General features: G+C 45.7%; 1 protein-coding gene across 1 annotated transcript; it reads left to right on the top strand.

Moving 5' to 3' along the window:
- The first annotated feature begins 18,144 nt into the window (after nt 1-18,144).
- Nucleotides 18,145-32,510, top strand: LOC147090479 (putative G protein-coupled receptor 139). The gene is made up of 2 exons (XM_085977128.1): nt 18,145-18,270; nt 31,431-32,510. Exons 1-2 carry the CDS (start codon nt 18,195-18,197, stop codon nt 32,330-32,332), a joined length of 978 nt encoding a protein of 325 aa, XP_085833254.1. The 5' UTR covers nt 18,145-18,194; the 3' UTR covers nt 32,333-32,510.
- The last annotated feature ends 39,579 nt before the right edge of the window (nt 32,511-72,089 follow it).

The following is a 72,089-nucleotide window of genomic DNA, read 5'->3' on the forward strand; positions in this document are numbered from 1 at the left end:
GCAGAACGGCAGGACCTGATCAGGTATAAAGATAGCTGCTGAGAAGCTATCTGGCCTCTTACTTCGCTGGATCACAGGTGAGCAGAGTTTCTGACTCCTCAACAAGGCAGCCTAGCAGGAGTTAATGGGTGGTGATTTAAGGGTATTGCTAAGATTGTTTAAATAACATTGTAGCCATTGTATCCCTCGTTTTCGCCGTCTGCAACCCCCCTGTTATATAGTTTTACTGTAATTAATGTGTTCGTGTGGTATAGTTTGATATTTTGATTATAGTTTCTTTTAGTTAAGAAAACTTGATTTTTTTCTCTCATTCAAACTACGTGTTTGTGTTAAAATCAATAATTATAAGCCCTGCAGTCAGAACTGGAAGGTGGGGTAGCGATTCGAAACCGCTGTTTTAAAATTGGTTTTATTGGAGTTGGTCTGAGTGCAGGCATAGGCTGCAAGACCAGGAAAATTACTTTAAACCAGTTTAAAGAATCCCCAACCCTTACAATGGCGACCGCGGACAGGACTGCAGGCCGTTTTTGATAAGATGAGTGGTCTGGATCAAGAGAAAGCATCAGTTATTGTCTTTCCTGCTTTCAGTCTGTGGGCAGCCCTGCGGAAGGTAGTGGCAGTGTGTAAGCTGACCTATCGGGGTATAGGTGGCTGGGCTAGGAAGGGTGAGATGGGAGAGCAGGAGGAGTTTAAAGAGGCCAAGAATCGGGAGTCCCTGTTTGAGACATGCCAGGCATTTATAGAGCGCCTGGTGCAGGAAGTCACTGAGACCAGCGAAAGTGAGATGAGACTGCGGGAAGAGAATGCCCGCCTCATCTCAGAAGTAAAAGAGCAGGAGGAAAGGTTTAGGGAAGTATGGACAGCTTATAAGCTGGCCTGCGCCCAAAGGTTTAGTGAAATCATCCCACAGGCAGCATCCATAACGGGGCTGGATAGGGATTTAGAGATCCCAAGACCGCAGCCCACAGCTCCGAGTTCTGAGGAGCCCTGGCAGCGAGGAGGGGTGGACAATGGGGTGGTAGGAGAATACCAGCAGGTCCCGCTAGGCAGGCGGGGACCAGGACCAGTGTACCTCCTCCAACAATGGAGGTACGGTGCGCCCATGAGGAGTGAGCCTGAGAATAGGAATCCTCAGCCCACAGCAAGTTCGAGTTCACAGGCAAGCACTGTGGCTTGTGTGGGGGGAGGAGCCATTCATGTTCAGAGTAAGCTGTTTAAGCCAGGGAACAGGGAAGGAGAGTTCTGGGACCCCTGTAGAGCAGGTCCAGTGGCAGAAATCCGGGACAAGGGAGGCACACAGGGGATAGTTTTGGCCCCAGAAAAAAGGCAGGTCCAAAATTTCCCAGTTAAAGCCACCTGGGTGAGGGAACATGAGTTTGCTGTCCATGCAAGTTCAAGTTCACCGCCTGTAAAGACAGGCACTGTGGACTGTTTAAAGGGACCAGCTTCCCAGCCCGCTTCTAGGGCGGTCCCCCCCCATGATGTGGGACCCTGCGGGGACAGGGATAGCAATCCCTCTTGCAGGAGACATAGGAAGGGAGCTGACTCCGGTTTTTAAACATGGGGAGGAACATTTCCAGCCACCAGCAGTGGGTGGTGAGCATATACCTGCCCCCAACACAGGAGTGGGCAGGGAAGAGCAGACAAACCCAGAGAGAGATTTTCACCGGCAGGCTGCCAGGTACATTATACAGTGCGGGCTATTTGGACATGGGGGAGAAGGTTCCCAGCCAGCTGGGGCTGTAACCCAAGCTCAGGGCCCACCAGCCAAAGTTTCCCTCAGAGAGACACCCCTCATAAGGTCTCAGCGGGTGCGCCAGCCTAAGAAAGCATGGTCACGCACTTTACAGTGGAGTAGGGTGGTCTCCCGAGCCAGGGAGAAGCCAGAGAACAGAGGCCCACACTCAACAGCCATAAGCTGCGAGGGAACAGAGCCAGGAGGCAGTCCAGCTTCGCTGCAGCCAGCAGCAATCTGTGACAGTGCCAGAGATTAGTCTGGCCTTTCGGAGGTGGGCGGCATCTGCATTATAGCTATGTGTGTGTATATAGCGTGCTTTTAAGGTGTATTTTAAGTTTTGTTGATTTAACTAGTTTTAAGTTAAACTGCAAAGAGTTTAAGTTTACATGTGTGCCAAATGCTTGTATTTTTGGTCCGAGGTCGAGGGACCCGACCATGTCTCCACCTAAGGCAGCAGGTCAGTGAGACCTGGCTGCATGTCCCTTTTACGTTTTTGCAGGAGATGGGAAAATGAAGCAGCCATGTTCGCTCAGCCCAAGCTGGACATCGAATGAAGATACGGAATGTTGGGGATCAAATCGCCACTGGACGAATCCAGGAGACCCCACAGTGATCTTCGGGAAAAACCGGACCGAGTCCGGAGGAATTTACCTACTCCTCCTACGGGGAGGAGATGGCCCCAGCTGGGTGGGGCACGGCCCTCAACCCAGCACTATCCTGACCGAAGTTCACTTGCGGGACACCTCGCTGTTGAGAAGTCATGATGGGGAAGTGTGGGCACCTGGTCATAGTGACGCGTTCCTCGGGGGTGGGTGGTGATGGCCCGGGAAAGATCGTATAGAGGAGGGGGAGACCCAAGATTCGTATGGGTGCGGTCGGGGGGAGGGAGGAACTCACCCGGGGGCCCACGGGCAAAGAGGATAAGTGTGGCTGGGAAGGCTGAGTGGGTGGCCGGATCAGTGTGGGGCCAGGGAGAGCCGCCACACAGGCACCCATCATTTTCTGCAGCCAGTCGAGGGAAGATGGGAGGGGGAGGGACTGGGAGTCATGAGATCCCATATTCCCCGGTCTCGGTCTGTGCCAAGGTAATTTTAAACGTGAGGGGTGCCCCGCCTCCACAAAGGCACAAGGGAATGGTTCGGGGCTGGCGGAGCAGGTTGGTCGGTAAATCCATTCTGCCTGTTTTAAAGTTTAAGACGATCAAAGGGGGGTGGAAGGTACTTTTACTGCCCGAGTGAGAGGAGCAATTCCCACTCGAATCTCGTGACCCATCATTGGCACATGATGATCGGGGTTCATTTAAGCATTTTGTTTAATGATATTTTTGTATTTTGTGTTGCAGCCCCAAGTTGAGCAGAGGCGTAGGATCCTCTCCGTGCTTGGGACCAGTTTGTGACAACTCCAGGTTGAGCAGAGGTTTAGGACCCTCTCCGTGCTTGGGATCATTTTGATTACATTGTGTAACTAAGATTCCAACATTTTGTAATAACTTATGATGAAAAAATGTGACTGTAAATTTGGTTTACATTGTATAATTTTACAAGCGTGTAGGGGTATGAGACCCCTTATTGAGAACTGAAGTATCTGTAAGATGCCTACCGTACCATGGTTTTTTTCTTGAATTTAAGGGGAATAGACGGGACGGGGATCAGTGGCAGATAGCTATTAGGTAAATACAGGGGATGGTTGTTTGTGAGGGGTCAGAAATTATTGCTCATTTCTTCAAGAGGATACTACAAGCAAGCTGGAAGTATCCAAGGGCGGACTGTAAGAATTTGCAATAATTTACCGTTCTGAAGATTATTTTTTTGATTAAAGAATCCCTGGGATTTGTGCTTTTAAATTTCCAGGGATAAAAATGTCTGTCACCACATGGCCGAAGACAAAGGACAATGCTTTGTTTACAAAGCAATTGAATGCTATTAGCATTTGTTTGTATATCGAGTGGATACATCTAAACTGCAGAAGAGACTTTTGTACCTTGAATGGGAAAGGTTTAACAATTGAATGGATCTAAATCACTTAGCATTCTGGTCAATAGGGCTGTTGCATCCTCTTTTGTTTCAGCCCAGGGAGCTCCAGAAGACACATTAACCCAGTCTAACCACTTTGAGTTAGACAATCACAGCTTTCTCTTGTGTATTGGACTCTTTGGGCGGGGAATTTTGCACACAGCCCTTGCAGGGCAGAACAGCAGGACCTGACCAGGTATAAAGATAGCTGCTGAGAAGCTATCTGGCCTCTTACTTCGCTGGATCACAGGTGAGCAGAATTTCTCACTCCTCAACAAGCAACCTAGCAGGAGTTAAGTGGTGGTGATTTAAGGGTATTACTAAGATTGTTTAAATAACATTGTAGCCATCGTATCCCTCATTTTCGCCGTCTGCCACCCCGTTATATAGTTTTACTGTAATGACTGTGTTCGTGTGGTATAGTTTGATATTTTGATTATAGTTTCTTTTAGTTAATAAAACTTGATTTTTTTCTCTCATCCAAACTACGTGTCTGTTTTAATATCAATAATTATAAGCCCTGCAGTCAGAACTGGAAGGTAGGGTAGCGATTCGAAGCCGCTGTTTTAAAATTGTTCTTATTGGAATTTGTCTAAGTGCAGGCAAAGGCTGCAAGACGAGGAAAATTAATTTAAACCAGTATAAAGAAGCTCCAACCCTTACAATTGATTCAGGCAGCAAACCATCCAGTAACCGTGGTTGGTATGCAGATGCCAAGCTTGTATGTCCCAAATTTCCAGCAGCTGGGACAACAGGAACTCAGGTTCACAACCGAGATTTAAACTCGGATCGCTGGATTCAGAGTCCAGAGTGCTCACCATTACACCATGGAACCGTTGCTGAAGAGTTCATTAGATTCTTTTCTCAAAATCAACAACATTACCGTCTCCACCATTATACTTTGTCTCGGCCTGGTCTCATCCTTAACTTCAGCTTGCCCACTTGCCCCTCTGCTAAGCCTCGGTTCTGAGCAAATCACACAGCTGCCTTGATGGCTATCGGTTCACAAATCTCTGCTTCTTTTTCACACTGCTCACAGCAGCTTGTATTGCAGTCCTGCCAGGTAACATGTGTATAATCTTTGCAAGGCAGTTGTGGTGTATGTGCCTTTAAGTGCCCCCTGTGTACTGTAATGCCGGTAATGGCCACTCGGGCTATATAAGCCTGTATATTGTCTTGTATCTGTTAGTTCACCTCCAGACTTTGTTCAGTAAACACCTGTGAAACCAACTCCTGGCTTCCATGTCTCCATTAACACACGGATACAACAGTGGCGACGAATTTGAAACGGACTTACCTGCAATTCTTCAGCACCTCAAGGAGATCGAATCCTCAGACGAAAGTCGAAGAAATGCAAGAAAGAAAAAAAAAAAAAATCTGTGGTTTCACCAGCTAGCCGAGCTGATGGCAGGTACTGCAATAATCCTTCCTGGGCAGCGGGCTGGGGCTCCATCGGCTGGCTCTGCAGCGTGGCCGAGCAGCAAATGCGGAGGCAAACAGAGACAGAGGGGGGGAGCACTTGGGAGAAGGCCGGCGCTGCAAAGCAGGTCGGCGTTCGGACCAAGCAGAGGGAGGGAAAAGTCCCAGAGAGTCCGGCAGGAACGAGTCTCCACCTGTAAATAAAAACCGCGGAAAACAGCGTTGTCAGCAGCAGCAGCGGCGGGAAAGCGCGGGAAGCGCCATTTTTTTTCTGCAGGGAAGGAAGGAAAAGGCGGGAGGCGCCATTTTTTTTTCAGGATGCCTAAGGCTGACAATATTAATGCTTTCGATAACGATATAGAGGATTGGACCACATATGTGGAAAGAGTGGAGGTATATTGCACAGCAAATGAAATAGAAGATGATAAAAAGGCATCAGTTCTTCTAAATCTAATGGGCGCAAGGACATACGGGCTGTTACAAAACTTATTAACTCCAGCCAAACCAAAGGACAAGAATTTTAAGGAGATTGTTGATAGCCTACAGGAGCACTTAAACCCAACACCGCTGCTGATAGCGGAATGATTCAAATTCTTCAAGAGGAATCAGCACAAGAATGAAAGTCACGCTGATTACCTCATCGAATTAAGGAAGCTATCAAAGCACTGCCAATTCGGGGAAGGACTGGCAGATTCTCTTTGAGCCAAATTCGTCTGCGGTCTCCTAAGTGAAGGAACACAGAAAAGACTACTTTCTGAAAAAGATTTGACACTGGACAAGGCTTTCAGTATGGCTGTATCATACGAAACAGCCGCAAGAGGAGCTGCAGAGATTCAGCAAAAGCCACAGGACTTCGGCACCCATGAAATGACACAGGGTTTTGAGAGATGTTATCGCTGTGGCAGATCCACCCATGACCAGAGGCACTGCTGGTTCAAGGACAAAGCATGCAGGCAATGCAGAAAGATTTGACACATTGCACGTGTATGCCGATCTGGACAAAAAAAATCCACGGACAGGAAAAAAATCAATAAGGAAAAGTACAAATGATGACGGACAGTAGCTCCGAAGACCAGAAGAGCGTTAGCGACTCCGGAAACAAGAGACTAAGCTGTCTCAAATTACATAATGTAATTGCCAAAGAAGATTACCAGACCATTTGGGTTACCCTCACGATAGCGGGGTCCCCAGTTAAAATGGAGCTAGATACAGGATCAGCTCTGACCGTCATAAGTCGACGGGATTACGAGCGGCTATTTCCGCATATACCTTTGAAAGACACATCCATTATCTTGAAAACATATACGGGGCAGAAAGTATACCCCAAAGGGAAAATAAGGGTGCCTGTTGTATACAACGGCAAGGAAATACAGAAGTTGTATTTATACGTTCTTCAAGATGGTGGTCTACCGCTGTTGGGACGTGAATGGATCAGGAAGATATGTTTAGACTGGCACTCCATTCAGGCACTGACGGTGACCAGTAAGAAAAAAAATGACGATGACGTCATACCTGAACGATTAAAAGACATCTTGGCCAACGCCAAGGAAGTGTTTCAACAGAAACTAGCAACCTTGAAAGGCATCACCGCCTCAATAAAAGTGGAAGATGCGGCAATTCCCAAGTTTTTTAAGGCAAGGCCGGTGCCATACGCAATTCGTCCAGCAGTTGAGGCAGAGCTGGAGAATTTGGAAAAGGCAGGCGTATTATCCAAGATAGATTGGAGCGAGTGGGCAACACCCATCGTCCCGGTCATGAAGAAAACGTTGAATAATGATAAATCTGTAGAACAGAGAAAAATTCGCATCTGTGGGGACTTCAAGGTGACTGTAAACCCGGTCCTTCACATGGTACAGTAGCCTCTTCTGAGAATAGAAGTTTTTTTTGCCTCACTATCCGGAGGGAAACGTTTCACCAAAATTGACTTGGCACAGGCATATCTACAGATGGAGGTTGAAGAGGCCTCTAAAATGTATCTCACGATAAATACACACAAAGGCCTGTACCAGTACAATCGACTGGTTTTCGGAGTAGCATCAGCTCCAGCTATCTGGCAAAGAGATATGGAGCAAGTCCTCCAAGGGATACCGGGGACTCAATGCTACCTAGATGACATCCTTGTAACAGGAGAAAACGACAACGAGCACCTTGCCAATTTGGAGCAGGTGCTCACTAGGCTGAGAGAACGGGGCCTACGAGCAAATTGCCCCAAGTGCGAATTTTTCCAGAAACAAATATCATATTGTGGCCACATAATTAACGAGCAAGGGTTGCATAAGTCACCTGGAGAAGTTGAAGCGGTCATAAAAGCCCCAGCACCTGAAAATGTCTCACAATTAAGGTCGTTCCTGGGATTGATAAATTACTATCATAAATTTTTACCGAACTTGTCAACTCTTCTGCACCCTCTTAACGAACTGCTACAAACGGGAGTAGTTTGGAAATGGAGCGAAGACTGTAAACGTGCCTTCCATAAATGCAAAGGCTTGATCACGTCCAAGGAAGCTTTGGCTCATTACAGCCCATCATTGCCAATCAGACTGGCGTGCGATGCATCCCCTTACGGGGTAGGAGCGGTATTATCGCATAGATTCCCTGATGGCTCGGAGCGGCTGATAGCTTTTGCGTCACGCTCATTGAACTCAGCTGAGCGTAACTATGCTCAGATCAACAGGGAAGTACTCAGCCTGGTATGGGGAGTGAAGAAATTCAACCATTACCTACACGGACACAAATTTAGCTTGTTGACTGACCATCAACCCCTCCTCTCCATATGCAACCCTAAAAAGTGTGTTCCCATTATGACATTGCAAAGGCTACAGAGGTGGTCCCTTTTCCTAGGGGCACACCAATATGACATAGAATACAAAGGATCAAAACAGCATGGGAATGCTGATGGTTTATCGTGCCTACCATTGCCAATGGTAGAAGAGGCACCTACAGTAGCCCCAGTGGAGATGTTCCACTCAACCATAGTGGAATGTCTACCAGTAACAAATTCTGCCATTGAAAAGGAAATGAGAAATGACCCGACTCTCTCACGAGTCTACGATTTAACGATCAAGGGATGGCCAGCACATGGCGAACCACTGTTGCCAGCATTCTCGCAAAGAAGAGAACAGCTGTCAGTGTGCCGAGGAACCTTGATGTGTGGATCCAGAGTGGTGATTCCACCCAAACTCCAGGATAAACTGCTAAAGGAGCTTCACGAGGGGCATCTGGGTGGAGTGAAAATGAAGAACCTAGCCAGAGCGTTTGTGTGGTGGCCAGGTATCGATGGAGACATCGAAGAAATGACCAAGAGCTGCCTAGGATGCCAGAAGGTCCAAAACGCCCCACCACAAGCCCCTCTACATCCATGGGAGTGACCCTCATCTCCATGGCAAAGGGTAAAAATCGACTTTGCTGGTCCATTTATGGACTCAATGTTCTTAATCGCAGTTGCTGCACACTCCAAATGGCCGGAGGTAATAAAGATGTCCTCCACCACCACGGAAAAAACTATCACAGTATTAAGGACCATATTTGCCAGGAATGGGCTGCCTGAACAGATCTGTTCTGATAATGGACCGCAATTTGTGTCCGAAGAATTCAGGAAGTTCTTAAAAAACAATGGGGTTAAGCATTACACGTCCGCCCCATACCATCCCGCCAACAATGGATTGGCTGAAAGGTTTGTCCAAACCTTCAAGAAGGCCATAAAAGCCATGGGTAATGAAGACATAAAACTTCAGCATAAGGTAGATAACTTCTTGTTTGCATACAGGAATGCAACACATGTGGTTACAAACCAAACTCCTGCCCTGATGTTCTTCAATAGAAGCCTAAGATGCCAGCTGGATTTGATCAAGCCAAACATCAGAAGGGACGTGGAGAACTGACAATTTCAAGGCATGAATGAAAGGCCAACTAGAACCTTCCAGATAGGTCAACAAGTTTTGGCCCGGGAGTACCATACTGAGAAATGGCAGCCTGGAACTATTTCCACACGACTGGGACCGCTGATGTATACTGTGGACATTGGAGAAAGCATAATAAGGCACCATGCTGACCAGATCATAGAGTCATCCGAAAAGGGACAACCTACACCACAATTCTTTATGCCTAATGATGAAGCAGAGATACCCATAGTATCTACCTCCGATCCGGTGATACTGGAACCAGATGAACCCGACACTGGCATTCAAGCCGAATCAGCCTTGCCAAAAGAACCTACTACACCACCAGAAACTATTACACCACCGAGCCTTTATCCGGACCGAGTCAGGAAGCCTCCAGAGAGACTGACTTGTAATTGATTAACTGCAGCAAATGTGTAGATTATTGTTCTTGTAACATATTAATTAATGATTACTTAAAATATTATGTACTGGTTGTCTAAAAGGGGAGGAATTGTGGTGTATGTGCCTTTAAGAGCCCCCTGTGTACTGTAATGCCGGTAATGGCCACTCGGGCTATATAAGCCTGTATATTGTCTTGTATCTGTTAGTTCACCTCCAGACTTTGTTCAGTAAACACCTGTGAAACCAACTCCTGCCTTCCGTGTCTCCATTAACACATGGATACAACAGCACTGCTGCACGAAAGAAAAGCAATAGTTAACTATGGCTGTTTCAAGAATGATGTTGAGCAGTGGTGTGGAAAGTTGTGAGTTTGATGAGGGGCGAGCATTTCTCCGTACGGGTGCGTTGAATGGTGGCAATTAAAACAGCCGCAAAACACACTGTACCCTGAGAGGGAATCGAACTCTCTTCAGTCAATCTAACCAGACCAGATCTCGGAGCTTAGACTGGATTAATGTAAAGCTGGAGTGTTGATAACGATAGAAAACTGACACAGAATAGGGGACCTCACCATGTTGGACACAGCGTGAAATGCACTGAAATGTTCAACTAAAGTTACAGAACACAACACATGTGTAAAATTCCCTGTACTTTTCTCCGCACTGATGGATTGTGAAGGGAGAGACGGGCCGAAGTCTCACTGAGCCGCACTGATCACGAGCCAAGCTGAAATGATGTCAAGTTCAATCTTCAGCAGGTATGGTGCTGAGCCCCACACAGAACAGATAACGGCCAGGCTCCATGCCCAGCAGGATCTAGACTTTCCTGCGAGGGGAAACAATCTCTCAGCTTCTACATTGGCAATCTCCCTCAGAATCTTTTATGTTTGAATGCAATCACCTCTCACTCTTCTAAACTCCAGAGAGTATAGGCCCAATCTACTCAATCTCTTCTCACGGACAAGCTTCCCCTCCAGTGATCAATCCACTGAACCTTCGTTACACCACCTCTAAGACAAATATGTTCTTCCTGAAATAAGTAGACCAAACTGTGCACAGTACTCCAGGTGTGGTCTCGCTAGAGCCATTTACAATTAGAAACAGAGAATCATAGAATAGTTACAGCACAGAAGGTGGCCATACGGCCCGTCGAGCACATAACGGCTCTCTGCAAGAGCAGTTCAGCTAGTCCCACTCCCCAACCCTTTCACCCTAGCCCTTCAATTTGTTTCCTTCATGTACTTAGCCAATTCCATTATGAAAGCCACAATTGAATCTGCCTCCGCCTGCTCTTCAGGCAGTGAATTACACATCCTAATCACTCGCTGCGTAAAAAAGTTTTTCCTCATGGCGTATTTGGTTCTTCTGCCAATCACCATAAATCTGTGTCCCCTGGTTCTCGACCCTTCTGCCAATGGGAATAGATTCTCTCTAACTACTCAGTCTAGACCCCTCATGATTTTGAACAGCTCTATCAAATCTCCTCTCAACCTTCTCTGCTCAAGTTCCTCATCCCTGGAACCATTCTTGCAAATCTTTTTAGCGCCCTACGAAAAGCATTCACATCCTTCCTAAAGTGTGGTGCCCAGAATTGGACACAATACTTCAGTTGAGGGCGAACCAGCATTTTACAACAGTTCATCATTACTTTCTTGCTTTTGTATTCTATGCCTCGTTTATAAAGCCCAGGATCCCGTCAGTTATTTTAACCACTTTCTCAATCTGCCCTTCCAACTTCAATCATTTGTCCACATATAAACCACAGGTCTCTCTGCTCATGTGCCGTTTAGAATTGTACCCTTTGTCTCTCCTCGTTCTTCCTACCAAATTGTACCACTTCATACTTTCCTGGATTAAATTTCATCTGCCACGTGTCCACGCATTCCAGCAGCCTTTCTTCGTCCTCTTGAAGTGTATCACTTTCCTACTCAATGCTCATCATATTTCCAAGTTTTGTTTCATCTGCAAATGTTCAAATTGTGCCCTGTACACCCAAGTCCAAGGTACTAACATATATGAAGAAATGCGGAGGTCCGAGTGCCGACCCCTGTGGACACCAATGTATACCCTCCTCTCGGCCGAAAAACAACCGTTCAACACTAATCTCTGTTTCCTGTCACTTAGCAACTTTCGTATCCATGTTGCCACTGTCCATTTTATTCCATGGGCTTCAACTTTGCTGGTAAACCTATTATTTGGCACTTTATCCACGCCTTTTGAAAGTCCATGTACACCTCATCAACCGCATTGCCTTCATCACCCCTCTCTGTTACCTCATCAAAAGACTCAATCAAGCTTGCTAAACAGGATTTGAGTGTGTCAAATCCGTGTTGGCTTTCCTTAATTAAGCCACACTTAGCCCGTATTATCGCTGCTTAAAGCTTCCCCACTACCGAGGTTAAACTGACTGGCCTGTAATTTCTGGGTTTATCCTTACACCCTTTTTTGAACAATGGTGTAACAGTTGCAATTCTCCGGTTCACTGGTACCACCCCCGTATCTCAGGAGGATGTGAAGATTTTGGCAAGTACCGCCACAATTTCCCCCTTTACCTCCCTCAGCATCATAGGTTGCATCCCATCCGGTTCTGGTGACTTATCTTCTTTAAGAGCAGCCAGCCATTCTTGGACCTCCTCTTTCCCAATATTTATCTTATCCAGTATCTCCACTACCTTGTCTTTCACTATGACTTCGGCAGCATCTTCTTCCTCGGTAAAGACAGATGCAAAGAACTCATTTAGAACCTCAGCCATTCCCTCAGTCCCTAATTGGCCCCATCCTACCATTCTAAATGGCCCCATTCAGCCGTTTATTATTTATATGCCTATAGAACATTTTTGGATTGCCTTTTATATTGGCTGCCAATCTATTCTCTTGCGCTCTTTTTGCCCCTCTTATGTCATTTTTCACTTTCGCTCTGAATTTCTATATTCAGCCTGGTTCTCACTTCTTTTCTCAGCCTGACATCTGTTATATGTACACTTTTTCTGCTTCATCTTTCTATCAATTTCGTCATCCATAGATGTCTGGCTTTGGTTGCCCTACATTTTCCCCTTGTGGGAATGTACCTTGACTGCATCAAACCATCTCCTCTTTACACGCAGCCCATTGTTCCATTACAATTTTACCTGCCAATCATTGATTCCAATTTACCCGGCCAGATCCGTTCTCAACCCACTGACATTGGCCCTCCGGCAATTAATTATTTTTATTCCAGATTGACCCTTTTCATTATCCATAGCTAATCTAAACCTTATGGTACTATGGTAACTTTTCCCTCAATATTCCGCTACTGACACTTGCTCCACTACAACCAGCTTATTCCCAGATCAAGCAAAGCGTTCATCCTCCTTTGGGCTGGGAACATACAGATCAAGTAACTTCCCCATAACACATTTCAGAAATTCTTTCCCCTTTCTGCCTTTACATAAAGGAGGTCCAAGAAATTGACATGTAAAGGGAAAATGGAATATGAGAGTAAACTAGCGAGAGACATAAAACAGAGTGTAAATGATGCTGTAGGTGAGTAAAGAGGAAAAAACTGGCGAAAGTAAAAGTTCGTCCCTTACAGGCTGAGCCAAACGAAAGTAGAATGGTGAATAAGGAAATAGCAGAGAAATTCAATAACTACTTTGTGTTTGTCTTCACGGAAGAAGATACAAAAAACTTCCCGGAAATAGTGGAGAACCAGGGGTCTAGCTTGAATGACGAACTGGAAGAAATTAATAATAGTAAAAAATACTATTGGAGTAATTAATGGGGCTGAAAGCCGATAAATCCCCTGGATCTGATGACCCTGATCCTAGGGTCTTGAAAGAGTCAACTATAGAGATAGATGATGCAATGGTTGTCATTTTCCAAAATTCCATAGGTTTTGGCACGGTTCCCATGGATTAGCCGGTAGCAAATATAACCACAGTATTTAAGAAAGGAGTGAGAGAGAAAACGGGGAAATACAGACCCATTAGGCTGACATCAGTAGTAGGGAAAATGCGAGAATCTATTATTAAGGACGTGGTAACAGGGCATTTAGAAAATAATAATAGGATTGGGCAGAGTCAACACGGATTTATGAAAGGGAAATCGTGTTTGACAAATCTATGAGCATTTTATGAGGTAACTAGCAGAATGGAAAGGAGGGAAGCAGTAGATGTGGTGTTTTTAGATTTTCAGAAGGCATTCAGTAAGATGCCACACAAGAGGTTATTAAACAAAATTAGGGCTCACGGGTTTCAGGGAAATATACTAGCATGGCTTGAGGATTGGTTAATGGACAGAAAACAGAAAGTAGGGATAAACGGGTCATTTTCGGGTTGGTAGGCTGTAACTAGTGCTTGGGCGTCAGCTATTCACAATCTACATCAATGATTTGGATGAGGGGGCCAAATGTAATATATCGAAGCTTGTTGATGACACAAAGCTGGGTGGGAATATAATTTGTGTGGAGGATGCAAGGAGGCTTCTAGGGGATATGGACATTCTAAGTGAGTGGGCAAGAACATGTCAAATCGAATATAATGTGGAGAAATGTGAAGTTATCCACTTTGGTAGGAAAAATAGAAAAGCAGTGTATTTTTAAATATTGAGAGATTCGGTAATGTGGTTGTTCAGAGGGATCTGTGGATCTTTATACATGAATCACTGAAAGTTAGCATGCACGTACAGCAAGCAATTTGGAAAGCAACTGGTATGTTTGCCTTTACTAAAATAAAAGTTGGGTATAAGAGGAAAGACGTCTTACTGCAATTATATAGGGCCCTGGTGAGACCACACCTGGAGTATTGTGTACAATTTTGGTCTCCTTACCTAAGGAAGGATATACTTACCATTGAGGGAGTGCAACAAAGGTTCACCAGACTGGTTCCTGGGATGGGGGGATTGTCCTATGAGGAGCGAGTGAGTAGACTAGGCCTATAATATCTAGAGTTTAGAAGAATGAGAGGTGATCTAATTGAAACATAAAAAATTCAACAGGGCTTGACAGTGTAGATGCAGCGAGGATGTTTCCCTTTTGCTGGGGAGTCTAGAACCAGGGGTCAAAGTATCAGAACAAGGTGTCGGCCAATTAGGACTGAGATGAGGAACAATTTCTTCTCTCAGCGGTTGGTGAATCTTTGGAATTTTCTACCCCAGAGGGCTATCGAGGCTCAGTCATTGAGTATATTGAAGTCAAAGATAGATAGATTTTTGAATATTAAGGGAATCAAGGGATATGTGGAGAGTTCAGGAAAGTGGTGATGAGGTTGAAGATCAGCCATGATCTTAGTGAATGGCGGAGCGGGCTTGAAGGGCCAAATGGCCGACTCCTGCTCCTATTTCTTATGTTCTTATGATATCTCCTCATATCCTTCCTGGATTATTTTCAATTATCTTAAATCTGCATCATCACGTTACTGACACTCCTGCCAGTGGAAACAGTTTTTCCCTACCAACTCTATCAAAACTCTTCATAATTTTGAATGCATGTATTAACTATCCGCTTAGCATTCTCTGCTCTAAGGAGAATAATCCTCGCTTCTCTAGTTTCTACACATAATTGAAGTCCCTGGAAACAATTCGGTGATTAGGTCTTTGTCTGATAGGGATCCCTGGAAATATGATTTATTTGCACTCTGCCCCTGGAAGTGAGAAATTAAGTGCAAGAAACTCCAAAAAGTGCGTTCTTGGCAGGGCTTCTGTGGAACAATTAGTTCTTGTGAATGGGTCCCCAGGAATTGTGCCAGTAAGAATATAAGAACATAAGAAATACGAGCAGGTGTAGGCCATTCGGCCCCTGGAGCATGCTCTGCCATTCAATGAGATCATGGATAATCTTCTGCCTCAACTCCATTCACCAGTACTATCGCCATATCCCTTGATGCCCTTAATCGTCAGAAATCTATCGACTTCTATTTTGATTATATCCAATCATTGAGCCTCCACAGCCCTCTGGGATAGAGATTTCCAAATATTCACCACCCTCTGTATGAAGAAATTTCTTCTCATCTCAGTCCTAAATGGCCTACCGTTTATTCTGAGGCTTTGGCCCCTGGTAATAGACTCCCCAGCCAAGGAAAACATTCTCCCAGCTTCCACCCTCTCAAGCCCTGTAATATTTTTGCATAGTTCAATGAGATCCCCTCTCATTCTTCTCAATTCAAGGGAATACAGGCCTCGTTTGCTCAATCACTTCTCATACGACAGTCTCGCCCACTTAGGAATTAATCTCCTGAACCTTTGTTGCACTCCCTCTTGGACAAGTATATCCTTCCTTAGGTATGGAGGCCAAAATTGTACACTGTACTCCAGGTGTGTTCTCAAAAAGGCCCGATATAATTTGATTACTCCTGTACTCAAATCCTATTGTAATGAAGGCCAGCATACCATTTGCCTTCCTAATGGCTTGCTGCACCTGCACATTCACTTTCCGTGACTCATGTACAAGGGCACCCTTTGAGCAGCTGCATTTCCCAAACTTTGACCATTCAGGAAATACACTGCCTTTCTGGTTTTTCTACCAAAGTGGATAACTTCACATTTATCCACGTTATATTCCATCTGCCATGTTCTTGGCCACTCATTGAGCCTGTTGAAATCCCCTTGAAGCCTCTACACATCCTCTTCACAATTGACCTTGCCACCTAGCTTCGTATCATTAGCAAATTTTGAAATGTTACATTTAGTCGCCTCATCCAAATCATTGATATAGATTGTGAATAGCTGGGACTCAAGCACCGACCCTTGCAACACCACACTAGTCACAGCCTGCCATCCTGTAAAAGACCCGATTATCCCTACTTTTTGATTTCTGTCTGTTAACCAATTCTCAATCCACGCTAGTATATTATCCCCAATTGCATGTGCACTCATTTTGTTCACCAACCTCTTGTGTGTGACCTTATCATAGGCCATCTGTAAATCCTGATACACCATATCTACCAGTTCCCCTTTGTCTACTTAACTAGCTTCCTCCTCAAAGAACTCCAATAGGTTTCTTAAACAAGATTTCCCTTTCATTAATCCATGTTGACTCTGCTCAATCTTACTAGTAGTTTCTAAGTGCCCAGTTATTGCATCTTTTATAATAGATTCCAGCATTTTCCCAACTACTGATGTGAGGTGAACAGGTCTGCAGCTCTCTGTTTTCTCTCTCTCTCCTTCCTTAATTAGAGGGGTTACATTTGCTGTCCTCCACTGCGTAGGAATTTTTCCAGAACCTATAGAATGTTGGAAGATGACAACCAATGCGTCCAGTTTCCCAATGGCCACCTCTTTCAAAGCTCTAGGCTGTAGATCATTCGGTCCTTCTGATTTATCGACTTTCTTCCCATTAATTTTGCTACTACTGTTTTTTTACTAATAATAATTTCTTTAAGTTCCTCATTCTCTCCACACCCTTGGTTTTCTCGTATTTCTGGGAGTTTTTTTTGTCTTCCTCCATGAAGACAGAAACAAAGTATTTATTTAAAATCCCTGCCATTTCCTCATTTCCCATTATAAATTATCCCGTCCCTGACTGTAAAGGACCTACATTTACATTCTCCAGTCTTTTCCTTTTCACATACCTGTAGAAGTTTTACAATCCGTTTTTATATTTTCGCTATTTTTTCCTCATATTCCATTTTCCATTTCTTTATCAATTTCTTTGTTCCCCTTTGCTGATTTAAAAAAAAATCCGAATCCTCATGCTGGCCGCTTTTTCTGGCAACTTTAAAAGCTTCCTCCTTTGTCTTAATACTAGTTTTAATTTATTTTGTTAACCATGGTTAGATCACTTTTCCTTTTGGGTTTCTATGCCCTAGAGAAATATATTTTTGTTGCAAATTATTCATTATTTCTTTAAATGTAAGCCATTGTATGTCCACCTTCTTACCTTTTAGTGCAGTCTCCCAATCTACTATTGTCAATTTGCCCCTGATACCCCTGTAGTTTCCTCTGTTTAGATTGAAGACCTTAGTTTCAGATTGAACTACATCACTATGAGCTCCATTAAGTCCCCTGCATTGTAAATCTTTATTCAGTTACCAAGGATTACATCACCATTTACAGGGATGGAGCTCTTGCAATCTTGTCACACAGCTTCCTGGACGTGTATTAATATTAATGGGGAGTCACCAGGAATGTTTCAATGTTTAGAGCAAGTACATGGTCATATCAGATAACGTGTAGGGTCAATGGTTGTGTATTTCTGGGAAAGTTCCCGGGTCATATGCATACATTATCTCGGGGTCTCTCGGAGTGTGTCACTATTTTAAGGGCTATGGAAATAGACCAAAGTTTGCCACGTATCTTCAGAAATGAGTTAGGAATATTCCCGCGGCTCAACCACATGGATTGGTTTCACTGACTGAGCTTAAAGACCACACTGAGAATTGGATAGAACTTCTCTGAAATTAGAGAACCACATTGGATAACAGAAATAATCAAAAACCTGTAAATAAACCTGTTCTTGCTGCACCCACTGCGGTCATACTGATGATTTCACAATGTCTGTTTATCCCTGGGCTTTGGGGAGATTCACTTTCCATATGTGCAATATCTGACGAAATATAAATTATGATATGCAATATGTTGTGTAAAAGAGATTAACTGAATCTGTTTAGTCAGTCACTGTGAATAATGTCAGTCCCCTTGTGCTCTAATTAAGTCAGTGGAGATATCTCCCGCCTTACATAAGGGCCTTCGCTCAGTGTTAACCCAGAGTGTCTCTCGGCGCTTGGTCTCCAGAAAAACCCGGTAGCAGCGTTCGACAGAAGTTGAAAGAATGAAACAGGTATTGAGGACACTTTTTGGTATACAGAAGATTTATTATCCCATGCTCGCTGTTATTGGTATCCCTGGTAAGTCACTTTCTCCAGGTATTAATCCTGTAACTATTTTAATTTTATTCCTGACTGTAACTGTCAAATCCCAGTTGCTGATGGTGTTCCCTGTAAGTGATCAAATCCCTGTTTCATACATGTAAACTATATTTAACTGTGTGCATTATGCAAGTCTCCATATCCAACAATACATTGCATTCAGTTTATTCCTCTTGTTGTGTGACTGAAAGTATATTGCTCCCTCGACAGTGTTACTGGGTGATTTATTTAATGAATATCTTACAGCCTGCTCACTGCTCTGAGTCTGGGAGTAGATTTTACTCTTTAACATATGGGCGTTAAACAGCAACTGACGAGGCTGGAACACATTGTTGGGAGTTGTGTATAGGCCACTAAACAATAATGGTAATGTAGGGCACAGTATCAACCAAGAGATTAGAAGTGCATGTAATAAGGGCAATATGTTAATCATGGGGGACGTTAATCTACATATTGATTGGGCAAATCAAATGAACACTAATGGTGTGGGAACGAATTCTTGGAATTCATGCAAGATTGTTTCCTGGATCAGTATGTGGAGTAAGCAAACAGGGAACTGGCTATTGTGGATCTGGTGCTGTGTAATGAGAAAAGGCTAATCAATAATCTTGTGGTAAAGGGGCCTTTAGGAACAAGTGACCATAATATGATTGAATTTTACATTAAGTTTGAGAGTGATGTAAGAAAGGGAAAATGGAATCTGAGCACAAACTAGCGAAAAACATAAAAACGGATTGTAAAATCTTCTATAGGTATATGAAAAGGAAAGGACTGGCGAAGGTAAATGTAGGTCCTTTACAGTCAGAGACGGGAGAGTTTATAATGGGGAATGAGGAAATGGCAGAGAAATTAAATAAATACTTTGCTTCTGTCTTCACGTAGGAAGACAGCAAAAAACTCCCAGAAATAGGAGAAAACCAAGGGTGTGACGAGAATGAGAAACTTAAAGAAATTATTATTAGTAAAGAAACATTACTAACAAAATTAATTGGGCTAAAAGTCGATAAATCTCAAGGACTGGATGACCTACATCTAAGGATTTGAAAGAGGTGGCCATTGGAAGTGGACACATTGGTTATAATCTTCGAAAATGTTATAGATTCTGGAACATTTCCTGCAGATTGGAGGAGAGCAAATGTAACTCCGCTATTTAAGAAAGGGGGCAGAGAGAAAACGGGGTACGACAGACCTGTTATCCTCACATCTGTATTTGGGAAAATGCTGGAATCTATTATAAAGGATGCAATAACTGGGCACTAAGAAACTGATAGTAAGATTGGGCAGAGTCAACATGGATTTATGAAAGGTAAATCCTGTTTGACAAACCTATTGGAATTGCTTGACGCTGTAACTATGGAGTAGACAGAGCAGAACCACTGGATGTGGTGTTTCTGGATTTACAGAAGGCCTTCTAGAAGGCCCCACACAAGAGGTTGCTGAACAAAATAAGGTCAAATGGAATTGGCGGTAATATACTAGCATAGATTGAGAATGAGTTAACAGACAGAAAACAAAGAGTAAGGATAAATGGGTTTTTCAGGATGGCAGGCTGTGAGTAGTGGGGTACCACAAGGATCGGTGCTTGGGCCCCAGCTATGCACAATCTACATCAATGATTTGGATTAGCAGACTAAATGTAACATTTCCAAATTTGCTGATGATACAGAGCTAGGTGTCAGTCTCAGTTGTGAAGAAGATGTGAAGAGGCGTCAAGAGATCTCGACAGGCTCAGTGAGTGGGTGAGAACATGGCAGATGGAATATAATGTTGATAAATGTGAAGTTATCCAAAACAGAAAAAAACAGAAAGGCAGAGTATTTCCAAAATGGTTAAAGATTGGGGAATGCAGATGTTAAAAGGGACCTGGGTGTCCTTGAACATGGTTCACTGAAATTGAATGTGCAGGTGCAGCAAGCCATTAGAAAGGCAAGTGGTATGCTGGCCTTCATTAAAAGAGGATTAGAGGACAGGAGTAAAGAACTCTTACTCCAATTACATAGGCCATGGTGAAACCACACTTGGAGTACTGTGTACACTTTTGTTCTCCATACCTCAGAAAGGATATACTTGCCATAGAGGGAGTGCATTGCAGGTTCACGAGGATGATTCCTGGGATGGTGGGACTGTCGTATGGGAAGAGATTGAGTAAACTAGGCCTGTATTATCTTGAATTCAGAAGAATGAGAGGGGATCTTATTGAAGCACACAAAATGATTACAGGGCTTGATAGGATGGATGCTGGGAGAATGTTTCCCTTGGCTGGGGAGGCTAGAACCAGGGGCCACAGCCTAAAGATAAAGCGTAGGCCATTCAAGACCGAGATGAGAAGAAATTTCTTCACACAGAGGGTGGTGAATATTTGGAATTCCCTACCCCAGAGGGCTGTGGAGGCTCAGTCATTGGGTATATTCAAAACAGAAGTCGATACACTCCTGACAAGTAAGGACATCAAGGGATATGGCGAGAGGGACAGTGAATGGAATTGAGGCAGAAGATCAGCCATGATTTCATTGAATGGCGGAGCAGGCTCGAAGGGCCAAATGGCCTACTTCTGCTCCTATTCTTTATGTTCTTATTTTCTTATGTTCTAATAAAAAGTGGGCGAGAAGGATTTACAGAACCAGAAACAGCCCTTCCACTGATTTTAAAGGAAGGTGAATCGGGCAGGTTCTATTATTGGTGAGGGGTCTGTTCTCCACCCCGATTATCTCTTTGAGCTCCGGACAGGCACTGCTTAATTGGTAGACAATGAAGACAGAATCTAATCAAATCAGAAATATGCTCATGTCTTTTAGTACATTTCTTTATATCTGCTGGGTAAAATTAATGATACCTAGTTACAATTGGCGATAAACCATTCCAACTGATTGTAATTCCAATTGATTGTAAAAGGAGTAACATGCAGAATAGATTCCTTTATTATTTCTTCATTTTATATTCCCTCGATCAATTTGAAATCTATTCAGTTCTCACTCATATGCGGACAGCGCCAGATTAACATTGTTCCAGTTACATTCAGATACTTTATCAAACAGAAGGTGGCAGATCTTATCATTAGTTACATCATGTGCCCCAGGTGATTGAAGAATATTCTCCTTTGGTCCATTTTTCCACTGCCGTTTCACACCCCAGATGTTTCCTGCCCAGAAATAGAGGATTGAGCCTTCTCTCAGTCTCAGCTGTTTGCTGCAGTATTCCAAAAGTGAATTCCCAGACCCACTGTCTCCTCATGGTCCAGTGTCTTCCTGTGATTCCTGTACTGATCTCTTTATTTAGAAGTAGATCCTCTTAGAGTGATTTTCGCTTTCTCCTGTTCCGACCTATCTCACTGCTGATGTTTATTTTGAAAGATCTCATTGATGTTTTTAATTCACTCTTCTTCTCTACCTCTGCAAATAATTTCAGGTAAAGTTTGAACCAAACCCGCCCGGCGGGAACAGGGCGAGTTCGGGCCGGACACCCGTTTTACTGCCCACTCCATTTTGCTCTGCATTGACTTCAAAGTTGTGGACAATTGGTCTGTGAGCGAAACAGGTGTCTGACCCAAAGCCGCCCCATTCCCGCTGGTCGGTTTAGTTTAAACTCCGGGTTTATACTGGTCCTTGCTTGGTTTCGGTACCAGGGACCACTCTGAAATTTACTTTCATAAAATTTAAGGCCAGTCAGCAGGTGTAAAAGGTCATTCTGCCATGGCACCTAACATGGGTGTACAATCCTGTGGTTCATCAAACATTCGAACAGGCACTTTCCAGCAGAAGACATTGCACATTGAACAGGAGCAGCACCCCGGGGAATAAAGCAATATCCCAGGGTCACTGATCAGGAGAGGAGCCCTGGGGATTAGCCCTACCATATCCCAGCGTCACTGAGCAGGAGAGCCGCCCTGGAGATTACCTCAACCATATCCCAGGGTCACTGATCAGGAGAGGAGCCCTGGGGATTACCCCCACCATATCCCAGTGTCACTGATCAGGAGAGGGGCCCTGGGGATTAACCTAAACATATCCCAGTGTCACTGATCAGGAGCAGCACCCAGGGGATTAGCAATCATATCCCCGTGTCACTGATCAGGAGCAGCACCCAGGGGATTACTGCAACCATATCGCAGGGTCACTGATCAGGAGAGGCACCAAGGTGATTACCAGCCATATCCCAGGGTCATGATCAGGAGAGGCGCCCTGGGGATTACCAACCATATCCCAGGGTCACTGATCAGGAGCAGCACCCAGGCGATTACCAACCATATCCCAGGGTCATTGAACAGGAGCAGCACCCTGGCAATTACCCCCACCATATCCCAGGGTCACTGGTCAGGAGCAGCACCCAGGCAATTGCCCCCACCATATCCCAGGGTCACTGATAAGGAGCAGATATAGCCAGGGGAGTGCCCCCACCAGATCCCAGGGTCACTGGTCAGGAGCAGCAATCAGGCAATTACCCCCACCATATCCCAGGGTCTCTGAGCAGGAGCAGCACCCAGGATATTACCCCCACCATATTCCAGGGTCACTGGTCAGGAGCAGCACCCAGGTTGTTACCCACACCTTATCCTAGGGTCACTGATCAGCAGCAGCACCCGGGGGTACACCCCCACCATATCCCAGGGTCACTGGTCAGGAGCAGCACCCAGGGGTTTACCCCCACCATATTCCAGGGTCACTGATTAGGAGCAGCACCCGGGGGTACACCCCCACCATATCCCAGGGTCACTGGTCAGGAGCAGCACCCAGGGGTTTACCCCCACCATTTCCCAGGTTCACTGATCAGGAGCAGCATCCAGTCAAATACCCAAACCTTACCACAGGGTCACTGATCACTAGCAGCACCCAGGGGATTACCCCACCATATCCCAGGGTCACTGGTCAGGAGCAGCTCCCTGGGGATTACCCCCACCATATCCCAGGGTCACTGATCACTAGCAGCACCCACGGGTTTGCCACCACCATATCCCAGGGTCACTGGTCAGGAGCAGCACCCAGGGGATCACTCCCACCATATCCCAGGGTCACTGATCAGGAGCAGCATCCAGTCAAATACCCAAACCTTACCCCAGGGTCACTGGTCAGGAGCAGCACCCAGGTGATTACCCACACCATATCCCAGGGTCACTGATCACTAGCAGCACCCAGGGGGTTACCCCCACCATATCCCAGGGTCACTGGTCAGGAGCAGCACCCAGGGGATCACTCCCACCATATCCCAGGGTCACTGATCAGGAAAAGCACCCAGGGGTTTACCCCCACCATATCCCATGGTCACTGATCAGGAGCAGCACTCGGGGGATTACTCCCACCATATTGCAGAGGCAGTGATCAGCAGCAGCACATAAGAGATTACCCCCACCATATCCCAGGTCACTGATCAGGAGCAGCATCAAGGCAAATAGCCAAAACTTACCCCAGGTCAATGAACAGGAGTCCCAGCCAGGGGATTACCCCACCATATCATATGGTCACTGATCAGGAGCAGCACCCAGGAGATTACCACAACCATAACCCAGTGTCACTGATCAAACGCACCCAGGGGATTACCCCCCATCAATATCAAGATTAAATGATCAGGAGCACGACTCAGGTGATTATTCGCACCAAATTCCAGGGTCACTGATCAGGAACAGGACTCATGTGGACAATGTGCAACAGGAAAGGTGAGAGATAACATAAAGAGAATGGAAAGAACTTCCAAAAGTGATAATAATTGTGTAAAACAAGGGACGGTCAGAGATATAACGGAGAGCAAAGGAAGACAAAAAAGACAGTAGGAGCCATAAAGAGGGAATACGAAAAGAAAATTGCGATGGATATCAAAATGTAACACAAAATATTTTTACAATTATGTACGAAAAAACGGAGTGAGGAGTAATGTGGCATCTTTTAGAACAGATACTGGTAATATTGCAAATGAAAATAAGGAAATACAAGACTTGTTGACTAATTACATTGGAACAGAGCCTATACACATAAGAGTGCATCAGAAAGAGGGGTCAGTGTAGGGAGAAATGGTAAAAAGACAAAATTAAATCACCATATCTGAACGTACGTAGCATTCTTAACAAGATAGATGAGTTGACAGCATAAATAGAAATAAATGGGTTTCATCTGATAGCCATAACAGAGACGTGGTTGCAAGATGACCAAGACTGGAAACTAAATATTACGAGGTATTTGCAATTTCGTAGGGATAGGCAGAAAGCAAAAGGAGGTGGTGTAGCTCTGTTAATAAGGGATCAGTGCAGTGCAGTAATGAGAAATGATATTGGCCTAAAAGATCAAGACCTAGAATCAGTTGGGGTGGAGATAAGAAATAATAAGGGTAAGAAGTCACTTGGCAGAGTGGTCTACAGGCCTACAAACAATAGCCACACAGTAGGACAGCGTATAAATCAAGAAATAATTGAGGCTTGTAAGAAAGTTACGGCTATAATCGTGGGAGATTTTAATCATCATATTGTTTGGACAAAGCAAATTGGCAAAGAGCGATTGAGAAAGAGTTCTTAGAGTGTATATAGGATCACTTCTTGGAAAAATAAGCCGTGAACACAACCAGGGAGAAGACTATTTGATATCTGACCATTTGTAAGGAGGCTGGATTAATTAATGATCTCGAAGTAAAGGATCCACTTGGGAAGAGTGAACATAGCATGGTAGAATTTCAAATTCAGATTGAGGGTGAGAAAGCTAGGTCTCAAACTAGTGTCCTGAACTTAAGCAAAGGTAATTGGAAAGGTATGAAGGCAGACTTGGTTAAATTGAACTGGGAAAATTTATTGCAGGGAAAGACTGTAGAAAAGCAGTGGCAAACATTTAAGGAGATATGTCATAACTCTCAGCAAAAATATATTCTCGTGAGAAAGAAAGACTCTAAGAGAAGGAGGAACCATCCGTGGCTAACTAAGGAAATAAAGGATGGTATCAAATTGAAAACAAATGCATACAATGATGCGAAGAATAGTGAAAAGCCAGAGGATTGGGAAATTTTTAAACCAGCAAAGGATAACTAAAAAGACAATAGAGAGTAAAGGTAGCTTATGAGAGTAAGCTAGCAGGAAATGTGGAAACAGACAGTAAGCATTTCTACATGTATACAAAAAGGAAGAGAATAGCTAAAGTAAAAGCTAATCCCCTAAAGGATGAGGCTGGGGAACTAATAAAATTGGAAACACAGAAATGCCGGAGACATAGAACAAATATTTTGTATCAGCCTTCACGGTAGAAGAAACTAAAAGCATCCCAATAATGAATAATCAAGGGGCTATTCGGGTGGGATGGAACTTAAAACAATCACTAACACTAGAGAGAATGTACTAGACAAACTAATGGGACTAAACGTGGACAAATCCCCTGGACCAGCTGGCCTGCATCCTAGAGTCTTTAAATGGGTGGCTGCAGAGATAGTAGATGCATTTGTGGTAATCTACCAAAATTCGCTGGATTCTGGAGAGGTCCCAGGGGACTGGAAAACCGCAAATGTAACGCCGCTATTTAAGAAAGGAGGAAGACAGAATTCCGGCAACTATCGAACACTTAGCCTAACAACTGTCATTGGGAAAATGCTGGCATCCATCATTAAGGAAGTGGTAGCAGGACATTTAGAAAATCATAATATAGTCAAGCAGATTCAACATGGTTTATTGAAAGGGAAATCATGTTTGACAAATTTGCTGGAGCTCTTTGAGGATGTAACGAGCAGGGTGGATAAAAGGGAACCAGTAGATATCATGTATTTGGATTTACAGAAGGCATTCGAAAAGATGCCACATAGAAGGTTAGTACACAAGATAAGAGATGACGTGGTTGGGAGTACTAGAATGGCTAGAGGATTGGCTAATGAACAGAAAGCAGAAAGTCAGGTAAAATAGGTCATTTTCAGGTGGACAAACTGTAACTAGTGGGTGCCGCAGGGATCAGTGCTCGGGCCTCAACTATTTACAATCTATATCAATGACTTGGATGAAGGGATTTAGAGTAATTTAGCCCAATTTGCTGATGATACAAAGATAGGTCGGAAAGCAAATTGTGTGGAGCACGAAAAGAATCTCGAAATGGATATAGATAGACTAACTGAGTGGGCAAAAATCTTGCAGATGGAGTTTAACGTGGTAAAATGCGAGGTTATCCACTTGGTAGGAAAAGTAAAAAATATAACAAAATGCTGCAGTTCATAGGAATCTGGAGTTCCTTGTACATGAAACACAAAACGTTATCATGCAGACACAGCAAGTAATTAGATAGGCAAATGGAAAGTAAGGGGGCTGGAGTATAACAGCAGGGAAGTTCTGTTACAACTGTACAGGACGTTGGTGAGACCGCACCTGGAGTACAGTTATGGTCTCATTATTTAAGGAAGTATATAATTGAAATGGAGGCAGCTCAGAGAAGGTTCACGACGTTGATTCCGGAGATGAAGTGGTGGTCTTATGAAGAACGGTTGAACAGGTTGTGTAAATAATCATTGGTGTTTAGCAGAATGTGAGGGGGTCTTATTGAAACATAAGATTCTGAAGGGGCTTTACAGGGTAAATGCAGAAAGGATGTTTCCCCTCGTGGGAGAGTCTAGAACTAGGGTGCATAATTTCAGAATAAGGGGTCACCCATTTAAATCGGAAATGAGGAAGAATTTCTTCTATCAGAGGGTCGTGAATCTTTGGAATCCTCTCTCCCAGAGATCTGTGGAGGCTGGGTCGATTAATATATTTAAGGTGGAGATAGTCAGATTTTTGAAAGGTAATTGAGTCATGGGTTATGCGGAGCGGACAGGGAAGTAGATTTGAGGCCACGATCAGAGCCGCCATGATCTTATTGAATGACGGAGCAGGCGCGAGGGGACAAATGACCTACTCCTCCTCCTACATCTTATATACTTATGTTATTATGTCAGCGTTCACAATTGAGGAAAATGATAATATACCTGACATTCCAGGGAAACTATTAACGAATCAATGATTGGAACCCACAAAAAATAACGTAAGCAAGAAAACAGTATTAGCAAATATAATGGTAGGAAAGAATGATAATCTCCAGGGCCAGATGGCTTCCACCCCGTGGTTTTAACGGAACTAGTGAGGAAATAGCAGATGCATTAGCCATAATATTTTGAAGCTCTCTCGATTAGGAATTGTCCAGTTAGGTTGCAAAATTAAAACTGTAACTGTTATTTAGGAAAACTGAAATAGAGAGAAACCAGGAAATTATAGACCAGATAGTCTAACAGCTGTTTTTGGGAAGTTATTCAGCAAAACTGAGCAATTATTATTTATTTATGGGATGTGGTCTGCACTGGCGAAGCCAGCATTTATTGCCCATCCCTCATTGCCCTTGAGAAGGTGGTGAAGAAGGTACTCCCACACTGCTGTTAGGGAAAGAGTTCCAGGCATTTGACCCAGCTACAATGAAGAATCAGCGATATACTGCTAAGTCAGGATGGTGTGTGACTTGGAGGGGGACTTGGTGGTGGTGGTATTCACAGCGCCTGCTGTCCTTGCTTTTCTAGGTGGAAGAGATCGCAGGTTTGTGAGTTACTGCCGAAGAAGCCTTGGCGAGTTGCTGCAGTGCATCTTGTAGACGGTATACACTGCAGCCATGGTGCGCGGGGGTGGAGGGTGTGAATGTTTAAGGTGGTGGATGGGGTGCCAATCAAGCGGGTTGCTTTGTCCTGGATGGTTTCGAGCTCTTTGAGTGTTCTTGGAGCTGAACTCATCCAGGCAAGTAGAGAATATTCCATCACACGTGTGCCTTGTAGATGGTGGAAAGGCTTTGGGGAGTCAGCATGTGAGGCACGTGCCGCAGAATACCTTGTCTCTGACCCACTCTTGTTACCACAGTATTTATGTGGCAACAAGAGCAGGTCCATTTAATATCTGGTCAATCGTGATTGTGGGGGTTTTGGCGATGATAATGCTGTTGCATGTCAAGGGAAGGTGGTTAGACATTAAGTGATATGGAACCGAGTTAGATGAATCAAATTTGAATTCAGATAGACATGACCTCATTAAATGGCTGAACAGGCCCGAGAGGCTAAATGGTACACTGCTGCTCCAATGTTTATCTGTTCATATGAACACCCCCATAATATCCCAGGGTCACTGGTCAGCATCAGGGCTCAGGGGTGTGCATACTCAGCAAATCCCAGGGTCACTGACCAGCATCAGGGCTCAGGGGTGTGCATACTCAGCAAATCCCAGGGTCACTGACCAGCATCAGGGCTCAGGGTGTGCATACTCAGCAAATCCCAGGGTCACTGACCAGCATCAGGGCTCAGAGGTGTGCATACTCAGCAAATCCCAGGTCACTGACCAGCATCAGGACTCAGGGGCGTGCATACTCAGCAAATCCCAGGGTCACTGGTCAGCATCAGGACTCAGGATTGTGCATACTCAGCAAATCCCAGGGTCACTGGTCAGCATCAGGACTCAGGGGTGTGCATACTCAGTAAATCCCAGGGTCACTGATCAGCATCAGAACTCAGGGGTGTGCATATTCAGCAAATGCTAGGGTCACTGATCAGCATCAGGACTCAGGGATGTGCACGGTCAGCAAATCCCAGGGTCACTGATCAGCATCAGGACTCAGGGGTGTGCATACTCAGCAAATCCCAGGGTCACTGATCAGTATCAGGGCTCAGGGGTGTGCATACTGAGCAAATCCCAGGGTCACTGATCAGCATCAGGATTCAGGGGTGTGCATACTCAGCAAATCCCAGGGTCACTGGTCAGCATCAGGAATCAGGGGTGTGCACACTCAGCAAATCTCAGGGTCACTGACCAGCATCAGGGCTCAGGGGTGTGCATACTCAGCAAATCCCAGGGTCACTGGTCAGTATCAGCACTCAGGGGTCCGCATACTCAGCAAATCCCAGGGTCACTGATCAGCATCAGGACTCAGGAGTGTGCATACTCAGCAAATCTCAGGGTCACTGACCAGCATCAGGGCTCAGGGGGGTGCATACTCAGCAAATCCCAGGGTCACTGGTCAGCATCAGGACTCAGGGGTGTGCATACTCAGCAAATCCCAGGGTCACTGGTCAGTATCAGCAATCAGGGGTGCGCATACTCAGCAAATCCCAGGGTCACTGGTCAGTATCAGCACTCAGGGGTCTGCATACTCAGCAAATCTCAGGGTCACTGACCAGCATCAGGGCTCAGGGGTGTGCATACTCAGCAAATCCCAGGGTCACTGGTCAGTATCAGCACTCAGGGGTCCGCATATTCAGCAAATCCCAGGGTCACTGATCAGCATCAGGACTCAGGAGTGTGCATACTCAGCAAATCTCAGGGTCACTGACCAGCATCAGGGCTCAGGGGTGTGCATACTCAGCAAATCCCAGGGTCACTGGTCAGCATCAGGACTCAGGGGTGTGCATACTCAGCAGATCCCAGGGTCACTGGTCAGTATCAGCACTCAGGGGTGCGCATACTCAGCAAATCCCAGGGTCACTGGTCAGTATCAGCACTCAGGGGTCCGCATACTCAGCAAATCCCAGGGTCACTGATCAGCATCAGGACTCAGGAGTGTGCATACTCAGCAAATCTCAGGGTCACTGACCAGCATCAGGGCTCAGGGGTGTGCATACTCAGCAAATCCCAGGGTCACTGGTCAGCATCAGGACTCAGGGGTGTGCATACTCAGCAAATCCCAGGGTCACTGGTCAGTATCAGCACTCAGGGGTGCGCATACTCAGCAAATCCCAGGGTCACTGATCAGCATCAGGACTCAGGAGTGTGCATACTCAGCAAATCTCAGGGTCACTGACCAGCATCAGGACTCAGGAGTGTGCATACTCAGCAAATCCCAGGTTCACTGGTCAGTATCAGGACTCAGGGGTGTGCATACTCAGCAAATCCCAGGGTCATTGATCAGCATCAGGGCTCAGGGGTGTGCATACTCAGCAAATCCCAGGGTCACTGACCAGCATCAGGACTCAGGAGTGTGCATACTCAGCAAATCCCAGGGTCACTGACCAGCATCAGGACTCAGGGATGTGCATACTCAGCAAATCCCAGGGTCACTGACCAGCATCAGGACTCAGGAGTGTGCATACTCAGCAAATCCCAGAGTCACTGGTCAGTATCAGGACTCAGGGTTGTGCATACTCAGCAAATCCCAGGGCTGCTAGTCAGTATCAGGGCTCAGGGGTGTGCATACGTAGCAAATCCCAGGGTCACTGGCCAGTATCAGGACTCAGGGTTGTGCATACTCAGCAAATCCCAGGGCCACTGGCCAGTATTCGGACTCAGGGTTGTGCATACTCAGCAAATCCCAGGGCCGCTAGTCAGTATCAGGACTCAGGGGTGTGCATACTCAGCAAATCCCAGGGTCACTGATCAGCATCAGGACCATATAATAGCAAAATACTGCGGAGGCTGGAAATCTGAAATATCAACAGAAAATGCTGGAAATACTCCGCAGGCCAGGCAGCATCCATGGAGAGAGAAAAAGACTTAACGTTTCAGGTCTGGGACCCTTCACCATTTCTGATGAAGGGTCCCAGACCTGAAACGTTAATTCTGTTTATCTCTCCACGGATGCTGCCTGGTCTGCTGAGTATTTCCAGCATTTTTTTTTATAGCAGCAGGACCGAAGGGGGTTACACCCTCAGCCTATCCCAGGGTCACTGATCAGGAGCAGGACCGAAGGGGGTTACACCCTCAGCCTATCCCAGGGTCACTGATCAGGAGCAGGACCGAAGGGGTGATACACACTCAGCATATCCCAGAGTCACTGATCAGGAGCAGGAACCAGGGGGATCAACCTCACCATATCACAGGGTCACTGATTCCAATTGTAACTGACTAGGCCCAGATTCGATGCTGGGATCTTCTGTCAGCACTATCGGGTTTTGTTGGCACCAGTCAGGGTGTTTACTCTCTGTTCATCAGCAGAGACCATATTCTATTATTGGGCATTTTTGAATAAACATAACCGTGTTATTTTTCGTGTTTATTTAACCTATTTGCTCAGACCTGGACTACTCAAATCATTACTGATAGTTGGCTTGAAGTTTTATCTCTATAATAAAGTTCTGTCACGTTGGATTCCTTCACGGGATGTAGTGGGCTTTCAGTAAATGACATCCATTGATCCACAGCACTGATATTTCTGCTCCCATTCTGATGTATTGTTTCCATTTTCCCCCTCTTACAGTTAACTTAGTGACGATTGTGACCCTGTCTCGGGGAAAGTGTGGACTCTCCAAATGTGTCACTCGGTACCTGGTGGCCATGGCAGCGGCGGATCTACTGCTCGTTATCATCGATCTGATAATGAGGCACATCCCCATTGTTTATCATCAAAAGTTTGACTTTCTGTTCGACATTAAAGTGTGTAACATCCACGCCGTCCTACTTTATGCAGCCACAGACTGTTCTGTCTGGTTCACCGTCGCTTTCACCTTTGATCGATTTGTGGCTATATGTTGCCAGAAGCTAAAAAACAAATATTGCACCGAGAAATTGGCGGCGGTGGTTACTGGAACAATGACTGTGTTGTTCTGTGTGAAGAACATTTTCTGGTACTTTATGTTCACAGGCAGCTATCTGCTTCTGAGACTGCCTTGGCTCTGCGCTATGCCCTACAGCGTTATTATGTCACCAGTATGGACAGCAATTGAATTTCTACATTATATTTTCACCCCGTGTGTACCATTTATCCTGATTCTGATGCTCAATGTTTTAACTGTCAGACACATTTTGTTGACCATCAGAATTCGCAAGCGACTTCGGGACCGGGTCAGTGGGGAGAGTCCCAATGACCCAGAGTCAAAAAACAGGAGAAAATCAATTACTGTACTTTTTGTGATCTCGGGGAATTTTCTCCTTCTATGGTCTGTACTCATGGTGGCCACGATGTATTGTAGATATACTATGCTGAATATAAACGATGGTTATCTAAACTTCAACATTGTACTTGAAATTGGATATATGCTCCAGCTCCTGAGTTGCTGCACAAACACTTTTATTTATGCCGTGACCCAGAGTAAGTTCAGAGAGGAGCTGAAGAATGGGGTGAAATATCCCTTCACTGTGCTTTCTAAGATTGTAAAATAACGAGGAACACGGAAGATTTTCACACGAAGGACACAATCTTGACTCACAGCTTATCTCAACCCCTCACCACCCAGTCTCTGTAATCGTGTTGTTTTGACGGCAAACCGAGCTGATTTGATTGAGATTGAATTTGATGCAATATGTGTTTTGTAAACTTGGAGCAGCTGCCGTTTGTGGAGAATCCTTTACTGTAATCACACATTTAGAATAAAATTAAACTGATATGGAACATCCCCCGTGGCAACAGTTTATTATGTTTCATTGCTGTCTGTTTTCATGGACTTTGGCCGGATGGACTGTGACTCAATGTAATGGATGGTAGCTGGGAAAATATACACCAGTCCGCAAAACTGTGAGTTCCTCTTTACAGAGACCATCTCTGGCTAGTTTACTGACTCCTGCAGCCCAACTGCTGAAATACAAGTTCTTCATAGTTAACATTCGTCATGAGGTGTCTATGAGGAGTAAATTACCACTCAGCTCATGGATACTGTGCGCATTACAATGGTTAACTTTATAAAGCTCGGTATTTGCAGTGGGTAATGACGGCAAACTAATAACGTTCGCTGTTATTACCCCTTTGAAGCTGACCGCAACTTTGCGAAATAATGCATGGGCATCTAAACGCGAAAATTCTGATGCTGCAGTCAATCATTCACTGTTCCGACACTGGCTGCATGTGTCCCTGCCCCCACCCCCATAGCCGGCAATCAGTGCAATCAGGGAAATCAGTGAAACTGACCAAACTTGGACTTTTCCTGGCAATATCGCTGTTAAATACCCCATTAAATTTTAGACCTTGTTGGATTCGGTATAAATGGGGTTTCAACACCGAATTCATAGAATCATATAAAGTTACAGCATGGAAGGAGACCATTTCGGCCCATCGTGTCTGCGCTGGCCAACAAACTGCCTAATCCCACTTCCCAGCTCTTGGTCCGTAGCCCTGCAGGTTAGAGCATCTAAAGTGCACATCCACGTACTTTTTAACGTGTTTAGGGTTCATGGTTCCACCGCCCTTTCAGGCAGCGAGTTCCAGACCCCCACAACCATTTGGGTGAAGAAATCCCCTCTAAACCTTCCACCAATTATGCTAAAACTGTGCCGCCCTGGTTTTTGACCCCTCTGCTCAGGGAACTGGGTCCTTTCTATCCACTTTATCTCTGCCCCTCATAATTTTTTACACCGCAATGTCTCCACTCCACCTTCTCTGTTCTAAGGAAAATAGACCCAGCTTATCCAATCTTTCATCATAGCTAAGATTCTGTACTCCCGGCAACATCATTGTAAATCTCCTCTGTATCCTCTCTCGTGGAATCACATCTGTCCTGTAAAGTGGTGATAGGAACTGCACACAGTACTCTAGTTAAGGCCTAACTAGTGTCTTATATAGTTGAAGTCTAAACCTCCTGCTCTTGTATTCTATGCCATGGCTAATAAAGGCAAGAATTCCATATGCCTTCTTAACCACCTTATCTACATGGCCTGCTACCTTCAGGGATCTGTGGACATGCACTCCAAGGTCCCTTCGTTCCTCTACATTACTCACTGTCCTACCATTTAATGTGTATTCCCTTTCCTTGTTAGCCCTCCCAAATGCATTACCTCACACTTCTCCGGATTGAATTCCATTTGCCACTGTTCTGCCCACCTGACCAATTTATTGATATCTTCCTGCAGTCTACAGCTTCCTTCCTCAGGATCAACCACACAGCTGATTTTAGTATCATCTGCAAGCTACTTAACGATACCGCCTATATTCATGTCTAGATCGCATATATATACCACAGAATGCAAGGGACCTAGGACTGAGCCCTGCGGAACCCCAGTGGAAATAGCCTTCCATTCACAAAAACACACATCAACCATTACCCTCTGCTTCCTGTCTCCGAGCCAGATTTGAATCCAACTTGACACATTGCCCTGGATCCAATGGGCTTTTAACTTTGTGACCAGTCTGCCATGTGGAACCTTGTCAAAAACCTTGCTAAAGTCCATATAAATTACATCAAACGCACTAACCTCCTCTGCCCTCCTTTTTACCTCCTCAAAATATTCAATCAATTTTGTCAGACACGAACTTCCCTTAACAATTCCATGCTGACTATCCTTGATTGATCCGTGTCTTTCTAAATGAAGATTTATTCTGTCCTTCAGAATTATTTCCAATAATTTTCCGACCACCGATGTTAGGCTGACTGGCCTATAATTACTCGGTCTATCATTTTCTCCCTTTTTAAACAATGGTACCACATTAGCAGTCCTCCAGTCCTCTGGCGCCACATCTGAAACCAGAGAGGATTGAAAAATGATTGTCAGTGCCTCTGCTATTTCCTCTTGGCTTCCCTTAATAGCCTGGGAAACATTTATCCACTTTTAGAGCTGCAAATCCTCTTAATACTTCCTCTCTCAGTATTTTGATTTCATGAAGTATTTCACACTTCTCCCCCCGAAAGCAATGTCTGCTTCGCCCCTCTCCTTTGTGTAAACAGATGCAAAGTATTCATTTAGAACCCTACCAGCGTGTCTTGCCTCTACACACAGATTAAACCCATGATCTCTAATAGGCCCTACCTTTTCTTTAGTTATCCTGTTAATCTTAATATTGACTGCTATACAAGCGTTATCACCCTGAATAAATATTTTTTTAATTTTGTGGAGTGTCACATTTCTCCATTTGATAAAATGAAGTTTTAAAAACATTTTAAACAAAATTATATATTTTTAAAGTTAGTTCATATTTATTTCAGGTTTATCTTTTCCGCATGTGAGAGCCCTAATCTTCGTTTTTCACTCGAAAACATTTTTTAAAAGTCTGAATAACCGCAATTTCTTCACGTCCTGCTTCCTGTGAGAATTCTACATTGTGCTGCACAGGCTATAAGTTGATAAATCAGCGTCATTAACAAATATAATTAGTTGAATCTATAGCCAAAAAAAAAGGTTTTGAATAAACAGGTAAGGATGAAATTGGTCTGGGCAGGGACAGTAAAATGGGTGATGGTGAATCGGCAGCCTTTATGTCGTGCCCTGGATTTACTTTTCCATTCAACACAGTGCTCCATGCGGGGTCTGACCAAGGCTCTGTATAACTGAATCTTTCATTCCTCCTATTCATCTTTGAGCTCCCTTGAGATTTGATGTTTAATTCCCCTCAGGACACCTTGGAATTGGCAAAAATGATGCCTTGCTAGAGCTGCCGACAGATCAAGGAGCAACAATTGAAAAAACGGAATTAATCTTTGAAAAGGTGAATATGACGTGGTGCAGCGGAAATATAAGAAGCTAAGATTTTTTATTTAAGTATTACAAAATACAGCACGTTAAAATGACAATAGTAGAGGCAGTTCAAACACCAGCGACCACTAACATACATGGATGAGAGATTTGATTTCCATCTTACACCACGTATCTCTCACAATCTTCTGCTGTGCCTTTTCTAGTTTCAGTTTTACTGGAAGTCTTGGACAACTATCATCGTGGCTTCTTTAACATGAGAACCTCCATAAAGCAACTGCATAGGGTTTATGCAACCTGTCATCATAACTTGACCCTATAAGTCCATATAATCATTCTGGTGAACCTGGGCTGTTCCTCCTCCAGAACCATATATATATTTCCTGAGGTTCGATGCCCAAAATTATATGCAGTACCGCAAATGGGGCCTGGCCAAACCTTTGTAAAACTCAAGCTTCACTTCCTTTCATTTGTATTCCAGCCCCCATTAGCTTCGAATCTTAAAGCCCTCCAGGCAACAAGGGAGTGGCAATAAATTGAACCTTGTCAGCGTCACCCACAACCCAAGAACCAACAAATAATAAAAGGTCTGTATAATTGAAAATGTTCAAACCTGTAGTGGTGCAGATGGAATAAAAATGTAAAGATATTTTTATTTCAAAATTACAGAAGATAAATAATCTGTGGCCACTAGTGGAGGCCAATTTTACACCAAAAACCTATACATTGATAGCCATTTTAATTTGTATATTAAACTGGTGAATCTCGAGATTTTCTGTGGTGCCTTTTCTGTTCACTGCATTACAAGAAACCATGGCAAACCATCAAAGTTAACTTTCAATATGAGAACTTCCGTAAAGTAAATGCATAAAGCATGGATGACTGAGTGAAAGGATCACCTTATCTGATGAATTGCTGCTGCCAAGAGTTTGGGCCTTTGATTAAATAATTTTAAAAACATTTAGAAATCAGAGATAATAGGTGAATACATGGTTTGGGCCAAAACTCCAACCAAACAATTTTACAGCTCAAGAAGAGGTCAATCTGCTCATTGAGCCTGTGCTGCAGCACTCCATCATTAAACTCACTACCTCTCCCCACAGGCCGCTATTTTCATTTGTTTCATATAGTTATCCAAATTCGCTTTTAAGGATGCAATGAACTCTTCATTTACCACTCCCTGTAGCAAATTATTCCATGCTCCAACAATCCTCTCCTCACTCTCCTGGTGACAATTCTGAATTGGGGATCCATCATCACTGACCACACTCCATGCACAGGGGGAATAATCTTTGATTGTTCACCATATCAAAAGAACGTATAAATTTAAAGATCTCTATTAAATTTCCTCTTAACCCTGTCTGCTCCCATGGAAATAATCCAAGTATCTCAAATATCCTTACATAGCTATTGTCTCCCATCTCTGGTACCGTCCTGAGCTGTGCTGTGCTGTTCGCTCTGTATGGCATTAGTATCCTTTGTATAATGCGATGTCCAACAGTGCATGCAGTACTCTAGCTGTATCATAAACAAAGCTTGGTGCAAAATTATCAATACCTATTAGATAGACACAGGTATTGACTTAATAGGATTATTAAGATTCAATCATTCCGGTCATTATTTAATCCTCTTAATTACAGTATATTTGCATGATATTTAAATTTATTTCACATATAAACCTGTCTATTTTGAATCAGAGTGGTTGAAAAAGTATCACATTTAAAGGAGCCAAACGTGGTTCTAAACCTGCAAACTAACAAGTGACGAGAACGTGGAATGCCTCTCTTGCAACCTAACTTTCCATTCAGCCATCCTAGAACAGGATAACACAAGCCACCTCCCCAGGGGAAAGCTAGACAGCAACATCCCCTTAATCCACCCAACTGACATAGGACCCAGCACTCAGAAGATCATAGCAACTGTTGAATCGAATTGGCTGAAGACTGGCTTCTGTGATGGTGAGTACCTCAGGAGGAGGCCGATAAGGATCATCCACTCGGCACTTCTAGCTTAAGATGGTTGCAAACCCGTCAGCCTTGTCTTCTGCACTCAAGTGCTGGGCTCCACCATCATTGTGGATGGGGATATTCATGGAGCCTTCTCCTCCCATTAGTTGTTTAATGGTACACCACCATTCACAACTGGATGTGACAGGGCTGCAGAGATTTAATCTGTTTGCGTGATTATGGGATCGCTCTCTATAGCATGCCACATCCACCTTTCAGCATGCATGTAGTTCTGTGTTGCAGCTTCCCTTACACAACATATAACACATTATAGGGACAATAGTAGAGGCAGTTCAAACACCAGCGAGAATGATTTTCGGAGCTTGAGCGGTGGCTAGATTAACTGCGGCACATCGCCAGGCTGAGCGTTACGTGGATAGCACGTTCTGGAGGTGGTCACCCTGCAGCTTAATAGTAGGCAGACAGAGAGGGAATGGGTGACCGCCAGACAGAAGTGGAAGACCAGGCAGGTAGTGCAGGAGTCCATGAACTGCATTGTGCTCTCCAACCAGTATTCTCTTCTGAGTACTGGTGAGGGTGATGATTCCTCTGGGGAATGCAGCCAGAGTCAAGTCCACTGCACCATGGATGGCTCAGCAGCACAGGAGGGGGGGAGGAAAAAGAGTGGAAGAGCAATAGTGGTAGGTGATTCGATAGTTAGGGGAGAAGACAGGCGTTTCTGCGACGTTAGACGTGACTCCACGGTGGTATTTTGTCTCCCCGGTGCCAGGTTCAAGGATGTCACTGAGCGGCTGCAGGACACTCTGAGGGGGATGGTTGAAAACCCAGAGAACGAAAGAGGAATGAGGTCCCGCAGGCAGAATTTAGGGATCTAGGAGAGAGATTTCAAATCAGGACCTTAAAGCTAATATTCTCTGGATTACTCCAGGTGCCATGAGCGAGTGATTACAGGAATAGCGGGATAGAATAGAGGAATGCGTGGCTGGAGAGATGGTGCAGGAGGGAGGTCTTTAGATTCCTGAGAAATGGGAATGTTTCTCTGGAAGTTGGGACCTGTACAAGCCGGACGGGTTACACCTCAACAGAGTGGAACTTCTAAACTGGAATAGGGCTAAATCAATGGGATGTGAAAGGATCTAGCGAAATAAAATGGAAGCATAGACTGATCGGAAACACTGTAACTGAACAATGGGTGATCTATAAGGAGGAGACGCTCCAAGCACAGGTTAGTTACATTCCAAAAAAGGGAAGGGTGAGTAAACCAAAGCAATGTCTTCTTGGATGACGAGGAAGATAGAGAAGTCGGTGAAACAAAAAAAGATGGTGTATGATGTATGTCAGATGAATTCTTCAAGGGAGGACCAGTCCAAATACAATAAGTTGAGAGGGGATGTGAAGATGAAAATAAGATTAGAAAAGTGAGAATATGACAGTAGAATGGTGGTTAACATAATGGGGAACCCAAAATTCTTCTAACGGCATGTAAACAGCAAGCAGGAGGAGGGGGGATGGGGACTATTAGAGACAAAGAAGGTGATATTTGCTTAGAGACTCAAGGAAAGGCTAGAATGCACAATGAGTACTTGGTTTCGGTGTTTACTCAGGAGGGGAATCCTGACAAAATTTCGGTAGAAGTGGAAAATGTAGAAGCAATGGAAGAGGTGAAAATTGATAGAGAGGAAGCACTAGAAAGACTGGGTATGCTTAGAGAGGACAAGTCGTCTGGTCTAGATGGCTTGCATCCCAGTTTGCTAAGGAAATTGGCGGAGGAGATAGCAGAACGGCTTGCCATAATTTTACAATCTTCCCTAAATGTGGGGTTGGAAAGTAGCAAATGTGACACCATTGTTTAAGAAAGGGTGTAAGGACAATCCTAGTAAGTACAGGTCGGTCAGTTTAACATCAGTGGTGGGTAAAGTTTTAGAAACAATAATCAAGGAAAAAACTAACTGGCACTTGAAAAGGTTAAAGCTAATTAAGGAGAGCCAACATGGATTTGTAAAAGTCAGATCGTGTTTGACTAATCTAATTGCATTTTTGATGAAGTAACAGAGGACTGATGAAGGGAATGCAATGGATGTTGTCTGCATGGATTTTAGGAAGGCGTTTGACAAGATACCACAAAGAAGGCTGGTTAACAAAATTGAGGCTCCTGGAACAACGTGGTTCAATGGCAGCTTGGATAAAGAATTGGCTTAAGGATAGAAAGCAGCGAGGTGTGATAAATGGCTGTTTTTCAGACTGGATATTCGAACAGAGAGAAAGATTTCTAAATTTATCGATGACACCAAAATTTGATTTGTAGCAAACAGTGAGGATGATACCAATTGACTGCAACGGGACATAGAACGGTTAGCAGAATGGAATTTATTACAGAGAAGTGTGAGGTGATGCATTTTGGCATAATGACATGGAGAGGCAATATACATTTAATGGCACAGTTTTAAACAGAGTGCAGGGACAGAGGGACCTGGGGGTTAAAGTTCATAGGTCCCTGAATGTGGCGGGACATTTTGAGATGGTGGTTTCCAAATCATATGGGATCTTGGGCTTCATAAATAGAGGCATTGAGTACAAAAGTAGGTTAGTTATGCTGACCCTTTATAAAGTGCTGGTTACGCCACAATTGGAGTACTGCGTCCAGTTCTGGCCACCACACTTTAGGAAGGATGTGAAGGCCCTTGAAAGGGTGCAGAGGAGATTTACCAGAATGGTTCTGGGGATGGGGGATGTTAGCTACAAGGGCAGGTTGGAGAAGCTGGATTTGCTTTCGTTAGAGCAAAGTAGGTTGAGGGGTGATTTGATGGAGGTATACAAGCATTTGACGGTTTTGGGTAGGCTAGACGGTGAAAGGCTGTTTCCACTAGTTGACAGTACAAGGACTAGGGCACACAGATTTAGGTTTTTGGCAAGAGATACACGGGGAATTCGAGGAAGATTTTTTTTCGCAGTGAGTGGTGATGACGTGGAATTCGCTGCTGACGGAATTGGTGGAAGTGGAGACTCTGAATGTTTTCAAGGGGAGACTGGATAGGCACTTGGGGGGCTACGGGGTTAGAGCAGGCGAGTGGGACTGCCTGGATTGCTCTACAGGGAGCCGACACAGACTCGAAGGGCCGAATGGCTTCCTTCTGTACCGTTATGACTCTTTGACTCTATGAGCTGTATTTGTAGACCGCGGTTCTCTGCTGAGATGTTCTTACTGCAGCTCACGGAGCCGAGTTCCCAAAGTGTAGTTGTTGTCACGTTCACCTTATACGTGAAATGTCCCCGGTTCGAAACCGAGCAGAAACATTTTGCAAAACATTCCCCATTAATACTGAATTAATATTAAAAAATTAATACATTTTGTGGTTAAATATAAATTAAATAAATTGTCTCCCATAAAACCCGTATATTTTCTCTGTACAATTCTGGGCCATCAGCAGCAGTAGAATTGTATTCAAACACAATCTGTAGCCTCCTAGCCTGGCAGATCCCTCACTCAACCATTACCATCAACCCAGGGGACCAAACCTGGTGCAATGAGATGTGTGGAAGAGCAGGCCAGGAGCGGCACCAGGCGCACCTAAAAATGAGACCATTCCAAACTGGTGAAGCTGGATATGGAACCAAGGCGGGCCAATGCAGTTGAGATACAAATTATCGAGGATCTAATGGAATGACAGAACAGGGCTGAGGGGCTGAATGGCCTCTTCCTGTTCCTAATAAGCTCCCACAATTAAGCAAATGTTACAAAATGTCTTTCTGGTATCCCAGTGGATGATCTCACATTACCGACATTGTACCCAGTGCTCCAGTTAACCCCTGTGTCCCGGCACCTGGCTTCATAACGGGACAGCGTTCGTGGGAGGGGCTGTTCAGCGGTGGTCCGATAATAATTTTTAGAATAAGGTTTGTTAGATTAAAGAGCTCTTTTTCTGTTACATTCGATTTACACTCTGCCCAGTTGTATATACGAACAGTTAACAATGTTTCCTCGATGTGGTGTGTTCAATGTTTGTGGAGTAACTCGGTCACCCAGTGTGAGTATAAAAGACAATCCAGCCTGGGTTCAAACCAATCCAAATGCACAATCTGTGGGAGGTGAGAGCCTGGTGCGCATAAAACTCAGGTTGCGGGTTCGATCCCCGTACGGACTATTAGAATATTTTGATGATTTTACACTTTTTCCTAACAATTAAAATACAAACTTTATAAAGCAAGAAATCACATCAGAATCTCACGGGGGAATTATTTGGATTAACATCCATTGCACCTTTTCCACCGGGCTGAGCGGAAAAATTCTGTTTAATTGTGTTTCTGGGTTTGCTGATGGACAAATGCACCAATGAAATATTCAGCCGGCACCGAGAGATACAACATCCAGAGAAAAGCACAGAAGGACATAGAGAAACATAAACATTTCCCATACTTGATGTTTCTCTATGACTCAGTGCCGGAGAAAAAAATTCAGTTCAATTCGTGAACCGGACTGGAAAGGAATTTAAATGAACTTAAATCTGCCAAAATCTGAGATTAAACATTCAGTCTAGCGCTCTCCCAACTGAGCTATTCCGGCTTCACGGTAAATTAAAATGTGTGTCAACCACTTGGCAAACACAACTCCGGGTGTAATGACCCCTCCCGTTCATTCCTCACTTCAGTCAATGTGACCCGACCAGATCTTGGAGTTCAGGATATTTTAATGTAAAGCTGGAGTGTTGATAAAGATACAAAGCTGACACTGCACAGGGGACGTCACTCTGTAGGACACAGAGTGAAATACACTGAACTGTTTAAATAAAATTACAGAGCACAAAATGTGTGTAAATTTCCTCGTTGCTTTCTCAGCACTGATGGGTTGTGAAGGGGCTGACAAACCGAAGTCCCACTGAGCCGCACTGACCCCGAGACAAGCTGACCTTATATCAATACAAAAGCAAAATACTGCGGAGGCTGTAATCTGAAATAAAAACAGAAAATACTGGAACTACTCAGCAGGTCAGGCAGCATCTGTAGAGAGAGAGAAACAGAGTTAATGTTTCAGGTCGATGACCCTTTGTCAGAACTGGAAAAAGGTGGAGATGTTGGAGATGTAACGGGCTGCCTTTATGTGGGATATGTGGAACATTCTTTGTTCCAGTCCTACTCCAGTCCCCTCCCTCATCTCTTTATCCGGTACATTGATGACTGTATCGGTGTCGTTTCCTACTCTCGCCCTGAACTTGAAAATTTCATTCACTTTGCTTCCAATTTCCATCCTTCCCTCACCTTCACATGGTCCACCTCTGAATCTTCCCTTCCCTTCATCGACTTCGCTGTCTCCATCTCCGTGTTTAGGCTATTGACAAATGTTGACTATAAGTGCACTGACTCCCACAGCAACCTGGAAAACACTTCCTGCCTTCCCGCTTCCTGCAAGGACTCAATTCCATTCTCCCAGTTTTTCCATGTCTGCTGCATCTGCTCTGACGATGCCACCTTCCATACCAGTTATTCCGACATGTCTTCCTTTTTCCTCAACAGAGGATTCTCCTCTACCATGGTTGACATGGCCCTTGACCATGTCCATTCTATTTCCCGCACTTCTGCTCTCACCCCTTCCCCTGCCTCCCAGAACAACTTGTCCTCACCTTTCACTCCACCAGCCTCCACATTCAATGGATCATTCTGTGCCATTTACGCCACCTCCAACGTGATCCCACCACCAAACACATCTTCCCCTCACATCACCTTTCAGCTTTCTGAAGGGACCGCTCCCTCTGCGGCACCCTTGTCCACTCCTCCTTCACCCCCAACACACCTTGCCCTTGCCCGCCACCTTCCCATGCAAGCGCATGTGATGCAACACATGCGATTTTACGTCCTACCTTCCCACTGTCCAGGGCCCCAAACACTCCTCCCTGGTGAACCACGGATTTACTGGGTGAGCTGAGAGTGACTGCACTTGACATTAAGGCAGCATTTGATCGAGTCTGGCATCAATGAGCTCTAGTGAAACTGAAGACAATGGGAATCAGGGGAAAATTCTCCATTGGTTGGAGTCATACCGAGCATGAAGGATGATGGTTGCGGTGGTTGACGGTCAATCATCACAGCCGCAGGACATCGCTGCAGGCGTTCCTCAGGGCAGTGCCCTAGGCCCAACCACCTTCAGCTGCTTCATCAATGAAATTCCCTCTAAAGTAGGTTAGAAATGGGGATGTTCGATGATGACTGCACTGAGTTCAGTGCCACTCACAACTCCTCTGATAATGAAGCAGTCCATGCCCACATGCAACAAGACCTGGATGACAATTATGCTTCCGCTGATAAGTGGCAGGTAACATTTGCGCCACAGAAGTGCCAGGCAATGAATATCTCCAACAAGTGAGAGTTGAACCACATCCCCATGACATTCCATAGCATTACCATCACCAAAGCCCCCACTATCAACATCGTGGGTGTCACCATTAACCAGAAACTTAACTGGACCAGTCACATAAATACTGTGGCAATAAGAGCAGGTCAGATGCTAGGTATTCTCCGGTGAGTGTTGTGGTAAACCACTGTTAACGTTCACAACCGTTCACTATTGTTACACTGTTGTTATCACTGTTTACACTGTTGTTATCGCCACACAAGGTTACCTCTTGCCACGCACACTGCTATACCTGGGCTTACCTCAGCTGACTCCGCCCATGGCTCCACCTGCTTGCCCAGGTATAAAGGTGACCGCTTGGCTAGTATTCTCCCTTGTTGGAACCGATCGCCCACGTGGGTGGGCTCTGTTATTTAGCCAATAAAAACCTATAGTTACTATCTTAACTCGTCGCTTTTCATGGAATGAATTGATAGGTATATCAATTTTATTGGCGTGCCCAGGTCGTAGTCGTTAAGACCGGCAATAAACACCGCCTGGTCATTGACTACAGCCAAACCATAAACCGGTACACCCAGCTGGACGCATACCCCCTTCCCCGCATATCTGATATGGTCAACCAGATTGCACAGTACCGGGTATTCTCCACCATCGACCTCAAGTCAGCCTATCACCAACTCCCTATCCGCCCTGAGGACCACCAGTATACCGCCTTCGAGGCGAACGGCCGCCTCTACCACTTCCTTAGGGTTCCCTTCGGCGTCACCAATGGAGTCTCGGTCTTCCAAAGGGAGATGGACCGGATGGTCGACCAGAACGCGCTTCAGGCCACGTTCCCTTATCTAGATAACGTCACCATCTGCGGCCGCGACCAGCACGACCATGATGTTAATCTGGAGAAATTCCTCCGTACGGCCCAACAGCTGAATCTCACTTACAATAAGGATAAATGTGTGTTTAATACCTCGCGCCTGGCCATCCTCAGCTGCGTAGTAGAGAACGGAGTCATCGGCCCCGACCCCGAAAGAATGCACCCCCTCATGGAGCTTCCCCTCCCCCACTGTCCAAAGGCGCTGAAGAGAACCCTGGGGCTCTTCGCTTACTATGCCCAATGGGTGCGGAATTACGCGGACAAAGCCAGACCCATCTTGAAGTCCACCTCCTTCCCCCTGACAGCAGAAGCAGGCGCAGCCTTCTCCCTCATAAAAGGAGACATTGCGAAGGCCACAATGCACGCTGTGGATGAGTCCATCCCTTTCCAAGTGGAGAGCGATGCCTCCGACTTCACCCTAGCGGCAACCCTTAACCAGGCGGGGAGACCTGTGGCCTTCTTCTCAAGGACCCTCAAGGGCCCTGAGATCCGACACTCATCTGTCGAGAAGGAGGCCCAGGCGATTGTGGAGGCGGTACGATGCTGGAGGCATTTCCTGGCAGGCAAACGATTTACCCTCCTCACCGACCAGCGTTCGGTTGCTTTTATGTTTAATAACAAGCTGAAGGGCAAAATCAAGAACGACAAGTTCTTGAGGTGGAGAATTGAGCTCTCCACCTACGATTACGATATCTTGTACCAGCCTGCTAAACTCAACGACCCCCCGGATGCTCTATCACGAAGTACTTGCGCAAACGCGCAAGTTGATAGACTACGGACCCTCCACAACGACCTCTGCCACCCCGGGGTCACCAGACTTTACCACTTCATTAAGGCCCGCAACCTGCCCTACTCCATCGAGGAGGTCAGGACCATGACCAGGAGCTGCCAAACCTGTGCCGAATGCAAACCGCATTTCTATAGGCCGGACAGAGCAGGCCTGATCAAGGCCACCCGCCCCTTCAAGTGCTTGAGCATCGATTTTAAGGGGCCCCTCCCGTCCTCTGACCGTAATGTGTACTTCCTCAACATTATTGACGAGTACTCCCGTTTCCCCTTTGCCATCCCCTGCCCAGACATGACCAGTACCACGGTCATCAAATGCCTGAACGACCTGTTCGCCTTGTTCGGGTCCCCGAACTATATACATAGCGACCGGGGCGCATCCTTCATGAGCAAGGAACTTCGCCAGTTCCTGCTCGCGAGAGGTATTGCTGTGAGCAGGACCACCAGCTACAACCCCCGGGGGAACGACCGGGAAAGAGAAAACGCGACAGTTTGGAAGGCCGTCCTCTTAGTCCTAATGTCTAAGGGCCTCCCAATCTCTCGCTGGCAGGAAGTCCTCCCGGCAGCACTCCATTCCATCCGGTCACTGCTTTGCACTGCCATTAACGCCACCCCTCATGAACGAATGTTTGTTTTCCCCAGGAAGTCGACTACGGGAACCTCGCTACCAACATGGCTGACTTCTCCGGGGCCCGTCTTGCTGCAGAAGCACGTGAGGGCCCATAAAACGGACCCCCTGGTCGAGAGGGTGGACCTCCTGCACGCCAACCCCCAGTACGCCTATGTGGCATACCCAGACGGGCGGGAGGACACTGTCTCCTTGCGAGACCTCGCACCCTCGGGCACCCCCGAGATACCACCATTACCCCCCACCACTCCCCCAAATCCAGCTCCTGTAGACGGCATGCCGGAACCCCAGGAGCCTTCGTCGACCACGCAGACACCAGCATTACCATCGGATACTGCAACACCGTCGCCGCTGCTGCGCTGATCAGAAAGGCTTACGAGGCCTCCTGAGATACTGACATACACGAACTGGTAGTACACTTCACCCCGCCGGACTCAATTTTAAATAAGGGGTGAATGTGGTAAACCACTGTTACCGTTCACAACCGTTCACTATTGTTACACTGTTGTTATCACTGTTTACACTGTTATCGCCACACAAGGTTACCTCTTGCCACGCACACTGCTATACCTGGGCTTACCTCAGCTGACTCCGCCCATGGCTCCGCCTGCATGCCCAGGTATAAAGGTGACCGCTTGGCTAGTATTCTCCCTTGTTGGAACCGATCGCCCACGTGGGTGGGCTCTGTTATTTAGCCAATAAAAACCTATAGTTACTATCTTAACTCGTCGCTTTTCATGGAATGAATTGATAGGTATATCAAGTGTCCCACCTCCTGACTCCCCAAATCCTTTCCACCATCTACAAGGCACAAGTAAGGAGTGTGATGGAATACTCTCCACTTGCCTGGATGAGTGCAGCTGCAACAACACGCAAGAAGCTCGACAGTATCCAGGACAAAGCATCCCGATTGACTGGCACCTCATCCACCACATTCAAGATTCACTCCCTCCACCACCAGCGTACTGTGGCTACATTGTGTACCATCTACAAGATGCACTGCAGCAACTCGCCAAGGCTTCTTCAGCTGCACCTCCGAAACCAGCGATCTCTTCCACCTAGAAGGACAAGGGAAGCAGGTGCATGGGAACACCACCACCTCCAATTCCCCTCCAAGTCACACACCATCCTGACCTAGAAATATATCAGCAATCCTTCATCATTGCTGGTTCAAAATCCTGGAACTCCCTCCCTAAGGGCACTGTGGGAGCACTTTCAGCACACGGACTACAGCGTTTCAAGAAGGTGGCTCACCACCACCTTCTCAAGAGCAACTATGGATGGGCAATAAATGACACCCTTGCCAGCGAGGCCCAGGTCCCATAAGTGAATTTTTAAAAAACTTGTACTTCTTGCAATTCAGTATACTGTATTCGCTGCTCACGATGCAGTCTCCTCTACATTGGGGAGTCCAAACGCAGGTTGGGTGACCGCTTTGCGAAACACCTCCATTCAGTGACCCCGACCTTCTGGTCACCTGTCACTTTAATTCTCTCCACTCCCAGTCTGTCATCTCCGTTCTCGGCCTCTTACACTGTTCCACTGAAGCTCAGCGTAAGCTCGGGGAACAGCACCTCATCTTTCGATTAGGCACTTTACAGTCTTCTGGGCTCAACATCGAATTCAACAATTTCAGCTCATAACCTCAGCCCCTTTCTTGTTATTCTCTCTCTCACATGGCAGCTGTTGATCATCCTGTCGTTGCCATTCACACCTCATCTAGAGTCATCATTTGTTTCTTAACTTGTCCCATCAACATTTCCTTTTGCCTTGCCACCTTATCATTGTTCTCTCTTAATATCTCCTGCCTTCCATCCTATCGCAGATCTTCCCCTTTGTTCTTTCCTCCTCTCAGCACTCTCCCTGCCCCTACGCTTCCTTAAAAACCAGTTACAGCTCCAACTTTTTCCAGTTCTGACGAATGGTCATCAAACTGAAATGTTAACTCTGTTTCTCTCTCTCTAAAGGTGCGGCCTGACCTGCTGAGTATTTCCTGCACTTTCTGTAATTATATCAAGTTCAATCTTCAGCAGCAAGATGCTGGAGAGAGACAATAGACCCAAATCATGGAGTAATATTCTGGTTCTGATGTTGAATCACATTTATATCAAGCACCCCTTGAATTCCCAGCTGGGGGATTCAGAGCTGGGGATCGCCTGTGAAATCACCTTAAACACTTTGAAACAACAGCCTCTATCCCTCCTCCCTGTCTGTTATTGCTGGGTGGCAGCTGATGGCTGTCTCAGGGGCTCCGCTTGTGAGCAGAGTTTTCAGATCTTTCCCGGTGTGGTACTGAGCCCCACACAACAGAATGTGATCAGTTTCCTTCCTCGGCCTTGGGCCTGTTAGTTTATTGCAGGTGGTGTGGTACTGAGCCCCACAAAGAACAGGGAATGCCCAGGCTCCATCACCGGCCTGTGGTGTGTTACTCCATCTCAAGCAGTGTATTACTGAGCTGCACACAGTAGGAAGGGCCCAGGCACCATCCCCGGCCTGTGGTGTGTTACTCCATCTCAAGCAGTGCGGTACTGAGCCCCACAGAGTAGGAAGGGCCCAGGCTCCATCCCCGGCCTGTGGTGTGTTACTCCATCTCAAGCAGTGTGGTACTGAGCCCCACAGAGTAGGAAGGGCCCAGGCTTCATCCTCGGCCTGTGGTGTGTTACTCCATCTCAAGCAGTGTGTTACTGAGCCCGACATAGTAGGAAGGGCCCAGGCCCCATCCCCGGCCTGTGGTGTGTTACTCCATCTCAAGCAGTGTGTTACTGAGCCCCACAGAGTAGGAAGGGCCCAGGATCTATCCCCGGCCTGTGCTGTGTTACTCCATCTCAAGCAGTGTGACACTGAGCCCCACGCAGACATGGAAGGACCAAGGCTCCATTGCAGGCCTGTGGTATGTTCGTTGTTCTCATTTGGTGTGCTCCTGACCCATAAAGTGCAGAAAGGGCAAAGTCCCATCAGCGGCCTAGTGTTCTGGTGTATCTTTGGACCAAGGTGGTAATGAGGTCTGGAGCAGTGTGGTCCTGGCGGAACTGAAACTGAGCTTCAGTGAGCAGGATATTGGTGAGTAAGAGCCGCTTGCTAGCACGGTTGATGACACCTTCCATCACTTTGCTGATGATTCTAAGTAGACAAATGAGGCAATAACTGGCTAGATTCGATTTGTTCTGCTTTTTATGAACGGGCCATACCTGGGCAGTTTACCACTTGGTCGTGCAGGTCCCAGTGTTGTAGCTTGGCTAGAGGCGTGGCTAGGTCTGGAACACAATTCTTCAGGACTACAGACGGGATGTTATCGGGTCCCATAGTCTTTGATTTAGCCAGTACGCTCAGTCATTTCTTGATATCACGTGGGGTGATTCAAATTGGCTGAAGATTGGCTTCTGTGATGGTGCGGACCTCAGATGGAGGGCGAGATGGATCATCCACTCGGTGCTTCTGGCTGTGCTCTGCCATCACTGAGGATGGGGATGTTGATGGAGCCTCCTCCCCTCGTTAGTTGTATAATTGTCCACCATCATTCGAGACTGGATGTGCAGGACTGCAGATCTTTGATCTGATGCATTGGATTTGTGATCGCTTTGCATGTTGCTTCTGCTGTCTATAGCATGTTACTTCAGCTGTTTACCATGTGTGCAGTCCTGTGTTGCAGCTGCATCACGTAGGCACCTCATTTTATGTCCAGCTGATGCTGCACCTGGCATGTGCTTCTACACACTTCATTGAACCAGTAATGCAGAGGTGGGAGATGTCATTAAAAAGGAAATTAGAGAATCGTGCAATAAGGGCACAGCAGTCATCATGGGTGACTTTAATCTACATATAGATTGGGAGAACCAAATTAGTAACAATACTGTGGAGGAGGAATTCCTGGAGTGTTTACAGGACAGTTTCCTGGACCAATATGTCGAGGAACCAACTACAGATCAGGTCATCTTAGACTGGGTATTATGTAACGAGAAAGGATTAATTAGCAATCTTGTTGTACGAGGCCCCTTGGGTCGGAGCGATCATAATATGATTGAATTCATCATTAAGCTGGACAATGAAGTAGTTGACTCAGAGACTTGGGTCCTCAATTTAAATACTGGAAACTATGATGGTCTGAGGCACGAGTTGGATAGGATTGATTGGGGAATGTCACTCAAAGGGTTGACGGTAGATAGGCAATGGCAAACATTCAAAGACTGCATGGATGAACTACAGAATTTGTTCATCCCAGTTTGGAATAAAAATAAAACAAAAAAGGTGATTCAACCGTGGCTAACAAGGGAAATTAGGGATAGCATAAGATCCAAGGAGAGGACATATAAATTGGCCAGAAAAAGCAGTAAACCTGAGGATTGGGAGCAGTTTAGGATTCAACAAAGGAGGACAAAGGGATTAATTAAGAAAGGGAAAATAGAATATGAGAGTAAGCTTGCAGGGAACATAAAAACTGACTGTAAAAGCTTTTATAAATATGTGAAGAGAAAAAAATTGGTGAAGTCAAACGTAGGTCCCTTGCAGTCAGAATCAGGAGAATTTATAATGGGGAACAAAGAAGTGGCAAACCAATTAAATACATATTTTGGTTCTGTCTTCACAAAGGAGGACACAAATAACCTCCCAGAGGTGAAAGGGAGGAACTGAAAAAATCAGTATTTGTAGGGAAATTGTGTTAGGGAAATTGATGGGATTGAAGGACGATAAATCCCCAGGGCCTGATAATCTACATCCAAGGGTACTTAAGGAAGTGGCAATAGAAATAGTAGATGCATTGCTGATCATCTTCCAACATTCAATGTAATCTGGAACAGTACCCATGGATTGGAGGGTAGCTAATGTTACCCCACTATTCAAAAAAGGTGGTAGAGAGAAAACGGGGAATTACAGACTGGTAAGCCTCACATCGGTAGTGGGGAAAATGCTCAAGTCCATTATAAAAGATGTACTAGCAGAGCACTTGGAAAACAGTCACAGGATCGGGCAAAGTCAACATGGATTTACAAAAGGTAAATCGTGCTTGACTAATCTACTGGAAATTTTTGAGGATGCAACTGGTAAAATAAATAAGGGAGAACCAGTGGATGTGGTGTATTTGGACTTTCAGAAGGCTTTCAATAAGGTCCCGCATAAGAGATTAGCATGTAAAGTTAAGGCACATGGGAATGGGGCAAGGTATTGACTTGGATAGAGAACCAGTTGGCAGACAGAAAGCAATGAGTTGGAATAAACTGGTTTTTTTCTGAGTGGCAGGCTGTGACTAGTGGGGTACCGCAGGGATCGGTCCTTGGACCCCAGCTACTCACAATATATAGTAATGATCTAGACAAGGGAACTAGATGTAATATCTCCAAATTTGCAGATGACATAAAGCTGGGTGGGCGTGTGTGCAATGAGCATGATGCCGAGAAAAAACAGGATGATTTGGGCAGGTTGGGTGATTGGGCAGAAGCATGGCAGATGCAATATAACTTGTATTGTGCCCTTGCAGCGCGTTCCTATGCAGAGCTAGACAGGTAGCTAACAATTTGATATCTTCCCATAAAAATCACAAGGCTCGACTTCTCTTGTAAACTTTACTGAAAGATTCTTATTGTGAAACTGAAATACAATACAGAAGTGGAAGCATACATTAGTACACAAGCACATAACTGATATGCATACACGTTAAACTTAGGTAAGCATGAGCAACACAGTACATTTGGCATGTAACTTACCAAAACACGTGAAAACACAGCTTACTGTGAATATACATTTAGCAAACTGAAAGGCATTCTCTTACATTCACTTTAAATTAGCCCTGTACATAGTGCATCAAAATACAACTACAAGCTAACCAGCTAGACACAGGGAGCGAGCAATTCACGGCTAGCTGTGTAGGTTTGCTTACAGAGAAAGGTTACAAAACTAAACATTTTCTGCAAAATATAGTGTACACTAATCATCTATAACATTCTCAACTACTTACAGACAAATAGTGTCCAAGGCCGAAACGTAACAAGAAAATAACTTCCAAGACCATGTGTCAAGTTGCAGGTCTTGTGATATACAGCAATTTACTTTACAGCACTTACTTTACTGCACTTTACTGTGCTTTACTGCACTTGCTAGGTACCAAATATCCACTAGGTGGCGGCACACAATGGGAATCGACCCAATTTAATTAAACCCCTGAATTAACTTGAAAACCAACATAAGTTCCTAAAGGAAGGCAGCACACTCCCCGCTTGGTACAATTCCATTGTACCACTACAGATACAAAATAAAACCTAAAAAAACGACCTTTGGCTGCAAACATACTCAGAATCCTTTCTCCAGGTTTCTTCAGAAAGGAGGACTATGATCTCTGAGACTGGCCTCAGAAACACTTTGACAGTCCCCTCCTTGACAATCTTCACCTCCACCTTGCGAACCCTCTTGCCCCTGCTTGGCAGAGTTTTGACAACCAGTCCCACTGGCCATTCATTTCTGTGTGCTTGGCTGTCTTACAGCAAGACAACATCTCCCACTTTGACATTTGGCTTGTGTTCTGTCCATTTCCTATGGCTCTGTGGGGTGGACAAATCCTCTCCTCTCCATCTCTTCCAAAAAGTGTCTGCAAGGCACTGGACTTGCTTCCACTGCTTCCCGTGCAGCTCAGCCATGTCGAATTTTCCAGAGGGGGCTGAAATGGCACTCATCTTTTGAGTCAGGAGCATCGCTGTGGTGAGGACTGCAGGCATGCCTGGGTCGGTGGACACCGGCACCAGGGGTCTTGCATTCATGATCGCCATGACTTCAGCCATGAGAGTGCTCAAAACGTCGTGTGTGAGACAATTGGGTCCCGTCCAAAGCAGCATAGCGTCCAGATTTCGCCTGGCAACACCGATGAGCCTCTCCCATGAACTACCCATGTGGGATGAATGCGGGGGGTTAAACATCCACGTGCATCCTTTCTTTTGCAGGTCTTCGAGAGCCTTCAAGGACTCCTTCCATAGGTTCCATTTTGCTTCTTTTTCTGGGAGTAGTGGAGCATCCCACTCACTCTGATCAGATGAGAGCTCCCATACTAATGCTTTTCCTTGCATTGTTATGGGAGCTACGAATCCCAGAGGGTCATACAAACTGTTGACTGTGGACAGGACACCTCTCCGTGTGAATGGCCTGTCTTCACGGGACACCAGGAATGTGAAGCTGTCTGTTTCCAGGTTCCAGGAGAGCCCCAGGCTCCGTTGAAGGGGGAGAGGATCCACTCCAGGGTGCAAATCCTTCAGATCCTTAGCACTGTCCTCTGCAGGGAAGGCTTCCATCACCTGTCCTCTATTCGATGCTACTTTGTGTAGTCTCAGGTTGGACTCTGCCAACATCTCTCTGGTTCTTGTCAGGAGATCTATTGCTTCTTCAGGTGTGGTAACCGAGGTGAGACCATCGTCAACATAGAACTGTCTCTCAACAAAATGCTTCGCATCGGAGCCATATTCCTGCTCACCTTTCTGAATGGCTCACCTCATGCAGTAGATGGCCACAGCAGGTGAAGGGCTGCTTCCAAACACGTGGACCTTCATCCTGTACTCTACCACATTCTTGTTGATGTCGTTGTCCTGATGCCAGAGGTAGCGGAGATAGTCCCTGTGATCTTCTCGGACGACAAAACAATAATACATTTGCTGCACATCTGCTGTCGGGGCTATAGGTTCTTTCCTGAACCACAGAAGAACTCCCAACAAGGTGTTGTTCAAGTCTGGGCCGCTGAGGAGTACATCATTCAGAGACACTCCTTTACATTCAGCACTTGAATCGAACACAACTCGTAACTGGTCCGGCTTTTGTGGGTGATACACACCGAATGTTGGCAGGTACCAGTGTTCTTTACCTTCCTCCAGAGGTGGAGCAGGCTCTGCTTGGTCGTTGTCCAGCATCTTCTGCATGAACTCTATGTAATGGCCCTTCATTTCTAGCCTTTTCTCCAGTGTTCTCCTGAGTGAGCAGAGGCGCTTCATAGCTTGTTCCCTGTTGCTCGGAAGATGACATCTAGGAGAGCGAAATGGTAAGGGTGCAACCCAGCTGTGACCATCGTCCTGGTAAACCTCCTCATTCATGATGGTTAGGAAAGCTTTGTCATCCATGTATAGTGCTGATTTGTCATCATCCTTGGACCTTTCAAACACTGAGCATCCTAGGCTGTCTGTGCTCACAGTGAGGCCTGCCTCTTCCTCACAGGCAGAGGAGGATGACCTATGATGCTGCGTCATGCCATCGTAGTCTTCCTTTACCTGGATCCTGTTTGGGCATGGGCTGAGAAAGGATTGCGACCGTTGTGCAACACGTTTGCTTTATATACGTTGACATCCGCTGGTTTGTGGACTGTTCCCAGTCAAACACCACCCACGAGGACCCATCCCAGGTCAAGCCACTGTGCATAAGGAGCATTGTGGGGCCTGTTGATTTGCTCACGTACCTTGTGCACCCATAAGATGTCTCTTCCCAAGAGCAGGAGGATTGGAGCGTTCGGGTCCACAGCTGGAATCTTGTTGGCAACTGGCTGTAGGTGGGGCTGATGGCGTGTGACCTCTGGGAAGGGAATTTCTGTCCTATCATCTGGCATCATGTCACACTCAATTAAGGTGGGGAGGGGAAGCTGTAGTTTCCCATCCATGGACTCGATTATGAAGTTGCCAACTCTCCTACCCATAGTCTCTGTTGTCCCTGAACAGGTTTTTAGCATGTACGGAGCTGCGCTGGCCTTGACTTCAAAGAGATTGAAGAATTCTGTCTTCACCAGAGACTTGTTACTTTGCTCAAGCACTGCATACATCTTGATTGCCTTCTCCTTTCTCCCTGTAGGATATGCTTTAACCAAGCAGATTTTCGAGCATGAGCGTGGGCTGCTTGCATTTCCACAAACCTCTGTACACTTGGAGGTGACTGAAGAAGATGCGCTTTTGCTTTGCTCCCTGCTATCCTCTTTGTTAACCGCACCACTCTCAGTGGGCAAAGGAGGAGGACCTGGAAGCATGGCTGCGATGTGTTTTTCACTGTTGTACTTGAAGCACTTGATTGTCGTCTTGCAGTCTTTTGCCATGTGCATAGTCGATCCACAACACCTGAAGCAGATGCAATTCTCTTTCAGGTACGATTTGCGCTCATCAATAGGCTTGCATCTAAAGCTTCGACACTTTTTGAGCGGGTGGGGCTTCTTGTGTATTGGACACTGACGATCTGGGTCATCCACTTTATTCCCAGCAGAACTGGATTGGTTGACTGAGGGTTCGGCTGGAACATTTGATTTGTGCACGCTCACAGAGGCCTTGTTGCTGTACTTCGTGGGTTTCTCTGTTCTCGAAGGAGCGTGACTGCTGGAGGTGGAGAAAGTGAAATTTGGATCATTCCTCACCTTTGCCTGTTGTTGGATGAACCTGGAGGAGAGAGAGAAGGGAGGAAATGCCATTCCATAGTCCTCCTTGTACTTGGATCCCTTAGCTATCCATTTCTCTTGAAGGTTGTAGGGGAGCTTTTCCACTATTGGGTTTACCCCACGAGCTGTATCCAAATACGAGAGACCTGTCGGGTAACCTTCTCCCTTAGCACACTCCAGTTCGAGGAGAATGTCACCCAGTTCTCGAAGCTCGACATTATCTTTGTTGGTTAGCTTCGGAAAGTCCTCAATCTTCTTAAGCAGTGTGTGTTCAATGACTTCTGGTTTCCCATAACAGACTTCGAGACGTTGCCAAACCATGTTGAGGCCTGCTGTGGGATTGCTGACGTGCACTGAGCGAATTCTCTTCACCTGTTCTGACAACTCAGCTCCGAGCCACTTTGTCATCAAATCTAGTTCTTCTCTGGCTGACAGATTCAAGTCCTTGGTGGTACTCAGGAAGGACGCTTTCCATGACCAATAATTTTCAAGACGGTCATCAAATTCTGGAAGACCTGAACTTAACAATTCTCAGCGGATGAGGTACCTAGCGAGGTTTTGTGCACCTTGTGGCTCGGGTAAGCACTGCTTGGCTGGATTGGCCGAGTGCTGTGGAGATCTCTGCAGGTAAGTCTTACTTGCTTCTTCTCTTTTAAGCTCAGTGTCTCCGAAAACAGGCTGTTTGTTACTGTGGTGAGTAGTTGGTTCTGCATCAAGATACCTGGATATTTTGTGTGAGTCTGCTGGCTTGTGTTTCGATGATGCTTCCTTGAAGAACATTTGGAGTGTTGTTGGACATACTCACTTGTACGTTGCACTGGACTGAGGGGCAGTTCTAGAACATATGGTTCATGGCTGTGCTCCCCGCCTTCATTCTGCTCACCTTCTTCATAAGCTGCAGCTTCAGCTTCAGCGGCAGCGGCAGCTCTCTGGCTTTGTAGAATGTGGAGACTGGCGTCGAGGTCAGCTCTCTGCTTCATCACACTGGCGTCGAGGTCAGCTCTATGCTCCATCACACTAGCTTCTTTTTCAGCGAAGGACAATTGAGCCTGGGCAGCTTTTGCCTTGGCGTGTGCTTTGGTGGCTGCAGAAGCTGTCGATGACAATGGTCTGCTGGACCGCCGAGATGATCTAGAGGATGCTTTAGAGGACTGTGACTTGGCATCATTTGCTCGAAGCGGCTCATGCTTCTCGGTTGTCTGGTCGACATCCTCTATGGTATATTGTCTCCCTGAGCATAGACACATGGTAGCTGGGTGCTATCTTCTTGTGCTTCAGCCCGCTGTGCTGTTGTCTTTTCACTATTCTGCCCTTGCAGCGCGTTCCTATGCAGAGCTAGACAGATAGCTAACAACTTGATATCTTCCCATAAAAATCACAAGGCTTGACTTTTCTTGTAAACTTTACTGAAAGTTTCTTATTGTGAAACTGAAATACAATACAGAAGTGGAAGCATACATTAGTACACAAGCACATAACTGATATGCATACACAAACTTAGGTAAGCATGAGCAACACAGTTCATTTGGCATGTAACTTACCAAAACACGTGAAAACACAGCTTACTGTGAATATACATTTAGCAAACTGAAAGGCATTCTCTTACATTCACTTTGAATTAGCCCTGTGCATAGTGCATCAAAATACAGCTACAAGCTAACCAGCTAGAAACAGAGAGCGAGCAATTCACGGCTAGCTGTGTAGGTTTGCTTACAGAGAAAGGTTACAAAACTAAACATTTTCTGCAAAATATAGTGTACACTAATCATCTATAACATTCTCAAGTACTTACAGGCAAATAATGTCCAAGGCCGAAACGTAACAAGAAAATAACTTCCAAGACCATGTGTCGAGCTGCAGGTCTTGTGATATACAGCAATTTACTTTACAGCACTTACTTTACGGCACTTTACTGCACTTGCTAGGTACCAAATATCCACTAGGTGGCGGCACACAATGGGAATCGACCCAAATTAATTAAACCCCTGAATTAACTTGAAAACCAACATGAGTTCCTAAAGGAAACATAGAGATAGGAACAGGAGTAGGCCATTCGGCCCTTCGAGCCTGCTCCGCCATTCAATGAGATCATGGCTGATCTTCGTCTGAGATCATAGCTGATCTTACCAGTTCAGTACCCCGTCCCCGCCTTTTCTCCGTAACCCTTAATCCCCTTAGCCTTCAGAAATATATCCAATTCTCTCTTGAAAATATTTATTGAATTAGCCTTCACAGCCCTCTGTGGCAGGGAATTCCACAGGCTCACCACTCTTTGAGTGAAGAAATTCTTCCTCATCTCTGTTTTAAATGATTTGCCCGCTATTTTTAGACTGTGGCCCCTGGTTCTGTGCTCCCCTGCCATTGGAAACATTCTCTCTGAATTCAGCCTGTCCAGGCCTGCCATAATTTTATATGTTTCGATGAGATCCCCTCTCAATCTTCTAAACTCCAGTGAGTACAAGCCCAAACTATTCAATCTCTCCTCGTAGGTCATTCCCGCCATTCCAGGTATCAGCCTGGTGAATCGCCGCTGCACTCTTTCCATGGCAAGAACATCCTTCCACAGATGGGGCGACCAAAACTGTACACAATACTCCAGATGCGGTCTCACCAGCACCTTGTACAGCTGTAGTAAGGTATCCCTATTCCTATACTCGAACCCCCTTGATATGAAGGCCAACATACCATTTGCCTTCTTAATCGCCTGTTGCACTTGCATGCTCTCCTTCAGTGACTGGTGCACAAGAACACCCAGGTCCCTCTGCACTTCCCCATCTCCCAATCTATTGCCATTTAGATAATAATCCACCCTCCTGTTTTTGCCCCCAAAGTAGATAACCTCGCATTTATCCACATTATAGTGCATCTGCCACGTATCCGCCCATTCCCCCAACCTGTCCAAATCGCACTGTAGCCTCCTGACATCCTCATCAGAGCCCACCCCTCCTCCTAGTTTAGTGTCGTCAGCGAATTTGGAAATATTGCATCCAATTCCCTGATCCAGATCATTTATATATATTGTGAACAGCTGGGGTCCCAGGACAGATCCTTGCGGCACCCCGCTGGTCACTGTCTGCCACTCCGAAAACGAGCGGTTTATTCCAACTCTCTGTTTTCTATCCGCCAGCCAGTTCTCTATCCACGTTAATACTTTGCCCCCAATCCCATGAGCCTTAATTTTGCATGATAATCTTTTGTGTGGAACCTTATCGAAGGCTTTCTGGAAGTCAAGGTACACCACATCCACTGGCTCTCCCCCATCTATTTTACCAGTTACTTCCTCAAAAAATTCCAGCAGATTAGTCAAACACGATTTACCCTTTGTAAATCCACGTTGACTCTGTCCGATCCTTTCCCCATTTGTCAAGTGCTCCGCTATTTTATCCTTAATAATGGACTCTAGCATTTTGCCCACAACCGATGTAAGGCTTACTGGTCTATAATTCCCTGCTTTCCCTCTACCCCCCTTTTTAAATATTGGGGTAACATTAGCTACCCTCCAATCCACGGGTACTGTTCCCGAGTCAATGGAGTTCCGGAAGATGATCCTTAGAGCATCTGCTATCTCCAGGGCCACCTCCTTAAGTACCCTAGGATGTAGTTTATCAGGCCCCGGGGATTTGTCGGCCTTCAGTCCCCTCAACTTACCCAACACCATATCCCTAGAGATACTAATTTCTGTCAGCTCCTCCCTCTCATTAGTCCCTATGTTTGTCGATATTCCTGGGAGGTTATTTGTGTCCTCCTTTGTGAATACAGAACCAAAGTATGAGTTTAATTGGTCTGCCATTTCCTTATTCTCCATTATATATTCTCCCGAATCGGACTGCAAGGGACCGACTTGAGATTTTACCAGTCTTTTCCTCCTGATATACCGATAAAAGCTTTTGCAGTCTGTCTTTATGTTTGCTGCAAGTTTACTTTCGTATTCTATTTTCCCCTTCCTGATTAATCCCTTTGTCCTCTTTTGCTGTATCCTGTACTGCCCCCAATCTTCCGGTCTGGTGCTTTTTTTTGCCAGTTGATATGCCCTTTTTTTTTATTTTATGCTGTCCCTAATTTCCCTCGTTATCCACGGTTGAGTCACCTTTTTAGGTTTATTTTTATGCCAAACCGGTATAAACATGTTCTGGAATTCTTCCATTCTATCTTTGAATGCTTGCCATTGTCTATCCACTGTCAATCCCCCCAGAAACACCACCCAATCAATCTTACCCAATTCCCGTCTCATACCCTCGTAATTCCCTTTATTTAAGTTCTGGACCTTAGTCTCTGATTCAATTTCCTCACTCTCCATCTCGACTGAGAGCTCGATCATATTATGATCGCTCTGACCCAAGGGGCCTCGTACAAGAAGATTGCTGATAAGTCCCTTCTCATTGCACAATACCCAGTCTAAAATGGCCTGATCTCGAGTCGGCTCCTCGACATATTGGTCCAGATAACCGTCCCGAAAACATTCCAGGAATTCCTCCTCCTCAGAATTTTTACTAATTTGGGTAGTCCAATCAATATGTAAATTAAAGTCACCCATGATGACAGCTGTGCTCTTATCGCACGCTTCTCTAATTTCCCTTTTTATGCCTTCCCTCACCTCCATATTACTATTTGGAGGCCTATATATCACACCCACTAACGTTTTCCTCCCCTTGCTATTTCTCATTTCTACCCATACAGATTCCGTTTCATCCGAGTTAATATCCTTCCTTTCCATTGCATTAATCCCCTCCTTTACCAGCAATGCTACCCCACCTCCCCTACCTTTTTGCCGATCCTTCCTAAATATTGTATATCCCTGGATGTTAAGTTCCCAGCCTTGCCCACCCTGCAGCCACGTTTCTGTAATCCCAATCAAATCATACTTGTTTACCTCTATTTCCACAACTAATTCATCCACCTTGTTCCTAATGCTTCTAGCATTAAGATACAAAGCCTTCAGGCTTGCTTTTTTCACACTCTCATTATGAATTAGTTTGGCCCTTTGTGTTTCTCTCCTTTGCTTATTGCTTCTCACCTTTCTACCATCTATTTCTGACTTCATATGACTTCCCTCTTTTCCACTACCTAGGTTCCCATCCCCCTGCCAAATTAGTTTAAATCCTCCCGAACCGCCCTGGAAAATATTACCCCGAGGACATCGGCTCCCTCACAGTTCAGGTGTAGACCGTCCCCTTGGTACAGGTCACTCCTCCCCAAGAACTGGTTCCAATGCCTCAAGAATTTAAATCCCTCTCCCTTGCACCACTGCTCAAGCCACGTATTTAGCTTATCTATCTTACTCTCTCTAAACTTATTAGCTCGTGGCACTGGTAGCAATCCAGAGATTACTACCTTTGAGGTCCTACTTTTCAATTTAGCTCCTAACTCCCTAAATTCAGCTTGTAGGACCTCCTCCCTCTTTTTACCTACATCGTTGGTACCTACATGTACCACGACAACTGGCTGATCCCCCTCCCCCTTCAGAATGCTCTGCACCCGCTCCGAGACATCCTTGACCCTTGCACCAGGGAGGCAACATACCATCTTGGAGTCTCGGTCTCGGCCACAGAAACTCCTATCTATCCCCCTTACAATTGAATCCCCTATCACTATAGCCCTATCCCTCTTTTTCCCGCCCTTCTGTGCAGCAGAGCCAGTCATGGTGCCCTGAACCTGGCTGCTGGTGCCTTCCCCTGATAAGTCATCTCCCCCAACAGTACCCAAAACGGTAAACCTGTTTTGGAGGGAGATGACCGCAGGTGACTCCTGCACTACCTTCCTGCCTTTACCCTGCCTTTTGGTCACCCATTTACTGTCTGAGCTAGCCTTTACCTGCGGTGTGACCAACTCACTGAATGTGCTATCCACAACATCCTCAGCATCGCGTATGCTCCAGAGTGAGTCCATTCGCAGCTCCAGCGCCGCCATGCGGTCCGCTAGGAGCTGCAGCTGGACACACTTCCTGCACACATAGTTGTCAGGGACAGTGTCCCTGATTTCCCACATGGCACAGGAGAAGCATGACACGGGCCCGAGCTGCCCTTCCATGACTTAACCCTCACAATACCCTTTTATTTACTACGATTTAGCTTAATTATTGAATTCTACTTAGAATAAGTTTGTGAAAGTACTCACCAACCAGTCACCTACCTGTTTTCTGGTGTTGTATTTTCACTGCCGCCTCCTGTCCTGGAACCTTTTCCACCTAGGTTAGGCTCCTGAAATAAAATAAATTGAACCTACCTTTTCAACATCCCCTAACCCCTAAAAGGTTAGAGGAGGTGGAAGGGTGGGAGACACTACACTGTAGTGTTTTGGGTTTAGCAACAGCTCCACCTATATAAGAGTTACTGGCCTCCTGCTCTCCCGACTGCCCCAGCAGTTACTGGCCTCCTGCTCTCCCGACTGCCCCAGCTGTGGTCTCGGGCCTCGCCTCTCTCCGGTTTTTATACCGGGCTCCGACTCACTGCTCCCGACTGGTCTCGGGCCTCGCTGGTCACTGGGTTTTCTCCCGAGCTCCTCCTCACTGCTCCCGACTCCGCCTCCACCCGCTGTCGATGCCGCGCTGGGGCCTACCTGAGCCTCTGGGGCCTCTTGTAGTCGCTCTGCCGCTCAGCTCCGCCTCCACCCGCTGCCGATGCCGCACTGGGGCCTACCTGAGCCTCTGGGGCCTCTTGTAGTCGCTCTGCCGCTCAGCTCCGCCTCCACCCGCTGCCGATGCCGCACTGGGGCCTACCTGAGCCTCTGGGGCCTCTTGTAGTCGCTCTGCCGCTCAGCTCCGCCTCCACCCGCTGCCGATGCCGCACTGGGGCCTACCTGAGCCTCTGCGGCCTCTTGTAGTCGCTCTGCCGCTCAGCTCCGCCTCCACCCGCTGCCGATGCCGCACTGGGGCCTACCTGAGCCTCTGGGGCCTCTTGTAGTCGCTCTGCCGCTCAGCTCCGCCTCCACCCGCTGCCGATGCCGCACTGGGGCCTACCTGAGCCTCTGGGGCCTCTTGTAGTCGCTCTGCCGCTCAGCTCCGCCTCCACCCGCTGCCGATGCCGCACTGGGGCCTACCTGAGCCTCTGGGGCCTCTTGTAGTCGCTCTGCCGCTCAGCTCCGCCTCCACCCGCTGCCGATGCCGCACTGGGGCCTACCTGAGCCTCTGGGGCCTCTTGTAGTCGCTCTGCCGCTCAGCTCCGCCTCCACCCGCTGCCGATGCCGCACTGGGGCCTACCTGAGCCTCTGGGGCCTCTTGTAGTCGCTCTGCCGCTCAGCTCCGCCTCCACCCGCTGCCGATGCCGCACTGGGGCCTACCTGAGCCTCTGGGGCCTCTTGTAGTCGCTCTGCCGCTCAGCTCCGCCTCCACCCGCTGCCGATGCCGCACTGGGGCCTACCTGAGCCTCTGGGGCCTCTTGTAGTCGCTCTGCCACTCAGCTCCGCCTCCACCCGCTGCCGATGCCGAGGCAGCATAACGTGGATAAATGTGAGGTTATGCACTTTGGTGGCACAAAAACAGGAAGACAGATTTTTATCTGAATGGCAATAGATTGGGAGAAGGGGAAGTGCAACGAGACCTGGGTGTCCTTGTGCACCAGTCGCCGAAGGTAAGCATGCAGGTGCAGCAGGTGGTTAAGAAGGCAAATGGTATGTTGGCATTTGTAGTGAGAGGGTTCGAGTACAGGAACAAGGATGTCTTGCTGCAGTTATACAGGGCCTTGTTGAGACCATATCTTGAGTATGGTGTGCAGTTTTGGTCTCCTTATCTGAGGAAGGATTTCCTTGCCATGGAAGGAGTTCAGTAAAGATTCACCAGGCTGATACCTAGGATGGCAAGAGTGACGTATGAGGAGAGATTGGGTCGATTGGGCTTTTACTCACTGGAGTTTAGAAGAATGAGAGGCGATCTCATGAAACTTATAAAATTCTGACAGGACTGAAAAGACTAGATGCAGGAAGGATGTTCCCGATAGTCGGGGAGTCCAGAACCAGGGGTCACAGTCTAAGGATAAGGGGTAGGCCATATAGGTCAGAAATTAGGTGGAATTTCTTCACCCAGAGAGTGGTGAACCTGTGGAATTCTCTACCACAGAAGGCAGTAGAGGCCAATACATTAAATATATTCAAGAATTAGTTGAATATATTTCTTAAACTAAAGGGATCAAGGGGTATGGGGAGAAAGCAGGGACCGGGTACTGAATTTGGATGATCAGCCATGATCGCATTGAATGGCGGAGCAGGCTCGAGGGGCCGAATGGCCTACTCCTGCTCCTATCTTCTATGTTTCTATATTTCTATGGTTGGTCCCCAGTCTTGATGATAATTGTAGAGTGAGTGATATGCCATGCATGAGATTACAGATTGTGCTGGAATACAATTCTGCTGCAACTGCACCTCATGGATATCCGGTTTTAAAGCTGCTAGATCGGTTCCGCATCTCTCTAATTGAGCTTGGTGCTGGTGCTGCACAACTCAGTTGCATCAAACCGCTACGACAGACATTAATATGAACAAAACTGCATGGACCCCCCATCATTGACCTAGGTACCAGATTCGGCATTGCAACAGCCCGCCCCGTCAACCCTGCAATCTCTTCGTCACTAATATCTGCGGGCATGTGCCAAAATTGGAAGAGCTGCCAGCCTGACATTGTCAAACTCACAGAGGCATAAATTTCTGTTAACGTCTCAGACCCTTCCATCAACATCGCTGGACTTTCCTGACCCACCGGCAGGAGAGACCCACCAGATGTGCCTACACATCGGTATCCAGTGGGAAAGCAGTGGCCCTGGGAGACCTCAACATTGACTCCAGACCATCGTCTTATGGCATCAGGTCAAACATGGGCAAGCACCCTCCTGCTCATTGTCATATACCGTCCACCCCTCAGCTGATGAATCAGTGCTCCTCCATGTTGAACATCACTAGAAAGAAGCACTGAGCATAGCAAGGGTGCACAATGTATTCTGGGTGGCAGATTTCAATGTCAATCACCCCGTGTGGCTCGGTAGCACCACCACTGATCGAGCTGGCTGGGTCCTGAAGGACAGAGCTGCCAAACTGGTTCTCTGGCAGGTGGTGAGCAAACCAACATGAGGGAAATAGATTCTGTGAGTATGACAATGTCAGGCTCTTCCAATTTTGGCACAAGTCCGCAGATGTTAGTGATGAAGACTTTGAAGGCTTGACTGGGCATGCCATTTTAAAGCCGAATCTGGTTCCTAGACCAATGCTGGGGGGTCCATTCAGTTTTATTCTTATTAATGTGTTTCGTAGTGGTTTGATACAACTGAGTATCTTGCTGGACCACTTCAGAGGAAAATTAAGAGTCAGCATGGTGCTACATGTCGGGCATCACATATGGGTCACAACAGCAGATTTCCTTCCCTAAAGGACATTAGTGAACCAGATGTGCTTTTACATCAATCCAGCAGTTTCATGGTCAGCATTCCAGAATTATTTAATTGAATTTAAATTACTCAGCTGCCGTGGTGAGATTTGAACTGTGGGGGGCATCTTTTACCTGGTTTATGGTAATTTACCTTCCTTTACCTGGTTTATGGTAATTTACCTGGTCATGGAGCTTTTTTCCACTGCACTCTGTGACCAATTCCAATCAGCAGTTTCGAATCGCTAAACCACCCCTTCCAGTTCTGACTGAAAGCACTTATAATTAATGATATATTAAAAATGAACAAATGATCTGGATGTAAGAAAGTCAAACTTTATTAACTAAATAAACTACACCACACAATCAATGTAATCACTGTAAAATTGCTTAAACAGGGGAGGGAAACACGGGCATAACGAGGGAAAACGACTAAAATAACAATTCTTAACGAAATTCCCACTTTACCCCCCACCCCTAAGCCTATCCAAAGTTGCCTTGTGGAAGGTCAGAAATTTATATGCTCACCACTATAATGCCAGCTACCTCTGTGCCCTGCGATCTTAGATCTTCACTGCCCAGAAGTGAAAAACACACCAATGTTTTCAAAGTAAACTGCTGGTGATTTTACTTCTTCAGACAGACTTCCACGCTGTAGAAGGCACACGGAGGCAGGCGAGAGAGAGAGAGAGGGATGCTCTGTGAAGCTATCTCTTATACCCCAATTTTGGGGCCAAAATGTTCCTGCCCAAATCCAGAAGTTTCTGGGCTAAAACAAAAGCATCCAAACCGTCCCCTGTCTGGGATGGGTTTGAATAAAGTTGCCATTGTCTGTGATGGCTATCGATAAAACTGCAGGGGTTTTAATGTGTCTTCATTCTGGGGCCAAAATGTTCCCGCCTAAATCCAAGTTCATCTGGGCTAAAACAAAAGGATCCAAACCGTCCCCCCTGCCCTTTGTCTAGTAATGGGTGATTCAAACCCATTCAATCTTAAACTGTTCCTTTTCTTAGTCTCAAAGTCTCTTCCGTAGTTTGGGTGTGTCTCATGGTTTGTGATGGGTTTTGAATGGAGTTGGATTACTAGGTAAACAGAAGCCCTTTGTCCTGCGGTCACTGAAACCACAGCTTAAGTGGATAATCCTTTATGTCAACATAAACAAACATCGATTGCCTCTGAAGGGAAGGGAAACTCCCTTGTTGATTGACAGAATCTGACTGCCACCCCTTCGACCCTCCCCCTTTTCACAGACATCCACGAGCTGCTTCCAAGCCTCTTTGTCCTGGGCCATGCTTTTCCGACGGTCATTTTTCAATTTACCAAACTCAGGGGTACAAATTTTAATAAAATGTACTGTCTTAAAGTGTGCGAATTTTTCCACATAGTTCCTCGATTCCGGTGTTGTCAATGCGCTGCCCATCTCAACGCAGCCTTTTGCGGTTCTGGGCACGTTTTAAAACATTGTCCAACCCAGAGACAATTTAAAGTCATGCACAGTCTCTGTCCATGATGTGAATTTATATCTCCAGTATCTTTGGGGCTGAGGGATTTTGCGAACCCCTACAGCGTCGAAGACAGAGTCGAGGTTAAGGAGATCTTCGAAGTGATCCTTCCATCGGGCACTGACTGCCTCTCTGTCCTTGATGAGTACCTCTCCATTCTTGGCCCGCAGTGGGGAAGGGCCTTGGGTGCTTGGACTGTAGGCGGTCTTGACTGCGCTAAAGAATCCACGCACATCGTGGTTGTCAGCTAGCTGCTGGATCTCCTGTGCTTTCACCACCCACCATCTGTTCTTTTGGCCGTGAGTTTTTTGTTAGACCTCGGCCTTCAGGCATCTGTAGAGCTGCTTTCCTGCTCTCAAGTTCTGTTGCTGTTTCCAGATCAGGAATGCCTTGTGCTTGTGACTTATTAATTCCTGGATTTCCTGATCCTTCTCATCGAACCAGTCTTGGTGTTTCCTGGTCAAGTGACCGAGCGTCTCTTCACAGGTGCTGATTATGCAGACCTTGAGTGCAGACCAGGCACTGTGGGCACTCTGGGTCTCTGCATCACTGGGAGTTGTCAGGTTGTTTGTGAGGCGCAGGCTGAATAGGGCCTTCTTAGCACGGCCTTTGAGTGCTCCAGCATTGATTTTCCTGCGCCATTCTTTCTGTTGCCGCTGCTGATTTGGAGTCACATTGATGTAGCATCTTTGAAAGAGCGATCCAATTAGTCCCACTCCACTGCTCTTCCCTAATAGCCCTGCTGTCCCTCTTGCCACTGGAAACAGTTTCCCCCATAATTTTGATCACCTCTATTACATCTCCCACGAACCATGATTAATGGAGTTCAACGTGGGCAAGTGTCAGATCATTCACTTTGGGCCTAAGAAAGATCGGTCAGTGAAAACATCATGTCAGAAATTTTTTTTTTTCTCTGTGAAATTTAACAAAAGTTGCCCCAGATTCCTGGTCTCACAAGCAATGAACATTTTAAGTATTCTCCTAAAATACAACGTGTAAAATGAGATCTGGGTTAACAGTTCAGCACATGCAAAGAGCAAAATAAATGAGTGAAGTTTCGAATGTCCCTCAGTAACCATATTCTCATTTCTTTCATTCTGCAAAAGAAAGTTGTTGGTTCCTTAATGGTGATTAAAACAATTCATATTTTATCATGTTATATGCATGTTATTAATTTAATAAACTTTTTGCAGTAATTAAAAACGGTGATATCAAATTTACTTCCATAACCGGGAATCGAACCTGAATTGCAGCACTGATAGGAATAGGTTATTGCATCATTTAAATGTGCCCTCGAACAATTTGACACTGCTAAATTAAAATCACGGCTATAATTAGTTTCGGTGTTGAAGAAGGGGATTGAAAATGACAATAAAAACACCAGGCAGTGCCCGCGGTGAGATAGGGTTCAAACTCACAAAGAAGTTAGCACTGCGAAGTAACTGCTGAGCTAAAACTGATGCCAGCTAAAAGATGAGAAACCGCTCAATATAAAAGATGAGCTCATACACATCAGGCACAGTGCAGTCTGGTCAACGTCAAGCCCCTCCTTTCTTAGTCAGAGACATGAACGGGAGTCAGACACCACAAGCTTTAATTAAAGACATAAATACAGTTAACACTTACTTCCAAATCTTTTCGCTGTAAAATGTTTTCACCTTTTTTTCCAAAGCTGACTGTGTAGAATCTGAAAGTCAGCACCATGAGATTTGAAGTTCACTGACTGATTCTATTTTCTGTCCACGGTAGAAATAACTGGTCCTGTTTAATTTGACAAAAGTTGCCCCAGATTCCTGGTGTCATCAGCAATGAACATTTTAAACCAAACTCCTAAAGTACAGTGTGTAAAATGAGATATGGGAAATAGTTAACATGCAAAGCAAATGATTGAAGAATCGACTCTCGCTGTTATGATTTCTTACATTGTGCAAAAGAAGATTATCGGTTAATTGATTAAGCTTTTCCGTGAAAGCAACATAAAAGCTGATCAAAAAGCACTCGCCTAACGTGGGGCTCGAGATCCCACGACCCTAAAATTAAAAGCCTCATGCTCTACCGATTGAGCTGGCATGGCCTGACATGCTTGCATGCCCTTGTCACTGCTTGCAGCCAGGCACCTGCTAGCTTCGAGCCAGAGGTTTAACTTGTTCTGCAAACCATGAACCGAATCGCTCTTTCTGCAATAATTTCCTTTCACTAACATTTCTGTGACCGAAACTGCACAACTCAAAAATTTGCCTTTCAAACTCATTGAACTCCAGAATTTCCTTCCGTCCGATTCATCTGAATCAGATGCCTCTAGTTTTGGTCACTCAATCAATGCCCCTTTACAATTTTCTGCTCCCATCCACATTACTTACTGTGCCACTAATTTAGTGTCCTTAAACTTGGTAATATATGCCTAGAGCAGAATTTTGGATGACCTTTTATGTTAGCTGGCTTTCTATTCTCATACCCTCTCTTTGCCCCTCTTATTTTCCTTTTCACTTCTCCTCTGAACTTTCTATATTTAGCCTGATTCTCAGATATATTAAGATAGTTGAAGTCCCCCATTATCACTACTCTGTAGTTCGTAGTCATCGAGGCACAGAGTCATAATGGCACAGAAGGAGGCCATTTTGCCCATCAATTCTGTTCCAGCTCTCTGTGCAGCAAATACTGTCAGTCGCATTGCTCCGCTCTATCCCTGTAGCCCTGCAAGTTTATTTCCCTCAAGTGCCTATCCAGTCTCCCCTTGAAATTATTGAGTGTCTCTGTTTCCACCACTTCTGTTGGCAACGAGTTCCAGGTCCCGACCACTCGCTGCATAAAAAAGTTTTCCTAACGTCCCCCCTGTATCTTTTGCCCAATGCCTTAAACCTGTGTCCCTAGTCCTTGTACCATCAACTTGTGGGAAGTCTTTCCCCATCTAGCCTCTCCAAACCCATCACAATCTTGTACACTTCTATCAAGTCACCTGTCAACATCCTTTGTCTTACAATAATCCTGTGCAGCACTTTGGGACGTTTTACTACGTTAAAAGCCTATATAAATATTTGTTGTTTTAATGAAAGCAAATGCAGCTTCTCCAACCTGTCCTTGTAGCTAAGATACCCCAAACCCGGAACATTTCTGGTAAATCTCCTCTGCACCCTCTCAAGGGCCTTCACACGCTTCCTACATTGTTGTGACCAGAACTGGATGCAGTACTCCAGTTGTGGCCTAACCAGCGCTTTATAAAGGTTCAGCATAACTTCTCTACTTTTGTACTCAATATTTCTATTTATGAAGCCCAAGATCCAATGAGCTTTGCTAACCACTCTCTCAATATGTCCTGCCACTTTCAGGGAATTATGTACATTAACTCCCAGATCCCTCTGTCCCTGCACACTGTTTAAAACTGTGCCATTAAGTGTATATTGCCTCTCCCCGTTCCTTCTGCCAAAATGCATCACCTCACACTTCTCTGTATTAAATTCCATATGCCACTTGTCTGCCCATTCTGCTAGCCTTTATATGTCCTGCTGCAGTCGATTGGTATCACCCTCACAAGTTTGGTGTCATCGGCAAATTTAGAAATCCTGCTCTGTATTCCAATATCCAGGTCATTTATATATATCAAAAAAAGCAGTTGCTCCTGAACTGACCCTTAGGGAACACCACTGTCTACCATCCTCCAGTCTGAAAAACAGCCATTTACCATAACTCGCTGTTTTCCATCCTTAAGCCAATTCCTTATCCAAGCTGCTGCAACCCCATCTATTCCAGGAGCCTCAATTTTGTTAACTAGCCTTCTATGTGGTACTCTGTCAAACGCCTTCCTATAATCCATGCAGATAACATCCATTGCATTCCCTTCATCAATGCTCTCTGTTACTTCATCAAAAAAATTCAATTAGATTAGTCAAACACGATCTCCCTTTTACAAATCCATGTTGGCACTCCTTAGTTAGTTTAAGCCTCTCGAAGTGCCCATTAATTTTTTTCTTGATTGTTGTTTCTAAAACTAAAACTGATGTTAAACTGACCGGCCGGTAGTTACTAGGATTATCCTTACACACTTTCTTTAACAGTTCTTGAACCTCTCTGTAATTTCTCTGCAAATTTGCTTCTCCATATTTTCCCAATAGTTGGTGACCTATAGGATACACCTAGTAGTGCATTGGCACCTATATTATTTCTTAACTCTAGCCAAATAGATTCTGTCCTTGACCCCTCCAGGACAGCCTCTCTCTCCAGCACTAACATTCACCTTAACCAATACTGCTACACCACCTCCGATCTTTGCTTCCCTATCTTTCTTGAACACCTTCTATTCAGGAATATTTGATACCCAATCCGGCCCTTTTTTGAGCCAGGTCTCCATTATTGCCACAACGTCATATTCCCATGTGGCTATTTGTGCCTGCAGCTCACCAAACTTGTTTACTGTGCTTCGTGCGTTCACAGACATGCAACATAAACATTTTTTAGACCATCATATGTTCTCTCTTAGTCTGTCCCCACCTAATACCTTACTATTTCTTACATTAGTGCTATCCCTTTATCCAAGTCCGTTGTGCACATTGTTTTTTCTTTCTATTGGTACATCCTGGTAACCATACCCATGCCAACTTAATTTTAATTTCTCCCCAACAAGACTAGCAAACCTCCCCATGAGGAAAGTGATACCGGCTCTGTTGGGCTGCAACCCATGCGGCCTGTACTGGACATACCTCCCCCAGAACCGGCCCCAATGCCCCAGGAATCTCATCCATCTTTCTGTAAAGTATGTGTCAATACTTAATTCAATAATGAAGAGACAGCTTGGAAGATTCAACGTAGGTCTTTACTTCATACCAACAGGCGGGAACTGAGGGGAAATCAGTGCCCACAGTACTATTTATACCCCTATGGCCAGGGGTGGTACTACGGTATCAGTACGCCCTACAAAGTAGTGCTGCCCTGGCCATAGGTCTAAAGCAACATACATATTACATACACAACATTCCTCCCCTTTTAATTAAAATGTACCCATGCAATTAAGTCAATGGATGCCCCATAATTAGGGCTAATAACATTTGGTAACACAATCTGCATAACATATTTACATCAAGAGTTGTCTACTTATATACATATAAGCAGAAACAGGTTATAGATTCAGTCTCTGAGGAGGCCTCCTGTCTCAACTAGGATAACGTCTTTCTCTAGTCGGTCTTGGTGTAGGCGGCGGTACTTCCGTCACCCCTTCATCGCTGGACTCGTCGGTGTCTGATGGCACATCCTGTGCCGTGGAGATCACTGGAGTGCTGAACTCCTCGCAATCCTGAGACCTCTGTAACGACGAGCTGGGCTGTGATTCCACTGTAATAATGTGCTGAGACGTTTGAGGTAGTGAATCAGTTGGGTTTCTGGAGTCCACAAGTTGATCAACATGTCGTCTGATTATGCCTTCCCCTGTCTCAACTGTGTACATCAAGGGTCCCTGGCGGGCCTTGATCGTACCAGACCGCCACTTTTCCTTCCTATAATCACGGGCCAACACTTGCTGCCCCACCTCGAAGCTCCGTGTCTGTCTGTCAGGGGCCCTACGAAATACTCGGTTTTCCACATCTCTCCGAATGTTTGGTTTGAGCAATTCAAGGCGAGACCTTAACCTTCTATTAAAGAACATGACAGCGGGGGCCTGGTTGGTCACCATATGTGCAGCATTATGGTATGCGAATAGGAAGTTGTCCACCTT

The sequence above is a fragment of the Somniosus microcephalus genome, unplaced genomic scaffold, assembly GCF_052327205.1.
Source record: "Somniosus microcephalus isolate GS21.2 unplaced genomic scaffold, FLI_Smic_1.0 unresolved_chr4, whole genome shotgun sequence".
Taxonomy (NCBI): Eukaryota; Metazoa; Chordata; class Chondrichthyes; order Squaliformes; family Somniosidae; genus Somniosus; species Somniosus microcephalus.

Bases quoted from the DNA above. Each gene is read 5' to 3' on its own strand.
- LOC147090479 (XM_085977128.1), top strand. From the start codon at position 18,195: ATGAAACAGGTATTGAGGACACTTTTTGGTATACAGAAGATTTATTAT. The intron at 18,271-31,430 runs GTAAGTCACTTT...CCCCTCTTACAG, and splicing joins CGCTGTTATTGGTATCCCTG to TTAACTTAGTGACGATTGTG.